Consider the following 72,089-nt stretch of genomic DNA (forward strand, 5'->3'; position numbering starts at 1 on the left):
ATAGAAAAATTAACAAATTGTTGTGGGCTCATAACCCACAAGTTTGGGGATGTGAAAATTTGCAGCTTTGTTGCATCAAAGTGGTATTAGAGCAGGAATAGGTAAATTTTTTGAAGAAACTCAGGGCAAGAACGAAATAGTGAAAGAAAACTCAGCGAAGGAGTAATTGTTGCTGACAGTTAGGGCTTCACCAAGATAAAGTTGGGAGATTGAAAGAAAGAATCAGATTCTAAATCTGATTGATAGTAGCTGAATGTTGAAAATTTGCGTAGTGGAAGTATGAAGATTTGTTGAAACAGATTTGTAGGAATGGTGAGATCCTGAATACAGGTGATGGTATGCAAGTTTGTTTAATGATTAGCAGAAATTGAGTGAGCGAAAATTTGGAGCAAGATTACAGTAGTAAAACCGTAAGAGGTACTTTTGCAAGTTCTTGAAGAGTGGCAGAGTTTGAAGATACAACTGAAGATTGGATAAAAGAACAATCCATTCAAAGTGCAGGTGAATGGGGGCACAAGATCAAACAGTGATCTTGAAGGTGAGATGATATCTTTTTATTTTAATTTGATTTAAAGATTGTAGAGTTTGTGGTCTTTATATTGATGCACAGGTAGCAGCATAAGAAGGTGAGAAGATTGCATCAACCTAGAGCAAGGAGTTCTCAATTGGTTCCAAATGAAAGAACCAGAGAAATGCTAACAGACTGAGCTCAGAGGACAGAAGATTAGTGAGGCATATGTAGCAAGAAGGATACTTGTGACTGTAGAGGTATTATTGCAACTCACAAGAAGATCATAAGGGCAATTCCACAAAGGATGTGGGTAGAATTTCTAGGGAATGAAGGACGCTGGTAAGAGTTTCTAAGTGAAAGAAGAGGTGGTCAGAACCAACTATTTTATTGTGAGAGGACAGTTGTGTTCTTAGAAGTGAAGATGAGTTGAATCCTAGAAGGAGGATAGGAAAATGCTCAAGGAAGTTCCAAATAAAGGACTAGTACTTGCCAAAAGACCAAGTCCAGAGGAGAGCTTGGTGAGGTAAGTGGCAGTAGGGAAGACTTGCTGTTGTAGAGTATTGTGCAACTCATAGTGAAGTGAGTAAGGAACTCATAGAGATGAAAAAAATGATGACTAGTGATAGTCATAGCAAAGGTTCTGAAGGAGACCACAGCAGAGGACAAAATAAGAAATATGCCAAGGCAAATTGCATGAGAATGAGTGACGAAAAATATGATAAAGAAATGGTTGAGATAGAAGTTCAGCTTGAAGTATTAATGGAGATGTTGCAGAGAAATGAGAAGGACCAGAAATATGGTTATGTCATGAGAAAGAAAGTAAAGTGGCAGAGGCTACAAGAGAAGAGGAATCAACAAGAAAATATGCAGTTAATAAAGGAGCTAAGGGAACTTGAACAGATTATAGATGTCAAATTGAAGACAGAGAAGCTCAAAGGAGTTGAGCTACAACAAAAGGAAAATCTTGGAGAAGGTGTTGAATTTTTGGTATGTGAACCAAAACATGGACCATTACTTTTTGAAAGTAATGAAGAGACAGAGGAGTTGAATCATATGAATGATTTAGAGCAACCAGAAGACTTGATGGCTGAAGCATCAAATGAGACCATAAGTTCTTGTGTTTTTAAAACTGATAATTTGTGTATGGTTGCAAGTTTGGAAGAAGATAGGCAGTCTTTTAAAGTTGTCAAAAACATGGAAGAATACCTTCCAGAAGATGAAAGCTTTGAAGCAGAGTATGACAATGAGACTGGAGAAGAAACAGTTCACTACCATGAACAAGTGCAAAGAGGCATCATTAAAACAGATGGTGTGGAAAAGAGACTTGCTGAAAATCTCAAGAATACTCTGAGTTTGAATCAGCTTACTAATGTGCTGACAAAGGAGTTAAAGGAAAGATCAGATCAACATATTGAAAGGTTGCCAAAGGAAGAAGAGGCACAAAGGCCTTATATTTTTTTATTTTGATAATTGTCTTATGATTGCAGATTTTGTTGCAGAAACTGGAACATATTTGGCACAGGTGGACAGCCAAATGAAAGAAGAAGAGAAAGAACATCTACTGTAAGATGTTAAGGAATATTTAGCAGAGGAAGAAGGACCATCTAATGATTGGTCAATAGCAAATGAATAAATGGGAGATTGTGTAAAATTTCCAAATTTTACTCCAAGTAAAATCATTAAGTTATATAGAGAGTTAGACCTTCAAAGGAGAAAGCTAGAACAGCAAAGGATAAATATCCAGAATAAATTACTGATGAAGGATAACAAAGAAATTATCATAAATGATAGTCAAGAAGAATTTGACAGGTACAGTAAACAGAAGAAGAAAATTGTCTTGAAAGACAATATGGCAGCAATTGAAAAGGTGCAAGACAATAGTGAACAAGAGGGTAAGGATATAAGGATGGAAGTAAAAATGAAAATTCAGCAATTAAGAGTTGAAGGAAATCAGCAGATAGAGGATATACTAGACAAAGAAATTGGGTTGACAAGAAGGTTAATGATGAAAGTGTCTCAGAAGAAGACAATAGCAAGAAAGAAACGAAGCAACAATAAGAGGAAGATAGCAGCAGACTATGAAAGCATGGCAAGTGGAGCATTGCAGCATAAGGTATGGAGACCTGGAGAATAGAAGCAGACAACAGAAGCAATATAATAGCTGACAAGCAAAGACACATTACAAAATAAAGTCTAGGATCCAGGAGGAATCAATTATCCAGACTTATGACCAGGAGGTCATAAATTTCCTTACCTAGGGAGTCTGATGCAGGAACATCCTGCTCAAAAAAACCATTGCATTTTAGTAAGCATAGGGTCTTGTGTTTCAAGGGATCTGATTCCTTAAAGTGTGATTAATTATTTATTTTCCTATGTTTTTATGAGGGTTGTATAATAGTGAGGATATTGTAATGAAATCTTCTCGTTAAGAGAGATTTCAAGAATAGTGTGTGAGTTAGAGGAACTAGGAGTTAGTTTCATGATTTTAGGGATTAGATTAGGATATTTAGGATTCAGGTGAAATTATTTAGGAGTTGAACCAAAATTGGTTAATAGAATCCTTTTGTGTATAATTTGTAAACCTTGAAGGCTTAAAAAAATGGAGTTAGTGAGAGAATTGGCAGACAGGAGGGTTGGTTTGTGAGCCTACGGGCATTGAAACGAGAAAGGCCAACTGAGTGCAAATCAGGCCATTGATTTTATGTATATACATATTTTAATTAGCGAATAGAAGTTTCATATCTTCCGAGTTAATATTGGTTGAGTGTCTGTGTATGATCTGTCTGTATGTATGGTTATCCAAAGGATTTGTTCGTGTATTTATGAATAATGAGGAAATCCCATAATGACTGTGTGCATATATCACAATGCTTGTGACTATGCTTGAATATGGCTCTGGATGTGAGAGTTTTGACATATAAATGAATGTGTATGCAACAGTGATAATGGTGGAGAATCAATTGCGAGTTTATTGGGTTTGCTTCAGGAAGTAATGTGAACTTGATTCTGTAAGAAGGGCTATTTGAGATTCGTGTGATTCCATTGGAAGGAGTTCGAAAACTAAAAGCAGAGTGGATTCAAAGATCCGTATGCACTGTCAAATGTCAGATAATCAAGTATAGTTGCAAGGCAGAGCAAAGAAATCAGAGAAGTCTTGACACACTGTTTCTAAGTATAGAAAGTAGTTGGTAGAGTTTAACTTGGTAACAAGTCGATCTAAAGGTGAGAAGGAAATTTAGTGGAAGTGCCAAGTTTGGTGGAAGAGTGGAACCACGACGAAGTGAAATTGTGATTAAGCAGATTTCAAAGCGAGCGGAATCTGAGTAGAGGAATAGATCTGGATCGTCAGATCGACGGTGATCAGCAACTGCGAGGGATAGGAGTGTATGTATGTCTTGATCGTGGTTGAAGCCCCACGCTAAATCCTAGCCATTGATCTCATTTTCAAACGCTTATGTCATAATCATCTGCGGGGGTTAAGTTGTTTGGTAATATGTGTGCTAGTTGAAGACCCGCAGGTCATAAATTTGATGACCTCGTATATCCAACAGATATCAGGTCATAAAGTGATCAGATGTTAATCTCAGAACATACCTGAACATTTATAGATTAAGGATTTATAATCCTTATCGGCTCCGTAAGGCAGGTAAACGTCGTGCAAGATTCCTGTGCGATATCGCTACTGACTGTTGGATCAAGTATGCCTTGATCAAATGGTGGAGGATTGCCGATTAGTTTCGCATCGCAATCATTCATGACTGAATGAACCTTGGCCTTAAGAATTTTGATTTGTGATGTGAGATGCTCGGGGGTATCCTCAACCGTCACATTGAAAGGTGCGATCAATGACAGAGATTGAAGCCTATAAGGCTCAGGACTAAGCAAACCCAAGAAGTTTATGGATGCATGTTTATTTTATTTGGGGTCTGGTTGTGCTTATCGCATATTGCATGCGAGAAGAGGAGTCTTAGGAATGTGATGAAGAGTCACATGTTGGTGTGATCCACGATATTGCAATGGACTTCTGCGAAGGAAACTTCAGCCAGAGGAATGAGATCATTGCATAATAGAAAAATTAACAAATTGTTGTGGGCTCATAACCCACAAGTTCGTGGATGTGAAAAGTTGCAGCTTTGTTGCATCAGGACCCTTCCAAGACCTTTTACTTTCGTGATGTGTTAAATTGCATTTTTAAAAGAACCTTAATGAATATATCTGCATGTTGTAAAGAAGAGGAACATGTCAGTCATCAACACATGAAAACATAAGTCGTTGATAACGGAGTTCATCCAAAAGAGACTATGTCTCCAAGCCCCAGTGTCAAGATGGTGTAGGCCGCTACATTAAGTGTTGTCAATAGTGATGATGTACATGGAAGTGATGTTGTTATCATACAAGGAAAATTCCCTCATACAGGAGTGGCTCCAAGAGATGTTCCACTACAGGAACTCTCAGTCGAAAGGACTCCTATCAGTGTGACACAAACTCACGCATGATGATCATCCCGTCAACATGGCATAAAATGGATCTCCATGCAAACATACATGACGACAACCTGAGTATCCCGTCAACATACAACAAAGGGATCTCAAAACACAACACGATGAATCATGACAAAAAGTACATCACACATATGATTCTACATCACATCAAGAAGGAATCATGAAAACGAGTAACAAACAAGATCCCACATCAATCATCAAACAGGTATCTATGCAGGACAATGCATAAAAAAAAAGTACATGAACACTCTTCATATACCTCACATCCAGGGGCCATCTGAAGAAAGATGTCAATCTGTTGAAGCTGATCGCAGTGTCGAATCTCATGGAAATCATTGCTCACACACTAATCCTAACACCTGCACTCCACTTAGAAAAGTGGCCGAAAATAGAATGAGAAAATAGAAAATCTGAACACACCATCAGATTTGTGGCACTGAATAGTGCAAAATCGACTGTCAAATTTTTGAATTCTGAGAAAGTGAGAATCTGGGGCTCTACAAATCGGCTACTCAAATCACGAAACTTACTGTGACATCCAGTTCGTGTCGCTGAGAGGTGTAAGATCGACATAAAATTTTTCCAATTTGGACACTGCAAAAATTTTACCCTCCTGGAAATTTTGCTCAATCATGGTTCCACCTGCATTAAAAATTAATAAAAAAATATTCCGCCTCGTTTTCCATGCCCACTTCTAGTTCCTCCATCTTTCTGGGCACACTATGAAAATGAATGTTTATATTAATTTTCAGGTGGATTTACCAATAATTCGGTTTGGTGTGTTGGTAAAATTGGTAGTTTGTTGAGGAGGGGTCAGGGGCTCAAATCCTGCCCCTCCTGAATTAGCACACATATAAAAAAAATTGTAATGTTTTAGGGTGGTGGGTCCACTATCTTGGGTGGCCCGCCCCCATTTCCGCTGGCATTCATGGTGTACATTGGAGGTGGCGAGAGCTGCGCGGTTGATAGTGCCCCCACCTTTAATAATTATGTTGGTTGTAGCGGCTCCGGGGGTGGCGAGGTCATGGCCGCCCACCCCTTAATTAATATTTTGGTTTGGTAGTCGAGGGAGGGCCGGCAGGGGTCATGGCCCGTTGGCCCATAATTAAAATATATATTTTTTTAGTATAGATTGGGATCCGACAGTGGTGGAGGGGGTCATGGCCCGCCACCATTTATATATATATATATATATATATATATATATATATATATATATATATATATATATATATATATGTATATATATGTATATATATGTATATATATATATATGTATATGTATATATATATATATGTATATATATAGATATATATATATATATATATATATATATATATATATATATGTATATATATATATCTATATATATATATATCTATATATATATATATATATATATATATATGTATATATATATGTATATATATGTATATATATGTATATATATGTATATGTATATATATATATATGTATATATATAGATATATATATATATATATATGTATATATATATATATATATATATATATGTATATATATATATCTATATATATATATATCTATATATATATATATATATATATATATATATATATAACAAAAAAAATCCATGGTCATTTTTAAAAATTTGAAATATGATCGAAGGAGACAAATTAATTAGGCCACAAATTTTCCCAGGTTGGCCGGAATCCGGTGGCCCGATTTTGTCCAAATTGCAACCTCCTTAAGCATGCCTAGTCACCAAAGTCAACCTAAAATTTGACTGCTCCTAACTTTCGCATACAGACTCGGTTTGACGAACCATTCACACCATTGCGATCAAGACGACAAGATCTACGCCTTGGTCCTAGTTTGAAATCATTCTGATCGCTTTGATTTTTGATATTCCATAAGTCCTCTTTGTCCTGTGTGTGTCTCTGCAGCCACCTGGATCAACAGTTAAACACTCTACCTCAGTTCTCCGCTTCTTTTGGGATGTTTAATAATGGCTTGTAGAACAATTGCAAAATTATTTAAATGATTTCTTAACATTTGGCATTAATATTGTTGTTGTGTATTTTTCTATGAATTTTTAACTTGCAGGACACAGCGAACCTCTGTGATGCCAATCGTTTTACTGAGCACAGTGCATGAAGTCATTCAAAAATAGGGAGTTAATTTTTTTTTCATGGTTATTTCTTAAAAATGGATTGTTATCGATATCATGAACTGAACTGAATATAACACTTTTGATTTTCCTTAATCTATTTCATTTGACATTTTGTGTAAGAATTAGAAAGGAACAGATCATTTCTTTTTGAACACACTTATGTTCTTTATGTCAAGTTTTTTTCGCTGGTTTAAGATGATCGAATGATCATTGAAGAAAACTAATTGTGCACACAATTGGTCTTCAAAGTACCGATTCCATGAGAAACATAAGAACAATTCCATGTCCATATCCATCAAAACCATTACCTTTCCTCCCTTTTGAATTATAAATACAACCAAGCAATTCAAAGCAAGCCGCAGTCATTTTTCCAAGGAAGAGTCAGTGGTTCATTTTCCTTTATTCACATACACTTCCCATTAATTTTTTTTACTCCCGACCACAAATAAAAGCAAAAAGCTCACTGACATTCTTATTTCCCATTGTCATTATTATTTTCCATTGTCATCTTCCATTTTCGTTTTTCCTTTCCTATCCTCTTCATTTCACAAATAAACCCTGTTTCAATGCAAATTATTGAGTCCATAGTCCTTTGAGTCTAAAATCCTTGCAAAAACACCTTGAGACTTGCATGCCTTAATGGCAAGTCCTCCTGCCGATGAACAATGGGAATACATCAATTTCCCTTGTTCATCGGATCTTCTAGGTACTTGACAACAACAAAATTATTCGTACTTAGCAAGATGTGTTTGGGCATCTTGACTCTCATTGTCATCAATGGTGAGAGTTCTCGTGTTGAATAGTGGCATCCATTAATGGTCACTAAGTCAACAATTTCTTGCTATGTTTGACATCAAAACATCTATTCACATAGTAGGAATTGTGCTAATGAGTTTTGAAGACATGAAGACTATAATTTTCAACATTTTGGAGCAAATGTAGAATATATGCAGCTACAGAACCAGATGGCAGCTGCAGAATCAAACGGCAGTTGCAGAATGAGATGACAGCTGCATAATCAAATAACAATTGCGGAATCAGATGACAACTGTAGAAACAAATAATAGTTGTGGAATCAGATGGCAACAGAATCAACATTATTCCACAATAGATTCAACAATTTTTAATAAAGCAATAAAAAGTCATCTTGATTCTCTTTTTTTTCCATGACTTGTCTAGCCACTTGAAGAAGATTATGATCAGAAGTTTGCAGCCACCACACATGCATGTCATCCATTTCTAAAGGGTAAGTTATGGTATGTCATTTTCTAACTTCTTACCATAAAATTCCTTGAAAAACTAGAATGATAATTTTTGGAAAAAAACATTTCTCTTTCTCATCTCATAAAATTGCCAATATCATCAGTTGGAGTGGGGGGTACATTCATATTCATATTTTTCCATATTCATATCACATTCAAAAGCCCACATACTTTCAAAAGATATTAACTATTACATTATTGTTATGAGCATACAAAGGCTTGTCAAAAGTACTAAAAATATAATTGGATACAAACACAATCATGGTTGTCACAGAAGAACCAACTATGATGCAATCCAATAAAGATATAATTTTCAAAAATAATCAAATTATTATTATGCAAAGTTCAAAGATCAAAAATGAATGCAACAACAAAATATGGTTGTAACACAAGAACCAACCATGTTTCAATTCAACTAAAAGACTTTGCAGAAGTATGAAGTTATCAAATGATATCATGCAAAGTTAAGCCAAAGCTCAAGGATCAAAAAGAATTAATGTAATAGATTGCATGAGGACATGCAATAGCTTCAGTTGGGAGGTATGTTGGGCCTTGAAATTTCCATTCACTTCCATTACATTTTCACTTATATTTCCATATTGTCACCTTCACTCCACCTCTATTTCATTACATTTACCTCAATTTCATTACATTTACCTTACCATTATCATTATTGGGTCACATTTATTTTTTTCCAAATTTTAGTAATTCTTAGCATTTTTAAATAAATTTATGGTTAAAAATTAGAAAATAATGTGCATATGATTATACCTAACAAGTGGGATGAGATTTTTGACATGTGTAGGTAAAAAAGAAGCTTCTAAAAGACATGTATGTGGCCTCCCAAAACCAAATTCGAATTTGAGTGGAGAAGATCATGGGATCATAAGGATATGTGTCTCATTTCCTATATGTATTGAAACTCTAAGAAGACATGTGTCTTATCATTTCCTACTATGATTGTAACACTAGAGATATAGGGAGAGATTCATGGACTCTCATTAATGAGATAGCTTCTCATCTTTTTTTATAAATAGGGGAAGTTTTCTCCTATCATTTTATTTGTAAAGTTGGGGAATTACTCATGTTTTGAATAAAGAAGAAGGCTTACATTTGGAGCTTCTGAACTTTACATCCTCATATGTTTGGATTGGCCATCTACAATGTGTGAGATTTATTTGTTTTCATAGATTAAGATTTATTTGCTTTCATAGATTAAGATTTATTGCTTTCTTAATTACTGTGTAATCTTATGCTAATCAAATCAAGAAAAGAATTTTCTCTTTTCCAAAATTGGATTGTGTTTGAAGCATTGGAGCATACAGTGATCTTAGTTTTCCTTTACATGTTTTTACAATGCTTTCTTAGGATTAAGTTTTACATTCATTGTTTAATCTTATATAGAGCATTTCAAGAAGGTAACCCTTCCAAAATTGATTTCTTAAAAACATTAGATTACACAGTCATTGCAAGTTTTTACATGCTTTCTTTATGCTTTCCTAGATCATGTTTTCTTTCATTTAATGTATAATCAAGTACTTAATCACTTCAAGAATATTGCTTCCTAAATTGAATGGTTCATGGGTATTTGATCATACACTATCATAGTTGTCTTTTCTATTTGTTTTAGATTGTCATTGTTATTTTTCTTTCAGTCCATGAATAGGATTAGTTCATTTTTGATCAAGAGATTTCAAGGATAAGAAAGGAAGTGATTTCATTTTCATCATGTCATATGAATGCAATTGTATTTAGATTAATGCTCTGTTTTTCATAGATTAGTTCAAGTACATTTCCTTTTTTTCCTTCTTTTTCATAGCTTAATTATTTCATTTAGAGTAATTCCTAGTTTAGTTTCTTTCATCAAAACGCTTCATTTTATTCTTTCTTTAGAAATTAGTTTTCAACATTAAAACTCATTAGATTTTGTTCATTAACATTTAAAGATTTCATTAAGAAGCATAACTTTCATTTCTTAGATTAATTTCCTTAGGCATAAGAAACAAAACCCCAAAACAACATAAAAACATACTCAACGAAGAAACAAGGTTAACTAAGAACATATTGTGCACCAAAATTCATCAGTTTACTAACCCCAGTCGATAATTTATATTAGTAATTTAAGACATTAAATTGACTGAACATTTTGGCACCGTTGCTGGGGAAGTGTAATTAGGAGAGCTTATTTCTTACATCTAAAAAAATATTCAATCAATTAATAATTTCTCAAGTATTCTCTCCTCTTGCGCTTTGTGTGATCTGGAGGATCAGTAAAAAGAATTTTTATGTTATAAAAAAAGAAAAAAAAAATAACAAAACACATAACAAATAAAACAAAAACAACCAAACGTAAACAACAACCACATAGCTCTTCAAATCCTTCAATACCAACCGCATGTATGGTGACTACAAATCTTCTAATAGACTCCAATTTAATTTGTGGCTAAAAAATGTTGTAGCGACGTTAAACACCAGGTAGGCTCTATAATTACATGCCTATTTCCACGTAAATTGAACAAGAAATCCTCTAGCTTGAGTGAATTTGGCAGCTATGTAAGGGAATTGTCCACACAGTCATTTCAATTTTTTACTTCTGCATTTGAAAATTGTATCAACCATCTCATATCCTCAAACTCCACCAACCAAGATGATAGGAGGGTTTAATAGAAGGGAGCCCATTAACACTGTGAGAATCCAACAACACCCTCAGGTGCTAGAAATCTTCACAAGGCATAATTGGATGGGGTATTTCGAAAAATTAAGGGGGTATGATGATGAGGTGGCCTGAGATTTTTCTCTCTCCCTCATTCCACTTACCAGAGTCCATGCCACTATTGTGGTAAGAGGCCTCTCCTTAAATCTCACCCCTGAACTCATCAGCAGAGTTACCACACTTCCCCTAGGAGTACCATGGAGGAAGGAAGACAAAGGAGATAGCCAGATTGCCAAAAGGAAATTCTTTTTAGAAGGTGAGGAACCCATTGAGGACAAGAATGGAGTAAGGAGAGAAAGTCTGCCATATCCCTGGAATGAGGTGAGCTACCAACTTATCAAATACATATCATGTGAGGGTAGGTATAGTGTGGTCTATGGCTATCATTTTAGGCTTCTTGAAGAGTTGAGATTTGGAGCAGAAACACCCCCTCACCACAGGCTCAGCATACCATACTTCTTGCTACAATCATTGATAGACACAAGCATCAAGGTGCAAGAGGGAAATTCCCAACAGTTATCTCATCATGGGTTAATTAGAATCCTTATATAAGATGCCCTCTAAAACCTCAAAATTCATATACAATGGTCAATTTTCAGAGACATGCAGGCAGAGGAGGACATCAAAGCTCTCACATATGATGTTAGTCCTATTGTCAATGGAAAGGATGAGGAAGAGACTAAAGCAGAGGAAGAAGAAGTAGAGTAGGAAGAAGAAGAAGCAGAAGGAGATGAAGATGAGATAGATGAAGAAAAAGATGAAACAGAAGAAAATGAGGAAGATGAAGAAGAACAGGAGAAAGAGAAGGACGATGATGAAGAAACAGAGGAGGATGTTAAGGAGGAAACTGATAAAGAAGATGAGGATCTACAAGAGGAAGAAGAAAGGAAATACATAGGTGAATAAAGAAATGAAAAAGAGGGGGAAAAAGACAAGGAGGAGTCACCTAGGGTGTCTCTAGAACCCATTGAGAGAGAGGCAACAACTGCCCTCACTGCTCTTAGCACCCCCATCAAGCAAAAAAGTAAAAGATAGAGGCAGACCCCCTTATATTTCCGGACAAGGAAAAGCACAAGAATAAGGAAGGGGAAACCCCAAACGCCAAAAAAAATTCCCATTGTGATTGAGGACTCACCTAAACAATAGGAGACAATTCCTTCTCCTAAGTCTCCTATCACCTATGTGAGAAGGTCTATGACTAGATCCACCTCCTCCAAGGGAAAAGAAATCCTACAGGATACACAGCAGGACCTACAGGAAGCTGAAGAAGTCCTACAAGATACTCTATTAAACCTACAGGAGACACAAAAATTCGAAAAGGAGGGAGGCCAACAGCAAGAAACTAAAGAATAGGAGCCAGAGTTAAAGGAACCTATCGCCCAACCTAACCTTGACTCCTACTACATGTTTATTGAAGGAGGCAGGTTCATTCCTTAAAAAATTGTTATTCCACTTTGAGATTGAGAAGGAAAGAGCCAGAACTCATCAATGGATTCAGATTGCCAAATCCAAGGGGCTGGAAGACATTAGGCACATGGAGGAGAAGCTCAAGGATATCGGTAGAGAGCTAAGTAGCTTAAGAGACAGAGAAGCCATAATGAAGAATCAACTAGAAACAGAAAATGCATGGTTAAGAGGATAGTTGCAAGAAAGAGAGAATCAATTGGCATGTATGGCCAGTCTCTCTTTGGAAGCAATCGAGTGTAGGATGCCAGCTAAATCCTATTCCCTATACCTCAAAGAACAGCGGATTCAGTTCCAGATTAAGACCATAGCACAAAGAGGCACTATGCCATTTCAGGACTACATGCAGTTCATTGATCTTTGCGATCAGAGCACACTAGAAGACAGGGCCAAGATGTCTAAGTTTTATTTGCATAACATGGCCTTAATAGACATGAATGTATGGGACCCTAATGCCAAGCTAGGAGATTTACAGTTGATGGCTTTGGCATCATGGATGAACCATGAGGAATCAAGGGCTGCAGAGATGAAGAAGATATTGGCAAGAGAACAAACTAAACCTCTTATGATCAGAGTTGAACGGTCAGATCCAATGGCCCTCATCAGTACACATAATTTGATTACAAATGACCCTCAGCTTGCACCCAGGTATCTTGCTACCCAAGAGCAAGCAATTTCACATTTTGAGGACATGTTTAGGTTATTAGGGGATGATAGCATACATGCTTGCCTGAGGAGATGGAACACATTTCCATATAGCGTAAAGATAAGAGAGTACCACTCTCCTCAAATATTGAGAGAAGCCCTGAACAGAACACCCATGTAAAAGCAATCTATGCAAAGGATGAAAGTCAATTGGATTGGCCTGAAACTCAGTCCAACAATACTCTTAGGAATGCTAGAAGGAAGGAAGGAAGAAGAAGAAAAGAGGAAGTGGGAGGAGGTAGAAAAGAAAGCAGGCTTCTATGAACAACAATAGGAAACCACAGTGGAGGCATGGGTTGTCAAGGAAGCTGCTAAAGCTATGAAGGATATGGATATTAATTGAGTTGCTCAGAGGATGAACAACACTTTCAGTAGGGGGGTGTTATAGATATTTTTGTGCCTTACAGCATGAAGCATGAAATGTCCATAATCTAAGGGATCCAAAGTCCCTAAACATGTTGTTCCTACCCCTAGAGGAACAAGGCCAGCAAACCACAACACTTAATAAAAGTTCTCCACCTGAAAACACTCAAAAACAAGGCAATTCTGGATCATGTCAACTGCTCCACTGAGCATCTGCGCTGAATGTCAACTGCTCCATTGTCTACCTGCGTTGAATGTCAACTGCAAAGAAGGCTACCTGCACTAGGTGAGTTTGGACATGTGGCACAGTCATTCCTCAAGGTGTCAATGCCCAGGAAGCTTCCAAAATGACACTTGGATCAGGGAATTCGACTGGTGATGAGTAAGAGGTTCTAGATCTCCAAGTGGAAGCAAGAACCTCCAAGTGGACTCAAGAACTGAAGAAGAACTGGAGTGGGAGAGGACACTAGTCACATCTCAGGCTGACTCATCCTCTCTCCAAACTCCTATATATGGATCTCTCTCCCATGAGATCCAGAGGCTGGAATCTTGTGAATGTAAAGAATTGTTGTTGGTTTGAGTTTAGAACTATTGGGTGATTTGCTTTGAAGGAGGTGAAGAGGAGATTTCTTTCTGCTGGGAAGGTGATGCTGGATTGGGCCTCTTATGGTTGTATCACTTCCTGAACCTTACTTCTTCCATTAATAAAGCATTTAAGGTTCTTCTATATGCATGTGTCTCAATGGTGTATTGTTATACTTGTGTATTTGATTTATTCTAATCCTTGAATCAATTATGAATGTATGCTTCTTGTAGTTTCCCTCTCTTGCCATTTTGTAGGATCTTGGTGTAGCTGGGCCAGTGAAAGAGCAAGGAGCTGGGGGCAAGTAGCAAGGAGAGAAGATTGGATCAATCATTAGCAAAAGACATCGGTTAGTGGATCTCTTTCTCCCCTCTTTTACATCTCATAAAGAAGTAACCTTAGATAGCTTTGCTTTGATTGTTGCTAAGGAACTATCAGCCTTAGAGTGGGATAGGGTCATTCTGTATTGGATACTTTTCCCAACAACAAATTGGCGACTCCACTGGGGATCGTATCTTGTTGGTTGTTTGTGTTTTTGCTATTCATTTCCTAAACACAGGGAGTACCGAATCGAACTGCATTTGGATCTTTCAAATGCAAAGTAGAGGGCAGCTACTCTAGCTCAGTTTCTGGGCATGTTTATGATTTGAAGATCTGATCCACAAGGACTCTGAACAGCTCTTAGTGATAGCTTTTCATCCTCCTTTGAATCATCCTTTAGTGTGTACTTGATTGGTAGCTTTGATTTGGCCAAAAACTGTTGATTTTTGAGCAATCTGTGACCTGGAAACCAAGAGAAACGAGAGTTTCTCTCTTCATTGCAGGCACTGTGAAGGCATTCTGCATTTCATCGTAGGTCCCGAAGGGGCTACCTGCGTTGAACCAATTAGGCCTTGTGCAACTGGGGTTCTCTGATTTCTATTGCCCTGTTTTCATCCCTGTTTTTGCAGCCTGTTATCAGTCAATGTACCTATCTGAAACCACCTTTCTTTGCCACTATTCCGCCTCGATTGTATAAAGAAACTGTATTTGTTCTTTGTGTATTTCTTACATCATTTGCAGTTTCCCATAACGAAAGTGAACTAGTCTTGTTGTGGCCTCTTAGATCTAGACCTGTGATAAGTGTCGTTCTGATCTTAAGAGTTAGTTTGTTTGCTGTTCATAGCTGATTAAGCTTTTGCTTTCGTCATATGGTTTGAATTTATGTATTTCTAGTGTTGAAACAAGTAAATCTTAAGGTGTCTTTTGATTTTGGACAAAAGCTTGTTTACTTTCACTTGAAATTGAATTCAAAGTTATACAACAGCTTTCAGGGAAAATTTTAGGGGCTAATGTTCGCCCAGTGGGCTAATTTTCCTTGATTTTTCCAAAAAAAGATTCGCCAATTACCAATTTTTATAAAAGACAATTCGCCCAAATTTTAGAATATAAAATTATTTTACCTCAAAAATCGCCAACATTATATAGAGACTATATATAAAATCATTATAGATTTGAATAATTTTACAAATATATCAATACACATTTTATAGTTTGCATATTAGGGATTAGTGAGATTCGCCAATGTTTTTAAACTTCAAGAAAATTTTCCATCCTTAAAATTTTCCTTGACAGCTTTCTTTTTGTAGTACATCAACATTAAGAAAGAGAAAAGAAATACCTGCATTGTGCATGTGCATTTTGACAGCTTGCATGTTGATTTAGGAAAAAGTGCATTAGTGTGTGTTCTATGATCTGTGTGAAAAGATGATGTCTTTCTTTTCCCTCAGTAGTTAAGATTTTCATAAGTTGAAAAGATTGAAAAAGTTTGCTTCTCATCTTTAGACTGCATTTAGGAGTTGTACCATACATCTCGTGGTGATCCATAAAGGCAAACTGCTAAACAAGATCAACCTAAAATAAATTGAATTTACATAACAACACTTTGAAACATAACACAAAAACATAGAGGTCTAAGCTAGAGACGTGTTCCGGCGTCGTTAAACGTGATATCTTAACGTTGAGTGGTTGGGTGATTCCTCCACGGTGAAGCGATAAGTATCAATACGGACTTGTGCTCCCACGTACAGTCGCATATATATTGGGAGACCCCTATAGGAACAAAGCCTTTATCCATAGGAAGCCATGTCGGCCGCCCTACTGATCGCAATGCAGTGAACATAGCATTCACGAAGATCGGCCACCCGTACCGTAAAACGTATTCTGTGATTTTGCGAAAAGTTTGGCACACCCTCTGCCTAGAACTCCAGAGTAGTTTCTTTTGGCCTTTTTCAAACTCTATAACTGAAAAATTCCATCCGAGCATTTGTCACTTCGGGCTCGTTAAAACATCGAAGGAGACTAGAGTCATCTTTAGCTTTTTCTCGACTCTTAAAAAGTGAAAAAGCAAGTTGTGTCTAAAGTGTCGTTATAAAATTTATTTTAAAACGGAACATAATCACCTCCTATTCCTGCGTTGATCTGTAGGTTGAGAACATGGAACGCACCAACCAAGGAATTCCCCATGACGGAAATCCTAGTCCTTTCTCCTCTTGGGGAGAAGTTGGTGTGCCCCACATGGCCACATTGTCGCTTCCAGGACTGACAATTGGCCTACCAATCTGGCTATCCTCAACCAATGTAGTTTAGAACACCATGGTTCCTGAACAGTCGAGTCAACAGTTAGATCAGTCTAGAGCTGCCCACCAGCCTTCTACTTCCTATAACTCTTCCTCCAATCCTTCATCTTCGCAAGATAGAGCCGGCAAAAGCCGAGCTCCCATGGAGAAGAAGGAGAAGAAGAAGAGAGAGAAGAAGAAGAAGGAGCCTAAGGCGACTGGGGGCAAGCAAAAGACATCTGACAAAAATCCACACACAGCACAGACCAGGCCTAAATCGCCATGTGTCATATGTAGAGGAGACCACTTCCATAGAGATTGTCCCTGTATTCCCCGGATACTAAGGGACTGGTCCCCTCGTTTGCACAGTTCGGGAGCATCAACCTCTGATAACCATGTTGAATGCTTACCGTCGACCAGCGAAAGTGAAGGTTCAAGACAAAGAGGGGGAGCAAGATCCCCCTGCAGACTGTGTGAAGGCGATCACGCCATCCACCATTGTCCCTTCTTAGACGAAGTGAAGAGAGTTTTGGAAGATCGTCCGGTTTCACCGTTGAGACTTCCTCCTGGATACAAAAAACTCGTGCCAAGTCCTTCGTTGGTTGAGAATACAGCTGGCCCACTCAAGTGGTCAGCTGAAGCGTCAGTCATTGAAAATGAACCTACTGAATCCAGACTGGACGAAAGTCCAAAGGTCGAAACGGCAGTTGACCCGATTCTCCCTTCAGAAGTTTCATCTTCAAATGACACCGTCACTGAAGATTCATCTTCAAATGACACCCTCACTGAAGAGAAGAAGGATGACACCATCCAGATTCTTTTCATCAACACAGACTCTGACGAGCGTCAGGGAAATGCGCCCATTCTTTTATCGCAGGAAGGAACGTCGTCAGGGTCATATCCGGCCGTGTATTCGGTCCCACCACCAAGCAACCTGGTTGTGTCCTTTGATTGGAACCAACTAGGCAGACCCCGGTTGCCAGCCAGTATACCATTCAGAATCATAGTCCAAATATACAGAATGGTAATGGCTGGCACTATCATCGATGAAGGGGCATCTGTGAGTATCCTTTCCTCTGTTGTTTGGAAAGCACTGGGTTCCCCGGCGCTTTTTCCTGAGATAAGAAATCTCTCGGGTTTCGATAAAGGAACCAGTCGACCATTAGGGATCCTCCCCAATGTGCCCATTACATTGAAAGGGAAGGCCGTTCAAATGAACGTGATGGTCGTTCAAGGACCCTTGGATTATAACCTACTCCTTGGACGAGACTATATATATTGCATGGGAGCAATAGTCTCCTCACTCTTTAGAGTAATGTGTTTTCCACACGAAGGAAGAATGGTCAAGCTCGTAGACCAACTTTCATTTTCGGGATCACGCATCGCAAATAGTCACATACCAACCCTGAATGGTCTATTCAATCAAGAAATGTCTCCACCCCTAGTCCTTCTTCCCGGTGAATGCGAGTGATTCGGAAAGATGGGACTGGAACCCAGGGGGCATGCGTCCTGGTCTGCTTCGGGCAGAGAAAACCTTGGGTATAAGGTAGGTTTCCGCGGGAGAATATGACTAGTCCGTACCCCGTCCGTAGAGGAAGAGGGGTTGTTCTAGAACAAGATTCTTTTGTCAAAGTTATGTGTTTGACAGAATAGGGTCATTCACCGTTGTCTATTTAGGTAGACATCGCCGAAGAAATGTTTTATTCGTAGCCGCGAACGAGACAATCTTTGGGTAACCAGAAAGAGGTAAGCCTCCCTCAGTAACACAAATGTTTTGTCTTTGAGTAGTGTTCTTCTCTTGTCACAAGTAGCTGCTCTCTTGTCGCAAGTAGCTTTTCTCTTGAGATCTTGCGAAAAATCTGTTGAAAGTTGGGCTGACGAGAAGACAAGTATCGTATAGACCCATTAAAATTAACGAGAAGACAAGTATCGTTAAAATTGGACTAGCAAGACGACAAGTAGCTGTGAACACCCAAAGAAAAGCAGAGGTGAGAAGGAGGAGGGGCAACCTTGAAATCTTATTTTATACCTGGGGGCATGCAACCCTTTTGGAGTGCAAGCAAAGAGCGGTTATTTATCTGTTTTTTGGATTAGCCGTTTCCGAACTTGCATAAAGAAAGGAGCGGAGCAAAGCTTAGTGAGATGAAGCTCCATAAAAAATAGAATCTTGAGGGGACATTTCTTATCTTATGACTGGTAAAACGAGCAGTTTTAGCAAGGTTCATGCTCGTTAAAAAATAAACGCACAATTGAGCAGTTTTAGCAAGAGTTCATGCTCGTTAAAAAATAAATGCACCTGTGAGCAAGCTTCCCCCCAAAGTTCAAGCTCATCCAGAAAAAATGAACCGGTAAATAACCATTTGAGACCGTAAATTCATCAGCCATAAAAGCCTTGGTCGTGTTTGCACCTTCACCTCCACTTTTCATTTGGCCGATCATTCACCTCCACTTGATTGTTTACCTATTTTGAGGAACAGCTGCGAAGAGTGATTTCACCTAGCCATCTTTGTGACACTGCCATGATTGGAAAATTCCAACCTGTACCTGGAATCTGCTGCTACCCCTGTTTATCACTCGTTCCTCAAAATACGAGTCTTCTTTGAGCTCTTTTCTCCTGACTCGTAAAATATGAAAATTTTGCCGAGTTTTGGCCTTCCAGCTCGTTAAAATGACCGGAAGAGCTATCCCTCCTCTAGATTTTAATCTTTTTGGACCTGAGGGATTATTGCACAAAAAGATCGAGCGCTTGTCTGGTTTGGCTCGATAAAACTATCGAACATTCATCCCTTCTGTATTGTTTTATACTTTTTCAGACTTAAGGGATTAGATGACGAAAAATGAAATTTGGAGTTAACTTTACGTACCTTTTTAGACTCTCTAAAAATGAAAAGGACCGAGTTGTCTTTGTCGCTAGACTCGTTAAAATGCATTAAATAGCGACAAACTTGTCTTTAGACAAGAACGATTTTCCCTATCGCTAGGCTCGTTAAAACATAGCGATGGGCTTGCCCGAAGGGCAGGTTATAGAACAAGCATATGTTATCCTCCTCAAGCTTGACAAAAATAAAGAGGTACTGGTCAGAAATGATTGGGGAAAAATTGGGAGAACCTCAAAGCTTTAATGGTAGCAAGTCGCTCTTGAACATGACACTTTTCCTCCGTACCACATCGGGTTGGGTTGTTTCATTCACCGGTCTCATCACCATGGTCTAGCCAAACCATCCACATTTGGGGTAATGCTACCGATCCATCGCATCAGTGTCGTTATATGTTCAAGCGATGTTGTTCAGAAAGAGTCAACCGTGTCCCATCCACTACCATACATCATCTTTCATCCTTTCATGACCGCCACCCTGAATCATATTTCACAGATCGTTTTCACCTTCATCACAATCATTAGCTCCGTTCCGTGTCATTGATGTGGGATTCATTAAGGCCCTCCTTTGACGGATCGCTTCTTGTCGACTTCATCTCATTATCCAAGAAGTTGATCTAGGAACAACCCCCTCAGTACTTTGAAACTTGCATGCCTCAATGGCAGGTTTCTCACTTCCAGCGACAGGTATACATCAATGACCTTCGACCGAAAGATTTTGCGTGGTGTTCGATGCCAGGTCCTTTATTCACACCACGTGGATTGTACTGCCGTACCTTGAGGGTCATCATCATTATCGGTGATTTCTCTCGCGCTTGTTAACAATTTACATCACTGACTGGTAATCAAGCGATGTCTTTCAATGTTCGACTCCAAGAAATTCTCACATGGATCGACTTGTACTTAGAGTGAAGATCGGACGAGTTTGAAGACCCTGGATCTAGTTTCATCCATCCGGGCTGCGATATATATTCAGGGAATAAAGACATTGACATGTGCAGCAGATGATCATCCTACTCAAAGGATGATAATTTCAACAGAGAATTATCAGTCTACCATCAGACGATTGTCTGTTCTATGTACAGAAAATTGTATTTATAAAGCTAAGCATGGGAATGCCCGCCTCAACTAGATCATGAAAGCAGTATGAAAAATAATGTATTGTATTGTATCTTATTACAGGTCACCTCTCAGCGATTGAATGAACTTCGGATCCTCCTGATAAAGCATTTCACCCGATAAACGACCTCATACTTTAGGGGGCAACTATTATAGACATTTGTGTGCCTTACAGCATGAAGCATGAAATGTCCATAATCTAAGGGATCCAAAGTCCCTAAACATGTTGTTCCTACCCCTAGAGGAACAAGGCCAGCAAACCACAGCACTTAATAAAAGTTCTCCACCTGAAAACACTCAAAAACAAGGCAATTCTGGATCATGTCAACTGCTCCACTGAGCATCTGCGCTGAATGTCAACTGCTCCATTGTCTATCTGTGTTGAATGTCAACTGCAAAGAAGGTTACCTGCGTTGGGCGAGTTTGGACATGTGGCACAGTCATTCCTCAAGGTGTCAATGCCCAGGAAGCTTCCAAAATGACACTTGGATCAGGGAATTCGACTGGTGATGAGTAAGAGGTTCTAGATCTCCAAGTGGAAGCAAGAACCTCCAAGTGGACTCAAGAACTGAAGAAGAACTGGAGTGGGAGAGGACACTAGTCACATCTCAGGCTGACTCATCCTCTCTCCAAACTCCTATATATGGATCTCTCTCCCATGAGATCCAGAGGCTGGAATCTTGTGAATGTAAAGAGTTTTTGTTGGTTTGAGTTTAGAACTATTGGGTGATTTGCTTTGAAGGAGGTGAAGAGGAGATTTCTTTCTGCTGGGAAGGTGATACTGGATTGGGCCTCTTATGGTTGTATCACTTCCTGAACCTTACTTCTTCCATTAATAAAGCATTTGAGGTTCTTCTATATGCATGTGTCTCAATGGTGTATTGTTATACTTGTGTATTTGATTTATTCTAATCCTTGAATCAATTATGAATGTATGCTTCTTGTAGTTTCCCTCTCTTGCCATTTTGCAGGATCTTGGTGTAGCTGGGCTAGTGAAAGAGCAAGGAGCTGGGGGCAAGCAGCAAGGAGAGAAGATTGGATCAATCATTAGCGAAAGACATCGGTTAGTGGATCTCTTTCTCCCCTCTTTTACATCTCATAAAGAAGTAATCTTAGATAGCTTTGCTTTGATTGTTGCTAAGGAACTATCACCCTTAGAGTGGGATAGGGTCATTCCGTATTGGATACTTTTCCCAACAACAGGGGGTGATGATGAGCCTCATCATTGGACAATTATATGGGCCTTAATTCACCTCCTAGCTTAGTCAAACCAACTTTTCTCACAAATTATTACATTTTTTTATTATATTTTGTTTATGAGATGGGTTAGAGTTAGATATTATGCCTAGTGGACTAATATGCATTGAATGCAGGATTGAAGGAGAAAATCAAGGAATTTTGGCAAATACTGAGGTTAAAAATCGAATGGGACAAGGGAGAGGGATTGTAGGAGGTAAATCCTCCTCATTTACTTCTCCCCCATTCGAATATTCATCCATCCATCACACCAGCTTGAAGTGCAAGAAGCCAAGTCATGAGGATTAGAAGGAAGCCGAGCAAGTGAGAGACAAAGAGGTAGTTTATCTCGAGTCTAGAAGTTGAGCCTCCCTAATTTTAAGGAAGTCGTTGGAGACTTTATTTATATAAGTAGAGAGGCCTAGAGCATCATTAGGATTTGAATTTTGGTTGTAAAACTCTAAGTTATTTTCGAGCTCTAGACTTGTGGAAGTTTTATTGATGTAATTTTCTGTTTTGGTAATAATAATGATTTTGTTTTGAGCCAACACTGAGTTAACTCATAGGGCTGAAGCTCTTAGGTTAGGGCCCAACCCTAGAAGCCAAGTCTCCTCTTTCTTGTATCTATATGTTTAGCTTACTTTCATAACTTCATTGTTAATTTGTCTTTAAATGTATTTTCATTGCAAGTAGTGTAGATTCGATTGGTTGTTTATTAGTTTGCTTCCATTTGTTCCTTACTTCAAGAGCAGGCTAGAAAGGATAAAAGGATCACCATAAGGCTATCAGTAGGTGTCTTGTCCTCATTTCCTCCCCTTGGGATCACGATTTGAGGAAGGGACCCTTATGCAGCCCCAAAAACACAGATTTCTATTTCTTGTATGAGCTTTAGAGTTTACTGTATTTAAGTTAGCATTTGATCAGTTTTGCAAAGTAGGATTTCCTTTCCATCTCTTCTATCTTCATTCTTGTAGTAGATCTCATCCATGCTTTCATTCCTTTCAGCAATTTTTCTAATGCCCAAGGTAGTCAGTTAGTCAATAATTATGTTTTTCTAGCTTATGAGAATGCTTCTTGTTTACATAGCTTTTTGAAAATTACACATGTTTTATGTAGAGCAGGTGCTTCAGGAGTAGACAAAGACTTCATAGCCAACAACCACCTTCCACTTCATCCACCATAGTCATTCCTTGTTTCCACCGTTGCCTTCACTAGTTTTCATCATTTTACATAGAAATTCTTCCAAACACATTGAGAAAATCCAACCATCTTCCATCCTTGTTGTTGACTTCTGAGTGATCCTAGACCTTTTCTCACTTCATTCCACCCATATACCACCTTCCCTAAGCCTTCCATTACTTCCAACACCTCCCATTTTTCTCTCGGCTGTATCTTGTAGAAATACAGGGAATCCTATAGGTTTCTAGTAAATCCTGTAGGTTTTCCTGTAGTGGCCTGTTTTGAGGCCGAATTGAGGGAAAACCTATAGGAAGCCACCAAAGGTCACCCAAGGGTATCCCACCCCATCCAACCATCGCCTAAACCTTCCATCCATCCTCAAACATCCCTAAACCACCTACCACGTCACCAAAAGAAATTAGTTTGCATACTTGATTTTGCATGAAAAGAACAAAAAGACAAAAAAAGATTTATTTCAGTCCCTTTACTTGCAAGGTAGGGATGTTTGATGATTTTTACTTCCTTTCCTAGATAGTAGAATTTGGTTCATGTTAATTTATAATTATTGCAAAGCATAGTTCTTAGTAGTTAATTAGGAAATGGTGTGATTTAGCATTGAATTTCGGTATTTTTCATTATTGCAGTGGTTTATCTCTCTCTTAGAGTAGATTTCCCTTTCTTCCATCAAGAAACGAAACTTATTCTAACTCCATAGAAGTCTAGCTTGAAAACCCTAGTGGTCTATCACTAGCTAAATAGTGACAAAATGCAGAACCATCAGTTTCACTTGTGTATACATCACTGTCACCTCCAAGTTTGTACGAACCCCGGGTTGATAAAGTAGAGTTGGTAGCCCAGGAGTTGTAGCATTCTTGCTGCAATACTAGCGCTCATCACTTACCTAATGATGAACTCTCTTCTTTGTACTTGTATCCAATTCTACCAACCAAGACTCTGCATGTACTTATTTTATCAAACCACACTTATCCACCAAGTTAGAATTAATATAGCTATAATTAAATCCAGGGTCAATCAAAATAGAAATAAAGCGATCATAGAGACTACCTTCCCTCTCAATAATAGATGCTTGGTGATATGTCTTTATGTTATCCAATGTTGCATAGATTCATGGAGTAACTTGTCCAGCATCCCCAATTGTATGTGCCTCCTAAGCACTATAGCTTTGAGGCCTACCACCCTGATATGACGAAGAATCCTTCTTGAGATGCTCCTTGCCACATAACCAACATTGCAATTGTCTCCTACCATCGCCTCTTTTTGCTGCTCTCTATGTTTCTTTATTGAACTCATATGGAAAATGCCCCCTATCATTCCTCCTATAAGGTTGATAGCAATAGTGACCATGATACCTTTCGGAACCATAACTAGATTAGAACCCATATCCATCACCTCTCCTATCCAATGTATCCATGAACCTTCCATCTCTCACAGTGTCATCCATGTCTGACCTGTTCCCACCATGAGACCTACTACCATATGCCCCATTAGTTTCATCGTCTTTTCCATAACTAATTCATGGTTGTCCATGTCTCTGTAAGTTTGACAAACTATGAAGTATAATTGCATTGACCTCTAATTATTTTTCTTGTGCCTTGGCAAGCCTTTATTATGACTAAATTACTCTGTCATTTTCTACTTTTCAACTTCTGATTTTTTCCTTTAAACTTCTCAAGGTGTCTATTATGTTAGGGGAATACTCATCTCTCGGTTTCTCATATTTTCTATAAGGGGAGTCTTGTGAACTGTAATCCATAATTTTTCTAGTAATCTTTGATCCTCTTCTTCTTACAAGTATACCATGTCAGATAAACCAAATATAAACATAATCAACATACCTCAGTGAAGTTCAAGGGAGGTTATCTCGTCTACAAAATCATTCTAGAAAATCATGATACATTTATATACATGATCATATCAATATATTGATGTCATCTCAATCATCATCCAATTACTATCCATGATGCCACAACTATAACATCGGCTAGACACGTGATAATTAATAACCATAAAAATGCATGCATAAGAAACACATAGACCCTAACATGCATGCATGACACACACATTCTGCCCATTCAACCTAAGTATTTAACCTAGGATCTTTGATACAACCTCCTCCCACATTTACCCAAGTTCACTAGTCTACTGGGGTAGACATGTGACGAAAATTTACTATGATATGAACCAACCTCTTAGATACAATTAAGAAAGTGGGGCCTCATGACAAAAAGTACATCACACATATGATTCTGCATCACATCAAGAAGGAATCATGAAAACGAGTAACAAACAAGATCCCACATCAATCATCAAACAGGTATCTATGCAGGACAATGCATAACAAAAGAAGTACATGAACACTCTTCATATACCTCACATTCAGGGGCCATCTGAAGAAAGATGTCAAGCTGCTGAAGCTGATCACACGTCGAATCTCATAGTGTCGAATCTCATGGAAATCATTGCTCACACACTAATCCTGACACCTGCACTCCACTTAGAAAAGTGGCCAAAAATAGAATGAGAAAATAGAAAATCTGAACACACCATCAGATTTGTGGCATTGAATAGTGCAAAATCGATTGTCAAATTTTTGAATTCTGAGAAATTGAGAATCTGGGACTCTACAAATCGGCTACTCAGATCAGGAAACTTACTGTGACATCCAGTTCGTGTCGGTGAGAGGTGTAAGATCGACATAAATTTTTTCCAATTTGGACACTGCAAAAATTTCACCCTCCTGGAAATTTTGCTCAATCATGGTTCCACCTGCATTAAAAATTAATAAAAAAATATTCTGCCTCGTTTTCAATGCCCACTTCTGGTTCCTCCATCTTTCTGGGCACACTATGAAAACGAATGTTTATATTAATTTTCAGGTGGATTTACCAATAATTCGGTTTGGTGTGTTGGTAAAATTGGTAGTTTGTTGAGGAGGGGTCAGGGGGTCAAATCCCGCCCCTCCTGAATTAACACACATATAAAAAAATTTGTAATGTTTTAGGGTGGTGGGTCCACTATCTTGGGTGGCCCGCCCCCATTTCTGCTGGCATTGATGGTGTACGTGGGAGGTCGCGAGAGCTGCACGGTTGATAGTGCCCCCACCTTTAATAATTATGTTGGTTGTAGCGGCTCCGGGGGTGGCGAGGTCATGGCCGCCCACCCCTTAATTAATATTTTGGTTTGGTAGTCAAGGGAGGGCCGGCAGGGGTCATGGCCCGTTGGCCCATAATTAAAATATATATATTTTTAGTATAGATTGGGATCCGACAGTGGTGGAGGGGGTCATGGCCCACCACCATTTATATATATATATATATATATATATATATATATATATAACAAAAAAAAATCCATGGTCATTTTTAAAAATTTGAAATATGATCGAAGGAGACAAATTAATTAGGCCACAAATTTTCCCAGGTTGGCCGGAATTTGGTGGCCCGATTTTGTCCAAATTGCAACCTCCTTAAGCATGCCCAGTCACCAAAGTCAACCTGAAATTTGACTGCTCCTAACTTTCGCATACAGACTCGGTTTGACGAACCATTCACACCACTGCGATCAAGACGACAAGATCTACGCCTTGGTCCTAGTTTGAAATCATTCTTATCGCTTTGATTTTTGATATTCCATAAGTCCTCTTTGTCCTGTGTGTGTCTCTACAACCACCTGGATCAACAGTTAAACACTCTACCTCAATTCTCCGCTTCTTTCGGGATGTTTAATAATGGCTTGTAGAACAATTGCAAAATTATTTAAATGATTTCTTAACATTTGGCATTAATATTGTTGTTGTGTATTTTTCTATGAAGTTTTAACTTGCAGGACACAGCGAACCTCTGTGATGCCAATCATTTTACTGAGCACAGTGCATGAAGTCATTCAAAAATATGGAGTTAATTTATTTTTCATGGTTATTTCTTAAAAATGGATTGTTATCGATATCATGAACTGAACTGAATATAACACTTTTGATTTTCCTTAATCTATTTCATTTGACATTTTGTGTAAGAATCAGAAAGGAACTGATCATTTCTTTTTGAACACACTTATGTTCTTTATGTCAAGTTTTTTTTGCTGGTTTAGGATGATCGAATGATCATTGAAGAAAACTAATTGTGCACACAATTGGTCTTCAAAGGACCGGTTCCATGAGAAACATAAGAACAAGTCCATGTCCATATCCATCAAAACCATTACCTTTCCTCCCTTTTGAATTATAAATATAACCAAGCAATTCAAAGCAAGCCGCAGTCATTTTTCCAAGGAAGAGTCAATGGTTCATTTTCCTTTATTCACATACACTTCCCATTAATTTCTTTTACTCCCGACCCACAAATAAATGCAAAAAGCTCACTGACATTCTTATTTCCCATTGTCATTATTATTTTCCATTGTCATCTTCCATTTTCATTTTTCCTTTCCTATCCTCTTCATTTCACAAATAAACCATGTTTCAATGCAAATTATTGAGTCCATAGTCCTTTGAGTCTAAAATCCTTGCAAAAACACCTTGAGACTTGCATGCCTTAATGGCAAGTCCTCATGCCGATGAACAATGGGAATACATCAATGTCCCTTGTTCATCGGATCTTCTAGGTACTTGACAACAACAAAATTATTCGTACTTAGCAAGATGTGTTTGGGCATCTTGACTCTCATTGTCATCAATGGTGAGAGTTCTCGTGTTGAATAGTGGCATCCATTAATGGTCACTAAGTCAACAATTTCTTGCTATGTTTGACATCAAAACATCTATTCACATAGCAGGAATTGTGCCAATGAGTTTTGAAGACATGAAGACTATAATTTTCAACATTTTGGAGCAAATGTAGAATATATGCAGCTACAGAACTAGATGGCAGCTGCAGAATCAAATGGCAGCTGCAGAATCAGATGACAGCTGCAGAATCAAATAACAATTGCGGAATCAGATGACAACTGCAGAATCAAATAATAGTTGTGGAATCAGATGGCAACAGAATCAACATTATTCCACAACAGATTCAGCAAATTTTAATAAAAGCAATAAAAAGTCATCTTGATTCTCTTTTTTTCCATGACTTGTCTAGCCACTTGAAGAAGATTATGATCAGAAGTTTGCAGCCAGCACACATGCATGTCATCCATTTCTAAAGGGTAAGTTAAGGTATGTCATTTTCTAACTTTTTACCATAAAATTCCTTGAAAAACTAAAAATGATAATTTTTGGAAAAAAACATTTCTCTTCCTCATCTCATAAAATTGCCAATATCATCAGTTGGGGTGGGGGTACATTCATATTCATATATTTCCATATTCATATCACATTCAAAAGCCCACATACTTTCAAAAGATATTAACTATTAAATTATTGTTATGAGCATAAAAAGGCTTGTCAAAAGTACTAAAAAGATAATTGGATACAAACACAATCATGGTTGTCACAGAAGAACCAACTATGATGCAATCCAATAAAGATATAATTTGCAATAATAATCAAATTATTATTATGCAAAGTTCAAAGATCAAAAATGAAAGCAACAATAAAATATGGTTGTAACACAAGAACCAACCATGTTTCAATTCAATTAAAAGACTTTGAAGAAGTATGAAGTTATCAAATGATATCATGCAAAGTTAAGCCAAAGCTCAAGGATCAAAAAGAATTAATGTAATAGATTGCATGAGGACATGCAATAGCTTCAGTTGGGAGGTATGTTGGGCCTTGAAATTTCCATTCACTTCCATTACATTTTCACTTATATTTCCATATTGTCACCTTCACTCCACCTCTATTTCATTACATTTACCTTACCATTATCATTATTGGGTCACATTTATTTTTTTCCAAATTTTAGTAATTCTTAGCATTTTTAAATAAATTTATGGTTAAAAATTAGAAAATAATGTGCATATGATTATACTTAACAAGTGGGATGAGATTTTTGACATGTGTAGGTAAAAAAGAAGCTTCTAAAATACATGTATGTGGCCTCCCAAAACCAAATTCGAATTTGAGTGGAGAAGATCATGGGATCATAAGGATATGTGTCTCATTTCCTATATGTATTGAAACTCTAAGAAGACATGTGTCTTATCATTTCCTACTATGATTGTAACTCTAGAGATATAGGGAGAGATTCATGGACTCTCATTAATGAGATAGCTTCTCATCTTTTTGTATAAATAGGGGAAGTTTTCTCCTATCATTTTATTTGTAAAGTTGGGGAATTACTCATGTTTTGAATAAAGAAGAAGGCTTGCATTTGGAGATTCTGAACTTTACATCCTCATACTTTTGGAATGGCCATCTACAATGTGTGAGATTTATTTATTTTCATAGATTAAGATTTATTTGCTTTCATAGAGTAAGATTTATTGCTTTCTTAATTACTGTGTAATCTTATGCTAATCAAATCAAGAAAAGAATTTTCTCTTTTCCAAAATTGGATTGTGTTTGAAGCATTGGAGCATACAGTGATCTTAGTTTTCCTTTACATGTTTTTACAATGCTTTCTTAGGATTAAGTTTTACATTCATTGTTTAATCTTATATAGATCATTTCAAGAAGGTAACCCTTCCAAAATTGATTTCTTAAAAACATTAGATTACACAGTCATTGCAAGTTTTTACATGTTTTCTTTTACATGCTTTCTTTATGCTTTCCTAGATCATGTTTTCTTTCATTTAATGTATAATCAAGTACTTAATCACTTCAAGAATATTGCTTCCTAAATTGAATGGTTCATGGGTATTTGATCATACAATAGATCATAGTTGTCTTTTCCATTTGTTTTAGATTGTCATTGTTATTTTTCTTTCAGTCCATGAATAGGATTAGTTCATTTTTTATCAAGAGATTTCAAGGATAAGAAAGGAAGTGATTTCATTTTCATCTTGTCATATGAATGCAATTGTATTTAGATTAATGCTCTGTTTTTCATAGATTAGTTCAAGTACATTTCCTTTTTTTCCTTCTTTTTCATAGCTTAATTATTTCATTTAGAGTAATTCCTAGTTTAGTTTCTTTCATCAAAACACTTCATTTTATTCTTTCATTAGAAATCAGTTTTCAACTTTAAAACTCATTAGATTTTGTTCATTAACATTTAAAGATTTCACTAAGAAGCATAACTTTCATTTCTTAGATTAATTTACTTAGGCATAAGAAACAAAACCCCAAAACAACATAAAAACATACTCAACGAAGTAAGAAACAAGGTTAACTAAGAACATATTTTGCACAAAAATTCATCAGTTTACTAACCCCGGTCGATAATTTATATTAGTAATTTAAGACATTAAATTGACTGAACATTTTGGCACCGTTGTTGGGGAAGTGTAATTAGGAGACCTTATTTCTTACATCTAAAAAAAAATTCAATCAATTAATAATTTCTCAAGTATGCTCTCCTCTTGCGCTTTGTGTGATCTGGAGGATCAGTAAAAAGAATTTTTATGTTAAAAAAAAAAAAAAAAAAAAAAAAAAAAAAAATAACAAAACACATAACAAATAAAACAAAAACAACCAAACGTAAACAACAACCACATAGCTCTTCAAATCCTTCAATACCAACCGCATGTATGGTGACTACAAATCTTTTAATAGACTCCAATTTAATTTGTGGCTAAAAAATGTTGTAGCGACGTTAAACACTAGGTAGGCTCTATAATTACATGCCTATTTCCATGTAAATTGAACAAGAAATCCTCTAGCTTGAGTGAATTTGGCAGCTATGTAAGGGAATTGTCCACACAGTCATTTCAATTTTTTACTTCTGCATTTGAAAATTGTATCAACCATCTCATATCCTCAAACTCCACCAACCAAGATGATAGGAGGGTTTAATAGAAGGGAGCCCATTAACACTGTGAGAATCCAACAACACCCTCAGCTGCTAGAAATATTCACAAGGCACAATTGGATGGGGTATTTCGAAAAATTAAGGGGGTATGATGATGAGGTGGCCTAAGATTTTTCTCTCTCCCTCATTCCACTTACCAGAGTCTATGCCACTATTGTGGTAAGAGGCCTCTCCTTAAATCTCACCCCTGAACTCATCAGCATAGTTACCACACTTCCCTTAGGAGTACCATGGAGGAAGGAAGACAAAGGAGATAGTCAGATTGCCAGAAGGAAATTCTTTTTAGATGGTGAGGAACCCATTGAGGACAAGAATGGAGTAAGGAGAGAATGTCTGCCATATCCCTGGAATGAGGTGAGCTACCAACTTATCAAATACATATCATGTGAGGGTAGGTATAGTGTGGTTTATGGCTATCATTTTAGGCTTCTTGAAGAGTTGAGATTTGGAGGAGAAACACCCCCTCACCACAGGCTCAGCATACCATACTTCTTGCTACAACCACTGATAGACACAGGCATCAAGGTGCAAGAGGGAAATTCCCAACAGTTATCTCATCATGGGTTAATTAGAATCCTTATATAAGATGCCCTCTAAAACCTCAAAATTCATATACAATGGTCAATTTTCAGAGACATGCAGGCAGAGGAGGACATCAAAGCTCTCACATATGATGTTAGTCCTATTGTCAATGGAAAGGATGAGGAAGAGACTAAAGCAGAGGAAGAAGAAGTAGAGTAGGAAGAAGAAGAAGCAGAAGGAGATGAAGATGAGATAGATGAAGAAAAAGATGAAACAAAAGAAAATGAGGAAGATGAAGAAGAACAGGAGAAAGAGAAGGAGGAGGATGAAGAAACAGAGGAGGATGTTAAGGAGGAAACTGATAAATAAGATGAGGATCTACAAGAGGAAGAAGAAAGGAAATACATATGCGAATAAAGCAATGAAAAAGAGGGCGCAAAAGACAAGGAGGAGTCACCTAGGGTGTCTCTAGAACCCATTGAGAGAGAGGCAACAACTGCCCTCACTGCTCTTAGCACCCCCATCAAGCAAAAAAGTAAAAGACAGAGGCAGACCCCCTTATATTTCAGGACAAGGAAAAGCACAAGAATAAGGAAGGGGAAACCCCAAACGCCAAAAAAAATTCCCATTGTGATTGAGGACTCACCTAAATAATAGGAGACAATGCCTTCTCCTAAGTCTCTTATCACCTATGTGAGAAGGTCTATGACTAGATCCACCTCCTCCAAGGGAAAATAAATCCTACAGGATACACAGCAGGACCTATAGGAAGCTGAAGAATTCCTACAAGATACTCTATTAAACCTACAGGAGACACAAAAATTCGAAAAGCAGGGAGGCCAACAGCAAGAAACTAAAGAATAGGAGTCAGAGTTAAAGGAACCTAGCCCCAACCTAACCTTGACTCCTACTACATGTTTATTGAAGGAGGCAGGGTCATTCCTTAAAAATTTGTTATTCCACTTTGAGATTGAGAAGGAGAGAGCCAGAACTCATCAATGGATACAGATTGCCAAATCCAAGGGGCTGGAAGACATTAGGCACATGTAGGACAAGCTCAAGGATATCGGCAGAGAGCTAAATAGCTTAAGAGACAGAGAAGCCATAATGAAGAATCAACTAGAAACAGAAAATGCATGGTTAAGAGGATAGTTGCAAGAAAGAGAGAATCAATTGGCATGTATGGCCAGTCTCTCTTTGGAAGCAATCGAGTGTAGGATGCCAGATAAATCCTATTCCCTATACCTCAAAGAACAACGAATTCAGTTCCAGATTAAGACCATAGCACAAAGAGGCACTATGACATTTCAGGACTACAGGCAGTTCATTGATCTTTGTGATCATAGCACACTAGAAGATAGGGCCAAGATGTCTAAGTTTTATTTGCATAACATGGCCTTAATAGACATGAATGTATGGCACCCTAATGCCAAGCTAGGAGATTTAAAGTTGATGGCTTTGGCATCATGGATGAACCATCAGGAATCAAGGGTTGCAGAGATGAAGAAGATATTGGCAAGAGAAAAAACTAAACCTCTTATGATCATAGCTGAACGGTCAGATCCAATGGCCCTCATCAGTACACATAATTTGATTGCAAATGACCCTCAGCTTGCACCCAGGTATCTTGCTACCCAAGAGCAAGCAATTTCACATTTTGAGGACATGTTTAGGTTATTAGGGGATGATAGCATACATGCTTGCCTGAGGAGATGGAACACATTTCCATATAGCGTAAAGATAAGAGAGTACCACTCTCTTCAAATATTGAGAGAATCCCTGAACAGAACACCCATGTAAAAGCAATCTATGCAAAGGATGAAAGTCAATTGGATTGGCCTGAAACTCAGTCCAACACTACTCTTAGGAATGCTATAAGGAAAGAAGGAAGAAGAAGAAAAGAGGAAGTGGGAGGAGGTAGAAAAGAAAGCAGGCTTCTATGAACAAGAATAGGAAACCACAGTGGAGGCATGGGTTGTCAAGGAGGCCACTAGAGCTATGAAGGATATGGATATTAATTGAGTTGCTCAGAGGATGAAAAACACTTTCAGTAGGGGGGTGATGATGAGCCTCATCATTGGACAATTATATGGACCTTAATTCACCTCCTAGCTTAGTCAAACCAACTTTTCTCACAAATTATTACATTTTTTTTATTATATTTTGTTTATGAGATGGGTTAGAGTTGGATATTATGCCTAGTGGACTAATATTCATTGAATGCAGGATTGAAGGAGAAAATCAAGGAATTTTGGCAAAGACTGAGGTTAAAACTCGAATGGGAGAAGAGAGAGGGATTGTAGGAGGTAAATCCTCCTCATTTACTTCTCCCCCATTCGAATATTCATCCATCCATCACACTAGCTTGAAGTGCAAGCAGCCAAGTCATGAGGATTAGAAGGAAGCAAAGCAAGTGAGAGACAAAGAGGTAGTTTATCTCGAGTCTGGAAGTTGAGCCTCCCTAATTTTAAGGAAGTCGTTGGAGACTTTATTTATATACGTAGAGAGGCCTAGAGCATCATTAGGATTTGAATTTTGGTTTTAAAACTCTAAGTTATTTTCGAGCTCTAGACTTGTGGAAGTTTTATTGATGTAATTTTATGTTTTGGTAATAATAATGATTTTGTTTTGAGCCAACACTGAGTTAACTCATAGGGCTGAAGCTCTTAGGTTAGGGCCCAACCCTAGAAGCCAAGGCTCCTCTTTCTTGTATCTATATGTTTAGCTTAGTTTCATAACTTCATTGTTAATTTGTCTTTAGATGTATTTTCATTGCAAGTAGTGTAGATTGGATTGGTTGTTTATTAGTTTGCTCTCATTTGTTCCTTACTTCAAGAGTAGGCTAGCAAGGATAAAAGGATCACCATAAGGCTATCAGTAGGTGTCTTGTCCTCATTTCCTCCCCTTGGGATCACGATTTGAGGAAGGGACCCTTATGCAGCCCCAAAAACACAGATTTCTATTTCTTGTATGAGCTTTAGAGTTTACTGTATTTAAGTTAGCATTTGATCAGTTTTGCAAAGTAGGATTTCCTTTCCATCTCTTCTATCTTCATTCTTGTAGTAGATCTCATCCATGCTTTCATTCCTTTCAGCAATTTTTCTCGTGCCCAAGGTAGTCAGTTAGTCAATAATTATGTTTTTCTAGCTTATGAGAATGCTTCTTGTTTACATAGCTTTTTGAAAATTACACATGTTTTATGTAGAGCAGGTGCTTCAGGAGTAGACAAAGACTTCATAGCCAACAACCACCTTCCACTTCATCCACCATAGTCATTCCTTGTTTCCACCGTTGCCTTCACTAGTTTTCATCATTTTACATAGAAATTCTTCCAAACACATTGAGAAAATCCAACCATCTTCCATCCTTGTTGTTGACTTCTGAGTGATCCTAGACCTTTTCTCACTTCATTCCACCCATCTACCACCTTCCCTAAGCCTTCCATTACTTCCAACACCTCCCATTTTTCTCTCGGCTGTATCTTGTAGAAATACAGGGAATCCTATAGGTTTCTAGTAAATCCTGTAGGTTTTCCTGTAGTGGCCTGTTTTGAGGCCGAATTGAGGGAAAACCTATAGGAAGCCACAAAAGGTCACCCAAGGGTATCCCACACCATCCAACCATCTCCTAAACCTTCCATCCATCCTCAAACATCCCTAAACCACCTGCCACGTCACCAAAAGAAATTAGTTTGCATACTTGATTTTGCATGAAAAGAACAAAAAGACAAAAAAAGATTTATTTCAGTTCCTTTACTTGCACAGTAGGGATGTTTGATGCTTTTTACTTCCTTTCCTAGATAGTAGAATTTGGTTCATGTTAATTTATAATTATTGCAAAGCATAGTTCTTAGTAGTTAATTAGGAAACGGTGTGATTTAGCATTGAATTTCGGTATTTTTCATTATTGCAGTGGTTTAGCTCTCTCTTAGAGTAGATTTCCCTTTCTTCCATCAAGAAACCAAACTTATTCTAACTCCATAGAAGTCTAGCTTGAAAACCCCAGTGGTCTATCACCAGCTAAATAGTGACAAAATGCAGAACCATCAGTTTCACTTGTGTATACATCACTGTCACCTCCAAGTTTGTACGAACCCCGGGTTGATAAAGTAAAGTTGGTAGCCCAGGAGTTGTAGCATTCTTGCTGCAATACTAGTGCTCATCACTTACCTAATGATGAACTCTCTTCTTTGTACTTGTGTCCAATTCTACCAACCAAGACTCTGCATGTACTTATTTTATCAAACCACACTTATCCACCAAGTTAGAATTAATATAGCTATAATTAAATCCAGGGTCAATCAAATAGAAATAAAGCGATCACAGAGACTACCTTCCCTCTCAATAATAGATGCTTGGTGATATGTCTTTATGTTATCCAATGTTGCATAGATTCATGGAGTAACTTTTCCAGCATCCCCAATTGTATGTGCCTCTTGAGCACTATAGCTTTGAGGCCTACCACCCTGATATGACGAACAATCCTTCTTGAGATGCTCCTTGCCACATAACCAACGTTGCAATTGTCTCCTACCATCGCCTCTTTTTGATGCTCTCTATGTTTCTTTATTGAAATCATATGGAAAATGCCCCCTATCATTCCTCCTATAAGGTTGATAGCGATAGTGACCATGATACCTTTCAGAACCATAACTAGATTAGAACCCATATCCATCACCTCTCCTATCCAATGTATCCATGAACCTTCCATCTCTGACAGTGTCATCCATGTCCGACCTGTTCCCACCATGAGACCTACTACGATATGCCCCATTAGTTTGATCGTCTTTTCCATAACTAATTCATGGTTGTCCATGTGTCTGTAAGTTTGACAAACTATGAAGTATAATTGCATTGACCTCTGCTTATTTTTCTTGTGCCTTGGCAAGCCTTTATTATGACTGAATTACTCTATCATTTTCTACTTTTCAACTTCTGATTTTTTCCTTTAAACTTCTCAAGGTGTCTATTATGTTAGTGGAATACTCATCTCTCGGTTTCTCATATTTTCTATATGGGGAGTCTTGTGAACTGTAATCCATAATTTTTCTAGTAATCTTTGATCCTCTTCTTCTTACAAGTATACCATGTCAGATAAACCAAATATAAAAATAATCAACATACCTAAGTGAAGTTCAAGGGAGGTTATCTCGTCTACAAAATCACTCTAGAAAATCATGATACATTTATATACATGATCATATCAATATATTGATGTCATCTCAATCATCATCCAATTACTATCCATGATGCCACAACTATAACATCGGCTAGACACGTGATAATTAATAACCATAAAAATGCATGCATAAGAAACACATAGACCCTAAGACGCATGCATGACACACACATTATGCCCATTCAACCTAAGTATTTAACCTAGGAGCTTTGATACCACCTCCTCCCAGATTTACCCAAGTTCACTAGTCTACTGGGGTAGACATGTGACGAAAATTTACTATGATATGAACCAACCTCTTAGATACAATTAAGAAAGTGGGGCTAACAACTAGAAACTTACTAATCTTCCTTAGGAGCTACAGGACCCCCAGGAGCTAAAAAACCACTCTAGATGCCCAAACCTTGAGCTAGACAGCTTTTTAACTGACCTAGGTTTCCAATTGGAGGAATAACATTGCATCCATACAAATTTATGCCTCCAATAATAGACATAACACTGCATCCATGCGACTACATTCCCAATTTCCCAGTTTTGAGCCTGGAACCACGAAATATTTGCCACCTTTTCAAGGCTAGTCTCCATATCACTTCCCAGAACTTCATGAGACTTTCCAGAACAATAAATGACATAAGGACAAATCCTCTAACAAAAAACTTGATCAAGGACTTGGCCTAACCAGGCTTAAACATGACATTCATTTCGTCAAATACATTGAGAACATGTAATTAACATGTCATAAATGTGTATCTAAACATAGGGGTCTGATACTTATCTGAGAATCATCAAAAAATGTCTAATTCGCTCTCATAATAGTTTCCATAACATTTTTTAGCTCATGCATTTATTAACAATTAATCAATAAATCAAACATATAGATAGCCTTAGCTAGAACCTGTTATGAAACCATGCTTATAACTAACATATAACCAGGATTATAACTATGATAGAACAACCATTAAAACCACATAATAACAAGTATGATTACTTGATGAGCCCCAAAAATGGGTAACTTATTGAGCTCATTTTGCCTATTGTTCTTCATCAATCCACCATTTTTCATAGTTTATGCATGTTTTTCGAGTATATTTATGTTAGTTGAACGAATGAGAGTAGTTACTTGACCAAGAAGGCTAACACGTGGTTATTACAAATTTTTGGACAAAGTTTGGACAAAGGCCAAGCATTTATGAGCGAGATGACATCCAAGCATGAAGGAACAGGGGTGAGGATTCATAGGAAGGGTGTCTCCTGCACCAAATGGCCCCTTCCTCGAATTCTCCACCCTCAGCTCGGAGTTCACCAGGCCACCGAAACGGATTCCCAAGGGCAGTCGAGCAGTTTTGTGTAAAGTGACTGATCACTGGCAGTTCGAGCAGCCAATCCCCTCGAGTTAAGGAGAGTTTTTAGAGACCCTCATACTGCATAAATAGGAAGGCTTCTAGCCTTCGTAGGTTACTTTTTGAACAGTGTATTCTGCACTATAGTGCTGCTAGTTTCTCAGCTCATTTTGTAGCTTCTACTGTACAACTTTCTTTGTGACATGGTTATTTCTGAATAATGGAAAGCAATTTCATTTTGCATCAGTCCTGAGCTTTTTCTTAGGAGCCTATAGCTCTTGGGGTTGGGCCCAACCCAAGTGCCAAGGCCTCCTTCATGTACTGTTATATGTTTTTAATGTCTTTGCAAAATAATTTCTGTTAAGTAGATTACAGTCTTGCTTGGTTACCTAGGTCATTGTTGATGATTAAAAAGGCTTTTCATGTTCAGATTGATTTGATAGGTTAATAACAGAGAAGATCTTTAGAAAAATGCCATCAAGCACCCCTGATCTCACCTCTCCCTCTGTGGGACCATGAGCTGAGACCAAGGTGTCCTTGCTGCCACCAAAAACACTGTCTTTGCTTCATCATGCAATTGTTAGTGTTAAATTCTCATTTGCAGAAGTTGATACCAGTTGTGGTTACATGTTCAGGTTCATGATTGCTTAGTTTGCATAGCTATTTCACATGATTTCGTTGCAATAAACTTCTGTTCATTTTCTTTGCTGATATTCAGGTCAGATTAGGTTAAAGTAGCTAGGTCTTTGGTTTTCCGAGTCTTTGTTTGAATAGTTTGGAAAATAACTTGCAGAGCACCTATGATACCTCTTTGCCTACCCCTACTCCATCAATACCACCTGCTCCGTCCTCCAACTCTGATTCTTGCCTCGCATTTGCCACGTTCCCTCACTTTGACCTAATTTCCATATTTTTGTGCAACATTGCTCTACCCCTCCTTGAACAAATCCAACCATCCTTATCACTCACCTGCTTCGTTCGCCAAGTCCTAGACCTCCTCACACCCTTATCTCACCTCCATACCCACTTCTTCACCTCTTTTCCACCATCAGCCCTTCAAAACTCCCTTTCGGAACATCTTGTAGAAGCCACAGAACATCCTATAGAACCCTTGCAGACTTCCTGTAGAAGCTCACAAAAGCGGTTTCTTGAGATCCGAGCACTGTGAAACTCTCTGGAAGGGTGCCAGGGACCCCTTAGGCCCTCTGTTAACCTTCCCAACCTCCTGAAAGCACCTACTCCATTTCCTTTCTCCAATCAACCTCTGCACAGTCAACAACAATTAAAGCACATGTAAAATAATTCTGACAAATTACTCAAAAATGAAAAAAGATGTTTTCTTCATATTTCTCTTCAGAAGTAGCTTATTCACATGCATTTTACCTTTTTAGAAGTCAATGGCATCCATTTCTGTAGCTTTCATCCTTTTACTTGCACTAGTAGGGTTAGTTGGTACAACTAGGGTTTGCTAGGGTTTGCATTCCTTTCTAGCTTTCAACTTCTTTCTGCAAGCAGAATAGCCTCTAGTTGAGTTAGTTTTTTCCCATCAAAGTTAAAAGCTTCTTCTGAGAGCTCATAGAAGTTGGCTTAAGCTCCTAGCGGACTTGTGCCATCTAATCATGTGAGAACCTGCGGCAAGAGCTAGTACTTGTGCATATAGCACCGTCGCTTCCAAGTTTGTTACGAACTACCGGGTTGATAAAAGTAAAGAAGGGAGTCCCAGGAGTTGCAGCATTATTGCTGCAATACTGGAGCCCACCATTCTTTTTGGTGTCGTTTCCGGGGAAGCGTCAGAGTATTTGTGATTGCTACTTTTCTTCTATTTTCTACTACAACCTTCTGCTAAGTAGTTTATTTCATTTCCATTCTGCAATTTCATTCCTGAAAAAGTAGATTAGACATTTCCTCCTTTCATAGATTAGCATTTCAATTCTACAAGCATAGATTAGCATTTCAATTCCGCAATTTCAATTCTGCAAGCATAGACTAGCATTTCAATTCCGCAATTTCAATTCTGCAAGCATAGACTAGCATTTCAATTCCGCAATTTCAATTCTGCAAGCTTAGCCTAGCATTTCATTCCTGCAATTTCATTTCAGCAAAATAGATGAGTCATTTCCTGCTTTCATTTCAATTCCGCATTTTCATTTCAGCAAGATAGATTTTAGCTAGTTGCAATTCAATCTCTTTCAGTTTTGTAGGTACAAGCAAAAAAAAAAAAAAAAACCATTTTCATGCCTCGTAGGAACAGAGACAATACCAGAAAATTCCTACCCAACACCCCCACCACATCACTGAGTCACCCTTCTCTCTTCTTTGGTGGCAGTGATCCAGAAGAACCTATAGGTGAAACTCCTAAGATATACAAAGATCCTATAACAGAAGAAGAGCAAGAAAACATTCCTTTTGAGACCATGGCTGAAAACAGAAATGGTAGAGAAGATGAGGAGAGAATAGAAGGTGCCTTTCCCATCCGATAGACCAACGAGGACATGAGGATGAAAAGCATAAGTCCCTCAGCCTTACCTCATTTCCATGGATTGACCACTGAAGACCTTGATACCTTCTTGTTTGAGTTTGTTGTCCTTTTTCAAACTTATGACTATGCAGAAGACGAGCAAAAGCTGAAACTCTTTCCCTCTACCCTCAAGGATGCAGCACTACACTGGTTCATGGGGTTACCTGAAAATAGTATCACAACTTGGACTCATATGCAGCAAGCCTTTAACAACAAATACCGGGACTACTGTAGGTCAAAGGAAACAAAGGGAGAGATCTTTGGGATGACCATGGGAAGTGATGAGTCTTTAGAAGACTACGAGGAAAGGTTCAAACTTAGCTATAAACGGGCCAGGTGCACGCTTGACCCTGAATCTCTGAAGCTGGTTCTGCTCCGAGGAGTCCCCAAAGACCTTCTAGATACCCTCCATCTGCTAGCTGGAGGAGACATCTCCCAACTACCTTATGATGACATAAAGACTGTGTTTAGAAACCACTCTGCGGCAGCCCGGAAATGAGGTAGGGGGAATTCACTCTCAGCTAGTACCACCTTCTCTAAGCATGAGTTTTCTAATCAGCTGGAAGACCTCAAAAGTTAGATGAGACAGACCATTGCCATGCAACTAGATACTTTCTGAATCCAACAGAAGAAAGAGGAAGCTGAGAGGGCTTTGGCCATTTTTTGTCCCAGATGTACAAGGAAGCATCCTAAGAACGAGTGTCCATTGCACTCAGTGTAGGTATGTTTCGTTTGTGAGGAAGACCACCGCACGAACTAGTGCCGAACCTTACCTGGACTTAAATCCATGTACCAAGGGGTTGAAGGGGCCACTGAGCCACTCTACTTCCTTAACCAAAGGAGGCCGCATGGGTCCAAACCTTACCAGCAGGGGATGCAAGGAACATCCCAAAATTATTACAACCCCAACCAATATGCTCACATGCCTTCTTAGGGGCCCCCTGCTCATACTTTCTGGTCCACACCTCCTCCTTGGTCTTATCCATCTCAGTACCATACTCAACCTGTTGCTCATTCGTTTCACTCTCATGTCTAGCCACAACCTTAGTGGAATGCACCTCAACCGAGGTGGAGGCCCCAATACAACTCTCCTCCTGTTATTTTTCCTCCACCTCCTACTCAACCACAATCATTACCTCCTGCTCCTCCAAGACAACCCCAGATGCCTGCTCAACCAAAACCGAACCCCAACAATAGGCAGTCCCAGCAGGTATACACTGGAGAGATAAAATGCCCTACCTATGCTATGGAGATTCAGGAGATCAACCTACGATCTCGAAAGGTCCTTCCATATTTTCAGCCTCCTCCCCTGGAGGAAGAGGAAGAGAAACAGAAAAGTGAACCCAAAGCCATTCCACCCTTTCCTAAGAGACTAATAATATCCACGCAACCAAACCTAGAGGAGACTGAACTTCTGGGAGAACTTAAATAGTTGTGTGTGAAAATCCCACTTCTCCAGGCCATAAAAGATGTACCAATCTACAACAAATTGATCAAGGAGAAGTGTTTTAGGCACCCAGGCAGGCGCAAGAGAGATGCGTCGACTATCAATGTCATAGGACAACTGTCCGATCTGATGTTGGGACAAGTAATGTGGCCAAAATATTTGGACCCTAGGAGTCCTGTAGTTGATGTCCACATCAATGGCACCATAATCCCCCACGCCTTGATTGATCTAGGGGCTGCCATTAATGTGATGACCAGGGACACTATGCTTAAACTTAACCTTCAGGGTTCCTTAAGAAAGACCTCGATAGTACTGCACTTGGCAGACCGCTCCACCATGACTCCTGAAGGGATTGTGGAGGATGTCCTGGTCTCTGTTGATTCTTGGGAGTACCCTGCGGACTTCTTGGTCCTTCAACCAAAGGAAAAACTCACTGGATACCCCCTCATTTTGGGAAGGCCTTGGTTAGCTACTACGGATGCTTACATCAGTTGTTGAGCTAGAAGCATGACCATCAAAAATGGGCCTATGTCCAAACAGCTAGTCCTATACCCTCCTTCCCAACCTCTGTTAGAACATGACTTACCACTCTGGTTGGAGGAGGGAGATGAGGGTGAAGTCTACTCTGCACCATTGTGCACAGTAGAAGCCACCAGGGGAGGTCCTCTGACTGAGGATGACTTGATCGAGAATTTGATTCAAAATCCACCTCCTAGTGCACTGTCGTTAGAATATTTAGTGGAAGGTACCCAAGCCAGCGCTTTAGTGGATCTCTGTGTGGCCGATCCGACATCACCCAGAGTTAAAAATGTGGAATTTTGCCCTGAAAGAACCTTAAAGATCAGCTCATCCCTATATTCCTCTCAGGAGAAGGAGCTTTGTAGCTTATTGGGCCACCATTTGGATGCCTTCGCTTGGAGCTATAAGGAGATGAAAGGATTCCACCCTTCGATCTGTACCCATCACATTTACATTAAAGAGGATTGTAAACCAGTCATGCAGCCTTGGAGGAGAATGAATCCAGCCCTTAAGGACATCATTAAAGAAGAATTGAAAAAGTTGTTGGATGCAGGATTCATCTAACCCATATCAGACATCGAATGGGTTTCTCCTCTGGTGCTTGTACCCAAGAAAAATGGGAAGTGGAGAATCTGTGTAGATTATCAAGAACTTAACAAAGCCACCAAGAAGGACCATTTCCCTTTGCCATTCATAGATCAAGTGCTAGATGGGCTAGCAGGGAAGAAGTTCTTTTCCTTCCTAGATGGGTTCAGCGGGTATAATCAAATCCAAATCAGCCTGAAAGACCAAGATAAGACCGCCTTCACTTCTCCTTGGGGAACCTTTGCCTACTGGGTCCTTCCCTTTGGGCTATGCAATGCTTCTGCCACTTTCTAGAGAGCAGTATTGAGCATATTTGTTGATCTGGTTCAAGATTTGGTGGAAATCTATATGGATGACTTTACTCCTTATGGGTCTAACTTCCAAGAAGCATTGTCTAACCTGGGAAAAGTTTTAACCAAGTGTATTGAGATGAACCTATCCCTCAGTCCTGAAAAATGTGAATTCCTGATGACTGAAGGGATCGTGTTAGGTCATACCATTTCTCAGCAAGGATTACAGGTGGATCCTAACAAAATTGCTATCATCCAAAAGGTTCCACCTCCTCAAAAGGTGAGAGATGTTCAGAGTTTTCTAGGCTTAGCAGGATATTCTAGAAGATTCATTAAAGATTTCAGTAAGCTAGCCTCGCCATTTTTTGGCCTCTTGGGGAAAGATGTTGAGTTTAAATGGACTAACGATTGTCAAGGGGCTCTAGATGAGTTGAAAGATAAGTTGGTGTCCACGCCGATCTTCAGAGGTCCAAACTGGGCCCTACCTTTCCACATCCACAGCGATGCCTCGAATAGAGCCATAGGGGCGGCCTTAGGACAAGTTGAGGAGAAACTACCATATGCCATATACTTTGTTAGAAAAAACTTGTCCAAGGTAGAGATGAACTATACTGTAACCGAAAAAGAGTTCCTAGCTGTAGTCCATTCCCTAAACAAGTTCAGACACTACATCACTAGTTATCAAACATTCGTACACACTGATCATGTTGCGATTAGATATTTAATGAATACGTCTGATGTAAATTCTCGTATGATTAGATGGTTACTCTTGTTGCAGCAATTTGATTTGACCATTGTGGACAAGCCAGGTAAGGAAAATGTTGTCGCTGACTTTCTGTCTAGATTGGATTTGCCTGTAGGTGAAGAAGGGACAGTGGATGACCAGATGCTAGACAAACACTTGTTTGCTATTTCAATACTCTCTCCATGGTTTGCTGATATAGCAAATTACTTGGTCTCAACACAGTTCCCTCCACACCTATCCTCAAGAGAGAAGAGTAAAATTGTGAGGAAAAGTGCCCCATTCACTTGGATCGGGGGAAACCTGTTTAAACTTGGCCCAGATCAGATCTTGAGGCGTTGTGTTAGGGAGGAGGAAGTTTTTGACATCCTCTTGACCTGTCACGATGGGCCTTGTGGAGGTCACTTTGCAGTGAAAAGGACTGCCTTCAAAATTCTATAAGCAGGCTACTATTGGCCCACTCTTCATCAAGATGTCAGAAGATACATCAGCCAATGTGACCGATGTCAAAGGATGGGGAAACCGACTCCAAGGGATGAAATGCCCCTCCAACCTCAAGTTACCTTCGAGCCATTTGAGAAGTGGGGCATGGACTTTGTGGGTCCTATAAACCCTCCTTCAAAGCAAAGGTCTTACATCATAGTGTGCACAAACTACCTGACAAAGTGGGCAGAAACCAAGGCAATCAAGGAAGCGACAAAAGGAAAAGTGGCTGAGTTTTTAAGGGAAATATCTTCTACAAATTTGGCTACCCAAGAGAGCTGGTCACCGATCAAGGAAGTCACTTCACCTCTAACTTGATTGAAGACCTGCTCGCTCATCACAAGATCAAGCACAGAACTTCCACCCCTTATCATCCGCAAGCTAATGGGCAGGTGGAAGTTACTAATAGATCGTTAGAAGAGATTTTGACTAAAGTGGTGAGCAGCAGCAGGAAGGATTGGGCAGATCGCTTGGTTGAGGCCACCTAGGCCTACAACACCACTTTGAAAACTACAACAGGTTTCACACCTTATGAGTTGGTCTACGGGAAGAAGGCTCTGCTGTCCATAGAATTCGAGTACAACACATTGAAGATGGTAGCTCAGCTAGACCTAGATCTCAGCCATGCACAACGGGAAAGATTACTGCAGCTGAATGGATTAGATGAACAAAGAGTGCAGGCCCTCCTCCACTCAGAAGTAGTTCAACTCTAGAGGAATATATGGCATGACCGGCACCTTAATGAAAAGCAATTCCAGTCAGGAGATTGGGCGCTGCTGTATGACTCAAGATACAAGGATTTCAAAGGGAAACTGAGGACAATGTGGTTAGGACCATATACAATGGAGAAATGCAACGACAATAGTTTAGCCCTTATCAGGACCATTGATGAAGAAGCCATCCCCATGCTTGTCAATGGGCATCGATTGAAAATCTACATGAAACCCCTTTTGAGGCAGGAGTTCGTTGAAACTTTGGACAAATCAGTGATGGTAGTGGAGCAGGGCCCTGTCTCTACTCCACCCACACCTTGAGCATCAAAAAAAAAAGATAAAAACAAAGAAATGAAATGAAAAGATCCCTGGGTGAAAACTTCTTAGAGGCGCCCGAGGCAGACAGTGAGGGTGAAAACCTCATGGAGGCGCCCCAGCTGTCTCTCAAAAAAAAACAAAAGAAAATAAAACAAAGAAAAACAGACCTAATCTCTATGGAATAATTGCAGGTTGTAGGGAATATATTGCAGGTTAGGAAGGTCGCGCAAAACAAGGACAGGGGTCCACACTAGGCTACAGGACACCCTCATAGACACTTCCTCCATGACCACTTGCCTTTCCTAGGATTTGATCATATTCGGGGGCAGATTTCACCTTCCACATGATGTTCTACCTATTCTACAGGAAGTTTATGTCTTCTACAGGAAACATCCTGTAGAACCTTCGGGCAAGCCAAAATCGATCTTGGAGGGGAATCTGAAGGTTGGAATCTGTTTTTTAGGCCTGCAGCCACCCCTATTTTCACCCATCACCATATGGCACCCGGTTCCATCTCTTTACAGCTCTGTCACCCACCTGGTTATGTGTTCCTACACAGTCATACAAGAAACCCTATTTTCCTCAAATTGACAACAAGAATTTTTAGTGACAATTCAAGTAACAAAGTCTCGCTCACCCTACCTGTCCAAACTCCATCTAGACTCTTCATCAACGAATCCCTCGTTCGCAATATAGCCCTACTCGTTTAGCCTGCATCCCAGGAGGAGAAGTAGCTACAGGACATCCTATAAGAATCCTGTAGTCACTGATCCCTCTGGAAGACATACACTGAAAGCAGGGATAGCCGAGATCAACAAAGGGAACATGCAAAAGGCTCCTCTTAGACATGAAAACATCCTCGGCAGCCAAAACCCAATAGAACCTGTGCATGCAGCATTGATAACCGAAGGATCGGGTTCCAAAACCCGTGCATACGGCATCAACAAATGAAGGAATGGGTTCTAACACCCGTGCACGAGGAAGCAGCAAGAAAAGCAGTGGTTCCAAGTCCCGAAGTCTACATAACACGTCCACAGCCACGCAGGTAAGTGTATAAACTCATTCGTCAATTGCATAAACTATATTTCGAAAATTGCATGACTATGAAAATGGTTCGGATTGAACGGGATAGGTGGCCAGTCAAATGGCCACCCTCAGCTAGTTACATAGCTTCGTGGGATCTGAACAAGCTCAGTTACGTTCAAATTTGTCGCCGAGATGTGCAGCCGACACATGTGGAGTGTCCAGTCGGGGAAAATCATCGGGACTGGCAGTGGTGGCGGTGGTTAATGATAGAGGGGAGGTGATGGCGATCAGAGACACGCAAAAAAATGATGGTTGTGACGTTGGATCAATGGTTCAGTCCGGCCACCTCATTCCCTCGCCGCGAATTATGTCGTAGTTAAAAGATACTCGACTGAAGACTCTCACCACCCGCTGTTCATTTGCACTTGCAACGTCCTCGGCCGAGGTACGCGTTCTCTGCATCCAAAATCTGTTAACCCATCGTCCTCCACCGAGTTTTTCAGCATGTTCAAAAAATCTCCCGCGTACCAGGCTCGTTCAGAGGCGCAGTGACATCCTACAGAAGCCGACAAGAGTTCTACAGGAAGCAGCTCTACAGGAAGTCCGGCACATCTTTCCAGAGTAGAGAAGCCTGGACTTTTCTTCGTCGAATTTGGAGTTCCAAGAGAGGTAGGCTCGAAAACACTCTTCCATGCATGGCATGTTTTGGAAAGGTGGTGAATTGAACTATTTCAAACTAGGGAGTCCGAGAAAAATCCGCCTGTGAGTTGGAAATAGTAGTTTTCCTGTGTGTTGCACAATATTCCTCAGTCGTTTTTGCATCAAAATTCTCCTCCACAGTTCCTGTTAAAAAAGGAAAAAAGTCTCCTATAGGAAAGATATGCAAATGTGATGGCTAGCTTGTGTATGAAGAATTTGAATTTGCATGTTTGTATGTATGCTGGGAATAAACATTGAGCTCTGTACTCTGCCTGTGGAAACCCAATTTCTTCCTTCATAAATGGACAACCAATTTCTGGGTAGCAATAGCCTTAAAGCCAGGAAATTGGTGCTAATTGATAGTTGAAATCCCTTCTCAAAGTTCAGGGGAGGAACCCATAGACAACATTCCCTTTTCTGATCAGAGAATAAAACAGGGCACTCTCACCATGCCAAGAGGGTTTATCAGGAAAGAACCTTCAGATTCCAGCCAGCTACGTGAGCATCCAAAGGTGGTAGAACTCTTCACCCATGCCAATTGGATGTCCTTTTGTGACAAAATTTAGGGTCATGACGATGAGATAACAGAGGAATTATTAATGTCCCTAAAACTTGAATCAAAGACACAGGCCACAGCGAATTTTAGGGGTTTGACCTTAGAAGTTACCCCTGAGCTCATTAGTTGTGTTATTGTTCTCCCATTAGGGCTCCCTTAGAGCAAAGAAGAAAGGTAATTGGGACAGGAAGCCAAGAAAGCATTCTTCCTACCTGAGGAACATCTTGTAGAAGACAAAAACGGGGTCTGGAGAACCAGCTTACCTCCTCTTTGGAGTGAAGTCAGTTTCCAAATCATGAAATACATTACCTATGAAGGGAGGTTTAGCATTGTCTACGGCTATCATTTTAGGTTGCTAAATGAACTAAGACATGGAATGGATTTACCTCCAGAAGAGAAGTTGAGCATCCCCTATTTTCTTCTGTAGTCATTAAGTGAATGTGGCACAAAATTGAAGGAAGGGACACCGGATTAGTTAGCCCATCATGGGCTCATGAAACTTTTAGTGGAAGATGCCCTCCACACCTAAACTATCCCCCTCCCTTGGGAAATTTTCCGAAACAAGACTAAAGATGACGATATTAGAATTCTGGCCGAGGAGCTCACCTCATCCAGCAGTGAAGAAGGGGAACACACTGAAGCAGGAGAGAAAACCAATGGTAAAGAAACACAGGACAAACAAGAACAAGCTAGAAAAAAAGAGAAATAGGGAAAGGGCCAAATTGCTAAGCCTAAAATAGAGCAAGGAACAACAGAACAAACATCAAGGGAAAAGAGACTGTAGAGGAGAGTAGAGAAGGAAAAAACTTCCCAAGTAAAGGTTGGCACAGCCACAACAGTCACACCAAAACAAAAGGCAAAGACAGATCCTGAAATGGCCGCAATGCGGCAGGAACAGTTGACACAGAGGCTTCTACAGGAAGCATGGAAATAGAACAACAAAGAGGGAAATCACCAGAAATATTGGCAAGAGAGGTAGCAGTTGTCCTGGCCACCTTAAAAACACCTGCAAAACAAAAAGGGAAGTGAAAGAGGCAAACCTCCATGTACTTTAGAGTAAGAAGGAGCACACAGATCAAAGTAGGTAGACCCCAGGCAATTATCATTTAGGACAAAACCATAAACCAAAGGAAGGGTCTCCTTCAAATATTTCCATCAACTATGAGCGAGGAAGCCCAAAAACTTCCACCTAGAGAGAAAGACTGGAGACAATGGACTCAAAGACAGTTCTATAGGAAGCTGAGAAAGCTCTACAGGAAACTCGGGCTAAGCTAAAAGAGACCGCAAAATTGGAGGAAAGGGTGGCCAAACAACCACAGGAAGAAGAAAGGATAGAGGAAATATTGGAACCAAGCCCTCAGCCTAGTTTGGGCACATACTATAACCTGTTAGAAGCTGGGAAAATAATTCCCCAGAAATTTGCGTTGCCACTATTCTTTGCACTGGAGGAGGAAAGAATTAGGACTGATACTTGGATGAGGATTGCCAAGTCCAAGGGTGTGGCAGACATAGGCCCCCTAGAAGAACAACTCAAGGAGTCAAGGAAAGAATTGGCCATGGTGAATCATGTGGAAAGCATTTAGAGGGCCAAACTACAGGAAGAGAATGACCTGCTGAAACAACAGCTACAGCTACAGGGAATCCATAAGGAACACAGGCCCTTCATTATAGGAGAAAAAAAACAACGGGAAAAGCCTCCAACAGACAAAGAAACCTTGGATGAACAACAAAGAAAGGATGGGTTGCAGGCTGAGATCGAGGCACTAACAAAACAGCTACAGGAGAAGGAGTTGCAAGCAGCAGAAGAGATATAGTCTCTAAGGCAACAGGTACATGAGAAGGAAGCCCAACTGGCCGGCATGGCCAGCTGGGCAATAGAGGTCATACAGTGTAGGCAGCCTGCCAAGTCATACGCTTTGTACCTTAAAGATCAATGGTTGCAGTTCCAGATTAACACCTTGGCCCAAAGGGGCACTACTCCATTTCAAAACTATCATCAATTTATGGCTTTATGTGATAGTATCTCATCAGAGGACAAGGCTAAATTATCAGAGTTTTATTTGCACAACTTGGCCCTTCCAAATATGAATTCGTGGGATCCCAACACTGTGGTAGGATATGTGCAACTTATGGCCATGGCCTCTTTGTTGAATCATGAGGAAAAAAGGGCAGCAGAGGTCCGAGACATTATGAACAGGGAACTCAGTGAACCACTAATGATCAGAGCAGAGCCGGAGGATCCCTCAGCATTGATAAGCACCCACCAGCACTTGGCCAACAACCCTCAGGAGTTACTAGATTACATTGAACGACAAGCTCAAGCTATTTCCCACTTTGAGGACATGGACAAACTATTGGGGGATAACTGCCTTCATGCTTACACAAGGAGGTGGAACGCACTGCCCCACAGTTTGAAGATAAGAGAATACCACTCTCCAACCAGGATGAGGGAGGCCTTGGCAAGGGTACCCCTCTATAAATATTCAATGCAAAATCTGCAGGCCAATTGGATCAGCCTAAAGTTCAGTCCTCCCTTGCTTTTGGGATTGCTGGAAGGAGTTAAGGAAGAAGAGGAAAACAGGTAGTGGGAGGAAGTGGAAAGAAAAGCAAGATTTCATGACCAGGAAGAAGACATCACCTCAGAGGCCTGGGACGTGAGAGAGGCAGTCAAAGCTATCAAGGATGATGAGCTAGATTAGTTGCTCAGAGGATGAGCAACCCATTTAGCAGGGGGGTGATGATGAGCCCCAAAAATGGGTAACTTATTGGGCTCATTTTGCCTATTGTTCTTCATCAATCCACCATTTTTCATAGTTTATGCATGTTTTTTTGAGTATATTTATGTTAGTTGAACGAATGAGAATAGTTACTTGAGCAAGAAGGCTAACACGTGGTTATTAAAAAATTTTGGACAAAGTTTGGACCAAGGCCAAGCATTTATGAGCCATATGACAGCCAAGCATGAAGGAACAGGGGTGAGGATTCGTAGGAAGGGTGTCTCCTGCACTAAATGGCCCCTTCCTCGAATTCTCCACCCTCAGCTCGGAGTTCACCAGGCCACCGAAAAGGATTCCCAAGGGCAACCGAGCAGTTTTGTGTAAAGTGACTGATCACTGGCAGTTCGAGCAGCCAATCCCCTCAAGTTAAGGAGAGTTGTTGGAGACCCTCATACTGCATAAATAGGAAAGCTTCCAGTCTTCGTAGGTTACTTTTTGAACAGTGTATTCTACACTATAGTGCTGCTAGTTTCTCAGCTCATTTTGTAGCTTCTACTGTACAACTTTCTTTGTGACATGGTTATTTTTGAATAATGGAAAGCAATTTCATTTTGCATCAATTATGAGCTTTTTCTTAGGAGCCTGTAGCTCTTGGGGTTGGGCCCAACCCAAGTTCCAACGCCTCCTTCATGTACTGTTATATGTTTTTAATGTCTTTACAAAATAATTTATGTTAAGTAGATTATAGTCTTGCTTGGTTACCTAGGTCATTGTTGATGATTAAAAAGGCTTTTCACGTTCAGATTGATTTGATAGGTTAATAACAGAGAAGATCTTTAGAAAAATGCCATCAAGCACCCCTGAGCTCACCTCTCCCTCTGTGGGACCATGAGCTGAGACCAAGGTGTCCTTGCTGCCACCAAAAGCATTGTCTTTGCTTCATCATGCAATTGTTAGTGTTAAATTCTCATTTGCAGAAGTTGATACCAGTTGTGGTTAAATGTTCAGGTTCATGGTTGCTTAGTTTGCATAGCTATTTCACATGATTTCGTTGCAATAAACTTCTATTCATTTTCTTTGCTAATATTCAGGTCAGATTAGGTTAAAGTAGCTAGGTCTTTGGTTTTCCGAGTCTTTGTTTGAATAGTTTTGAAAATAACTTGCAGAGCACCTGTGATACCTCTTTGCCTACCCCTACTCCATCAATACCACCTTCTATGTCCTCCAACTCTGATTCTTGCCTTGCATTTGCCACGTTCCCTCACTTTGACTTAATTTCCATATTTTTGTGCAACATTGCTCTACCCCTCCTTGAATAAATCCAACCATCCTTATCACTCACCTGCTTCGTTCACCAAGTCCTAGACCTCCTCACATCCTTATCTCACCTCCATACCCACTTATTCACCTCTTTTCCACCATCAGCCCTTCAAAACTCCCTTTCGAAACATCCTGTAGAACCCCTGCAGTCTTCCTATAGAAGCTCACGAAAGCAGTTTCTTGAGATCCGAGCACTGTGAAACTCTCTGGAAGGGTGCCAGGGACCCCTTAGGCCCTCTGCTAACCTTCCCAACCTCCTGCAAGCGCCTACTCCATTTCATTTTGCCAATCAACCTCTGCACAGTCAACAACAGTTAAAGCACATGCAAAATAATTCTGACAAATTTCTCAAAAATGAAAAAAGATGTTTTCTTCATATTTCTCTTTAGAAGTAACTTAGTCACATGCATTTTACCTTTTAGAAGTCAATGGCATCCATTTCTGTAGCTTTCATCCTTTTACTTGCACTAGTAGGGTTAGTCGGTACAACTGGGGTTTGCTAGGGTTTGCGTTCCTTTCTAGCTTTCAACTTCTTTCTGCAAGTAGAATAGCTTCTGGTTGAGTTATTTTTTCCCATCACAATTAAAAGCTTCTTCTGAGAGCTCATAGTAGTTGGCTTAAGCTCCTAGCGGACTTGTGTTAGCTGATCAAGTGACAACCTGCGGCAAGAGCTAGTACTTGTGCATATAGCACCATCGCTTCCAAGTTTGTTACGAACTACCGGGTTGATAAAAGTAAAGAAGGGGGCCCCATGAGTTGCAGCATTATTGCTGCACTACTGGAGCCCACCATTACTCATGAATATAAGAGTGAAAAGAGCTCTTATTAGTACATGAAAAATCCAACCAAGTCAGGGACTTCCACATACCACCCAACCATAGATTGAGTTGAACCAAATATTTCTTTCAGCCAACCACCCACATGCCATATTCCAAGCATGAATGTGGGACTCAAGAACAAATCTACCAAGGCTTCCCGAAGATCAAACCACCTCCACCCTCTGGCTTTACCACAATCCCACCAAAACTGATCAAGGGATTCCTGGGCCCAAACAAGGGTATAAACAACCATGCTTTACTACAATCCTACCATTACTGGTCAAGGAATTCCTATTCCCAAACAAAAAAACTTACACTACCAAGTTTTACCTCGATCCCACCAAAAATGGTCAAGGGATCGGCCTAAAACAACCTTGGATGACTCCAAATTTGTTCACCAATACCTTGAGGAATTTTCCCATATACATCCTCAAGCTTTACCACAATCCCACCATTACTAATTAAGGGATTCCTGGGCCCTTGGGAATTTCCTGAGACCACATCACCTGATTCCAAAACCATATGACAATCCAAAGCTCAACCAAGTAAAGAACCCCATCACATCATGGCTATCCAGAAATGGCAAGGCAAGGTTGAAACCACTGTCACACCTAGAAAAACCCATGCCAATGGAAGTAAGAGAACCAAATGCATACATGCATGTCCCATGCATCCATAAACTAGTTAGGAAATCACACATGCAACCTGTTACCTGCAAGTATTCCCATTGAAGTTGTGTGATCAAACCTTTCATTGTTGTCCCTTGCTTTCCTTGTCCTTCCTTTTCTTTCCCTTCTCCAATGTTAGAGTGCTCCAAGAATGCTCTAAGTGTGAAAAATTATGAGTTGAAAAAGAGAATAGAGAGCTCTAAAAATGAACTGTCAAAAATCCATGAACTGATCCTCAAAATCCTTTTTATCATTGACACCTCTATTTTCTTCAATTTTATCTATTTTCCCTTTAATTTTCCTCACTTGCAATCTTGTGACCTTTCACCTTCCTTTTCTCCAAATTTCCTTTATTTTAATCCATAAAATGCAAATTAATGCCTCTTTCCTTTTCAAATCCTTTTCCAATGCCTTTGCCAATCCCCTTAGCCATAATAAACCAAATGAACATCCACTAGGATGTTTTGCCCAACATTCAACTAGGTACATGAAATTTTTTCCCGAGGTTGTTACAATTTTACTATATTCATTGTATTGTCTAGGATAATCCTTGTAGGGAGAAAATTTTAAGCTCATGAGGAAAACCTAGTAGTATGAATAGGGTGCATGACGAAACCATTGAAGAAGAAAATGGGAGAGAGAGATGTCTTGTATGTTTCATGTACATATTTCTTTTGTATGAATTTTAGGTTTTCTCATGTGATGTTAGAGCTTATATTACGCATATACCCTAGATAATAATAGAGTTGGTAATTCATGATGATGACGATAGTGGACCTTACTTTACAACAAGATTTTATTCCCTATTAAAAGACATGGATAGTGGAGCTGACACCATGGATGGTTTTAATACCTTAATCTTCTAGGATGTGAAACTAAAGAAATATCCTTATGAGATGAAATTGATGAGGCTTGAGAATGGTGTGATGCCTTTCTTAGAAGAAAAGTTGGTTATTATATATTTATATGAATTTATTTCCGGATTCAGGTTTCGATGTTTCGAACCATCATGTGGTTCATCATCTCTCTTTGAATCTTGATGATGAACCACATATCATGGGTCAAAACATCAAAACCACCAATACTTAAGTGATGAATCCATAAATAAATTCTCAAAAAAATAATCACAGAATCCTAAATTCTCAAATATTATATATTTCATGGTGTTCGACAAAGTTATTGTTATTTTTGTTTATGTAAGAGTTAAAGGACAAGAATTTAAGTACATAAACCCTAGGATGAACAATTATATGTGGAGAATACCACTAGATTTGTCTTACCATGCACTTCTGTGATGCAATATGGATAGCATTTGTAATCCTGAAGGAAGAAAATAATACTAGTGTGAAGAGCATATGTGATACAAGCTTATTGAAGCCATGGGGGGATTTGTTGGTGTGATGTTAGTTTGTTGTAGATCTTTGAAGGTGTGGTTTTCTTGATTTTACCTTTCTAGAGTTTGGAGAGCCATATTGTAGAAATTTTACAATTTATTTGGTCACATGTATTTCATTTCTTCTATATGTATAAAGTATTTAGCTATCCAAAATTGTTTGATTGCAAATTTGGTTTCTCATCTTGAATTTTCTTCATGATTAAATAAATGCCAAGATTTATCATTCATGTTGTTTTGATATATATAACATAATTGATTTAACATAAAAATTTAAGATAAAAACATATTTGTATTCCATAAATTTATTATAGTAAAGTGATTTTAAAATTGGATATATACTTGGAGAAGTATGTTGCAAGGGATAAAACTTGTTGCAATTTGTTTGGGATAAGACGAGGGGTGTTCCTTGATTTATAGCAATGTTGATCATGCCAAGACATATGAACCCAAGTATATAAATATAAGGAATGGTCTCCATGAGTTTCTCTTTCTCTAAATGACGTAGGAAGTAGGGTACCTTGTGTGAGCTCCTCATAGACATGGTTTGTAGTTAAATGTTTGTACCAATGACTAAGTGTTTATAGTGAGACGCCACTGCACCTAGTTAATAATCCATCAATACATAACCATTGTTCTTTCTTGAATTTCCATTTAGTATAAGGCATTCACCCTCAACAATCATTGAGCTAGTTGGAAATTCATTGGCTTCATCATTAGTTAGCAATGTATTGAGATTTTTCTTCTCTACTATGCATCGTACCAACTAATAATCAATGCCCTATTCATTATATTTTAAGGAAATAACTGCATAAATGTGTCCTACAAAAATATAATTTATAGTCACATGCAAATGTTTAGGAGTTGTATCTAACATATTTAACCAAAAACATAAATGGATCCAATATATGATGTGAGATATATGTACCTGATTGTATAAGATCAAAAATATGGTCATAGTCTATTGAAATGGTTGATTCACTCTCCTCTAGTAGGATTCTTTCAACAGTAATGCAAGGGTCTACTACAAATGATACATGATCCCACTCATTAACCCATTCCATAAATTCATAATCGTCACATTCAACATCACTACATGTTCCACAAAACAAAACCGGTTTTTGTGTCCTTATTTCAAAAGTATGGTTGTCTGAGTAGTGAATTGAATGAAATGCATGAGTTCATTGTATTTTTTTGCAATGATATGAATGTCACCAATCTATATTGACTACTTTCCATAAATATATTTTCACATGACGTGTCCCTATTGATTTTTTCTACTCATTTGATCCATATAAAATTACTATAGAACACCATTGGACTATAGATTTTTCATCTTGGATGTAAGGAAAAGAGAGAGGCGGTATTAAAGAAAGGGATAGAGAGATTAAAAGAACGATGGAAAGACGAGGAAATGTAGAAAGGTATATGGAAAAGGGCTATAGATATATGGGGTCTTAGAAAGAAATAAAAAGGGTTAGAGAGATAGAAAGAGGGACACATAACGTGTGTGTGTGTGTGTGTGTGTGAGAGAGAGAGAGAGTATAGGGAGATATATAGAAAGGGATAGGGAAATTTGTGGAGAAAGGTATAATTTGGGAAATGGAGAGAGAGAAAAGGATGGAAAAGGGGAGGGAGGGAGGAAGAGATAGGGATAAGGAAAGAAATATAGAGGGAAAAAGTTAGGTGGGTAAAGAGAGAGTGTGTGTGCTAGAGAGAAAGTGCTATAGGGATATAACATGCACAATTAAATAATGTGTGTGTGTTCCTACTCCAACATCTAGTATCATTCAAGATAAAATGAAGGAAACAAGAAAATATAAGAACATGCATGAGAGAGAGAGAGGGGGAGGGAGAGAGACAGTGGAGAGGTGAGAATATAGAGATATATAGAAAGGGATAGGTAAATTGGTGGAGAAAGGTAGAATTTGGGAAATGGAGAGAGAGAAAAGGAGGTACAAGGGGAGGGATGGAGGAAGAGATGGGGATAAGGAAAGGAAAATAGAGGGAAAAAGCTAGGGGGTTAAATAGAGTGTGTGTGTGTGTGTGTGTGTGTGTGTGTGTGTGTGTGTTGGAGATAACTGGATATATGGAGATAGAGAGAGAAAACATGATGGAGAAAGGTAGACAGGGGAGTATGGAAAAGGATATAGAGATATAAAGATTGATAGGGAGAGAGTGAGAGATAGAAAGAGAAAGGGAAAGAGTTAGAGAGAGAAGAAAGTTTATGGATAAATATGTAGAGAGGGATACATAATGATTACATAGAGAGAGAGAGAGAGAGGAGGAAGACATACAGAGAGAGAGAGAGAGAAAGAGAGAGAGAGGGAGGTATAGGGAAAAAGAGATGGGGTTATAGAGAGAGGGGAAGGGGAAGATGTTGGAGGGACTCGAGAGAGATGGACATAGGAGGGAGACACATCGGGGGGAGAGGTAGAGGGTTATAGGAGGGATACATACAAGGAGTGGGGAGAGAGAGATATATAGGAGGGATACATATAGGATAGGAGAAAGAGAGAGATGATGTAAAAGAGATACACATAGGAGGGGGGAGAGAGAGAAAAAGAGAGATAGGAGGGAGGAATACAAGGGGGAAGAGAGAGAGAGAGAGAGAGAGATAGAGAGAGAGAGGGAGAGAGAGGGAGATATAATAGAGAGACATAGGGATAAACAAGAAGTATTGATGGGAGTTATGAAGAGATAGAGAGATGAAGGAAGGGGGACACAAAGGGGGGTATAAGTGATAGACATAGGGGGAGAGACAATAAGGGAGTGAGGATATCTATGGGAGAGAGAGTGCAAGAGATAGAGAGAGGGAGACTTGGGGAAGTAGAGAGAGGGAGACTTGGGGAAGAAGAGAGAGGGATACAGGGGTGGACATATGTTGAGATAGAGGGAGAGAGAGAAATAGGGGGAGACAAAAATGGAGGGATAGGGGAGAATGGAGGAAGAGAGATAATGGATAGGGGAGAATGGAGTAAGAGAGATAATGGATAGGGGGGAGGGGGAAAGGAGAGATAGTGAGAGAAAGATATGGGGGTTAGAGAGATCAATAGAGAGGAAAAGGGGGAGAGGTGGGGAGAGATAGATAGACAAATGTAGGAGGGTGACATATAGGTGGAGAGAGAGAGAAATAAATGGAGGGATATAGGAGGGAGACATAGAAAGGAGGAGAGAGAGAGGGGGGGAGAGAGCAGGAGGCATACACGGAGAGAGAGGGGGGGAGATATGCATACAAGAGGGAAAAGAGAGAGATATGGGTGGAGGAAGAGAGAGAGAGAGAGAGAGAGAGAGAGAGAGAGAGAGAGAGAGAATGAAGGGGGGAGTGATATAAATAGGGAGACATAAGAAGAGAGAGGAGGTAGAGGTATATTAGGAGGAATATGGAGAGATAGAGAGAGGGAGAGAGAGAGAGAGACAAGGATAAGCATAAAGGGAGGTAGAGGGGCAAGGGAGGGAGAGTTAGGGAGAGAAAAAGGAGATAAAAGGAAAAATATAGGGTAGATAGAGAGAAGAAGATAGAGGGAAAGGGTGCAAGGTTGGTGGAGAGAGAGGGATATAAGAGGGATATATATTGGGGGATAGATAGCGAGAGAGAGAGAGAGAGAGAGGATGGATATATATAGTGGGTTGAGAGACATAGAGAGATGGAGAAAGGAGAGAAAAGAGAGGGATATATATGGGGGATGTAAGAGAGAGAGAGGGAGAGAGGGAGATGGGGGAAGGGGGAGAGAGATGCGGGGAGAGAGGGTTATAAGAGATATGCATAAGAAGAGAGACAAAGATGAGAATATATGGGATACATGGGGGAAAAGAGAGACAAATGGGTAGGGAGAGACAAAAATGGAGGGGTGGGGGGAGGACAAGGGATAGGAGAAAGGGAGGGAAGGAGAGATAAGGAAAGATAAAGGGAGATAGAGGGAAAAATATAGGGGGTTAAAAAGAGTGAGATGAAGAGGATTAAATAGGGGAAGCAGGAGAGATATAAAGAGAGGGATACATGGGGGACGATAGAGAAGGGAAGGGATAGAGAATGGGGAATATAGGGAGGAGGGAAACAAAAGGAGGGCAAGTGAGAGAAAGGGATATGGAAATATAAAGAGATGGAATTGGGTTTTTAGCGAGAGGGAGGAGTTAGTGAAGGAGATAGGGAGGGATATAGGAGGGTGACATAAGGAAAGAGAGAGAATGGTATATGGAGAAAGAAAAGGATGAAGAGGGGGGATGGGATGGAGGGAGGGATAAAGGGGGCTTAGAAAAGGGGAGAGAAAGGGATATAGGAGGGAGATTTAAGGAGATAGAAATAAAGATATAGGGAGAGAGGGAAATGGATGAAGAGGGGGGATGAGAGGGAGGAACATTAGGAGGGGAGAGGGAGGGAGAGATAGTGAGAGAATAGAGATATACGGGAAAAGGGGCAGGTTATAGAGAGTATGTGTTTCAAAGAGAGGGAGGTTGGGAAGGAGAGAGAAATAAGGAAAGGAAGAGAGAGTAAGGATAAGGAAACTAATAGAGAGAGGGATATCATATAGAGACATAGGGACATGGAGAAATAGAAACTAAAGGATATAGAAAATTGGAGAGATATATAAAGGAAGGGGGGAGAGAGATAGAAGGATACATGGTTGGGGGAGGATATAAATGGATATAGAAAAAGAGAGTGATGGGAAAAGGAAAATATAGAGAGGGGAAAGAATAGGAAAAGGAAGAGAAAGATATATAAAGAGGTATAGGGAGTGGTGGAGAGATATAAAAGGGTAGAGATATGGGGGACGAGAGAGAAAGATAGGAGGGGGACATAGGAAGAGAAAGGGATAGAGAGAAAGGGGTGGAGAGAGAGGGAGAGTGGAAGACAAAGAAAGATAGGAAGGAGGGTTACGGAAAAGAGAGAGAGATATGGTGGCCTATGATAGTTGGTAAAGATGGTGAGAGATGGTAAAAACAATATTTGTACATTGTATAATGTGTTTGTTCTAATAACATGCACATGTTATAATGTGCATGTGCTATTAATTTCAAACAATATTTTACAAGACAACTTTTTAAAATTACATGGTGGATGATGTGGCCACTTTTGTTTTAGGTTTGGATTGACAAACCTCTTCATATGGTCTACATAAACCAAAAACAAATCCATTTTTACAACTGCTTTATTTTCATCCATGACTATGTATATGCTCTATGTGTTCATTTGTAATGAAACTAAACACATTTATAGAGATATGTGTATATTTTAAACATATATTTATTCATAAATTAATTTTTTTTTTAATTTTTCGATTAATTTTTTAGGACATATATCAAATTAATAAAAAAGACATAAGTTTTTTTTTTCATTGTAAATTTTGATTGGATGACTTATGTTGAAATTGGGGAACAACTTGCACAAGAACAAAAGAATACTTACACGGTTAAAAAAAAGAAAATCGAATATAATAAGACCCTCATAACGGGGTGTAATGGTCAACCTAGTCATTTTAAGGATTCACAATGTTACTTTATAAAATAATGATTCATAAGATCCATTTATTATCTTCAATCATACAATTTTGTTTCAAAAAAATACATCATTTACATACCATACCTAAGCCCTAATGTGAAGATATGTATTATGTTTTAGAGAAAAAATAACGTATTGATCTTAGAAAAACACCATTTTTTTAAGTTTACCAATTTTTACTAAATAAAATTTATATATTTGAGAAGAGAATTTGATTGTTTATGTTTCATCCTTACACACTGTCCTAAAAAGTTGTGTAGCAAACTTTAATAATTCTCTTTAGTGATGAGAGTTATGTTTTTCCATATTTATATTGTAATTAACCTGTCATAATGGGGTAGAGTTATCTTGCACCAGCCCATACGCTTTAGTGTTTCTAATCCTAAGAAAAAATAGCACATTCCATTAGTAAATTCATTTTTTTCCAACTGAGCTTTGGAGGGAAGGCTTGGATAAGTGTTCAATCAAGCAAAGAAGGATTTTATAAGAGAATCTAATCGACTAGACACCATGTAGTTAATAAATTCAATGACTTCATTCATCCATTAAAAACAATATGGAATTGAAAAATATCCCTAACTCATGATTTACATGTAAAATAGATTATAGATTAATATGAGAATCATATTGAGTCAAACAACACCCAAAAATCCTCTCACAATCTCTCCAAAATTAACCATCCATATCAATATTCATCTTGAAAAGGTATCCTTGAGGAATGATCCCAAAGATCTCCATAAAGGTAACCTGATCCACAAAGGACAATGAAAAATATCAAGACATAAGTCACCAATTCTTCTAAGAATGGGAACTAAAATCCCAAATATCCTTACAAAGAAAAATGTTCATTTTACTAAAATTCTCTACTTGAAAATCAGGAATATCATATATACAAGTTCCTTCATGTTTCCATCTCTAGATTGTTCTCTTATAGAAATCCCAACCTGATTTGCTTCCTAAACTCTTCCAACTCACCAAGTCTACCAACTTCCTTCAAGCTTCCAAATACTCTTAAAAAGGATGGACCAATATCTCTAAAAATTATGAGGAGAAAACATGATGTCACATAATCCAAAGTAAGCCATAATTTTTCCAACATGTTGGGCTAATAACAATCTTTGTTGCATTAATAATTTCCAAGGTGATGAACCCTCGAAGCATCTAACCACCTATCTAGAAACCAAATTTTTTCCTTTAGTTTTCATATCAATCAAACCAAGACCTCCCTCATCCTTGAGCATGGTGCAAACATCCTAAGGAACCATGGGAAGACCCACATATCCACCATATTTGGCACAAAGATAAGAATGTAGAATCTTTTCTAAATGGTGGAACAAAGTCTTTTTGGGGAGAAAACATGACACATACTAAATATGAGAGACCTAAATAATTTCTCACTATTTTCAAGTTACCAATGAAGGGAAGATGTCTATACTTCCAAACAAGAAGCTTATGATGCAATCTATCCAAGCATAAATTCTACATAACAATAAGGTAAAGGTCAACCCCAAAAGGAATGCCAATATATCTCACTTATACCCCAGGTTGAACAAACCCCCAAGTAGTTGGAAAGGCCATCAAGTGAAAGTTACATTTCATAGTGACTCATGATAGCCTCTAAATCCTCATATAATATTGAAAAATAATCACTCGAAGCTAAAATTGATGCCTAACTAATATAAATAGATAAGAGGGTGTAATTTTAAAAGATACAAATAATTTTACCTTGAATAAGAGTTTCTTCCAATAGATTCCCAAGAACATCCATTGTCAAGACATAGAGATATAGGGCCAATTGGTATCCATTCCATGTGGACCTATGAAGATGGATACAGGGTGATAGCACATTATTCATTGAAAAAAAATCAATGACACATGTAAATAAAGTGTTTACCATGTCAGAATGTCTCTTTCCGAACACAGGGCAAGCAAACATATCTATGGTAAAGTTCTATCCAATGTGATCGTAAGTTTTACCAAATAAATTTGAAAAGAATGCCTTACTAACCTATCTTCTTAGTGCACTCCATAACCTCCTAGGCTGAAAATATTGTATCTAAACTAAATCATTCCTAAACAAAACATGTTTTCTCTCAATGACCTATTTTCCAAGACACATCTCTCACCCTTAATGCTAAATCCTTATCCATAATTTTGTAGGAAACACTCAATAGAATTCTGGTAGAATAAGATTGATGAGGCCCTAGTTAAGAAACTCTTAAAGCCTCCATATAGAAAATTATTCTTGAGAAAGGATGTAGAAATCATCTCCAACCATATCACACATCACCTTGTAAAACTGACAAGGTGTAACATCAATGCCTAATAACTTCCCATTTTTCATGGAAGAGAGAGAAAATGCTCTGTCTAGCCTATCCTAATCTCCAATCTAGACCTTGTAGGGCACAATTTTACAACAACCATCCCTAGCAACAACAATTGAATATGATAAATTATAATAAGATATTTTTTTTAAATGGTAACTAAACCTACCTTGAATCTTAGTTAAGTTATCCTCAATAATTCCATCCATTTGGCATAGAACAAGAACCTTATTATCAACCACTTTCCTCTCTAGAAAATCAAAGAATAACTTGGACTCCTCATCACCTTCTTGAATTCGCTACAATTGAGCATAAATTTTATCCCCTTTTCAAATATAATCCCCCTTTCACACCACACTATAACATTATGTTGCATCCTCATATAGCACAATATTATGTAGGTCTTCCTCCAAATTAAGGTGTACCTCTTCTAGTTGTTTTTAAGCCTCCCAAAGTTCCCTCCTATACTTCCATGCAATTAAAAGTTATTATTCCCTTACCAACTTCAAAAAATAGTGAATATACATTTTCCAACATAAAATCCAACCTTTCCCCCCTGAGGATGAGGAATAATGTTCCAAAAACTATGAATCAATGCATGGAAGTTTAGAGTGTCAAAATGAGAGACAATAATATTGAATGAGATGATGGTTTGGAGTCCATCCCATGACCTATAGAATTAGAAATGGTAATGGGAATATAATATGAAATCATAAAATTGATCAAATGAGACAACATCCCATGATCCATAAAATCAGTCCAAGATAAACTAAACTTTAGTAGAGGACTGTCTAAAATTAGTCCAAGTACACCATCCATTAATATAGTCCAACCCTTTCTTTCCCCAATGCATATCAAAAGGATGTAAGGAATTTTACACTTAGACCAATAATGTTTTTTTTCACTATTGATCTTTGAACCAATCCCCCTCCCCCCACCCCCCCGTAATTATCCATTTCAACCATATTCAATTCATTGTTAATAGTCCATTCTACATATGACAAAGAGGCTTGCATTCATGTCCACATGCAAGTGCAATAATGACTAATATTTGGTGCATAAATGGAATAAGAACCCAGTAATATCTCATGAAACAAAAGAGTAGTCCACACACATCAATTAGTTCAACCACTACTTGGTGTTATAAGAAAACTCTACAAAGAAGGTGAAATGGATAACACGACCCCTCCTCTTCCCTTGATTTTGATCCATGGCCCAAAAGGGACCATTCCAAGAATAACTCATATAAAATAAAAAGTTTAAAACAAATTTCTTTAGCTTCTTGAAAAAAAAACAATTTTGGCTTAACTCTCTACAAAGCTCCTCAAAGAACCTACTTCCTACCCATGATTATCATCACTCTGACATTCCATGAAAAAATGGAGAGATCCATTTGTGGAATAAGGGGTTAGAAAATTAACTAAATTTATTAATAGTTATTGTCTAGGAAGAACCCCCTTCTCAAGAGAGTGATTCATTGCCTCCTTAAAATACTTAACCTCTGGTATAGAGGTCATAGAACTACAAAGTCTCCCCATAAAATTATTCATAGATTTTACAATAGTGCTACTAGAAATCTTTTGTTGTGTTAAACACACAACACCTTTTTGAGTCATTTGGAGCACTAATCCATCTAAATTGGAACCAAATATAGAGGTTAAAGGAAGAGTAACCCCTCACATATGAACATGCACGGTACCTTCTTTTGAAATTTGCACTAAGATAGTTGAGGAACATACCTTTTCAATCTAAGCCAAAGACAATGAAGCACAAGAATATCCTAAATATTTATGGGGATTCCAATGGGACTACTCCTAAATATGATAATCACCTAGAAAGAAAAATAGGAATTGGTAGACTCAAAATTGTACCTTATGTTAATGTACTCCATTTGTAGTGACCACTAAAATAAATTGGTGTGATTTTTTTTTCAAATAAAACTCGACATATAATCCTATATTGGTGTGTAAAGAATTGATTTTATCATTTGGGATAAAAACTTTCCCAATCCAATGAGCAAAAAATCAACTAAGGGCCTCAAATATGTAGGGAGTGAATGAAACTCAAGCCATAAAGGGTAGTTGGATTGACCCTTATTATATGCTTTGAAATCAACGCTTCATGATTATACATAATCCAAGGAACCTACAATATTCCAAGTACTATACTAAAGGACATGTGAAGGTATTGATTCTATGTTGAATAGAAAAAAGTATTTATACCTCAAACCCTAGTATGAATTTAGAGAAACCCCCTTCACCTCCTAGTTCCTTATTTAGCGTGCAGTAAAGAAAATACAAAATCACCCTATTGTGTTCAAGATTTTTTCATCCTTCCATGTATTCCTTATCACTATTCAAAAGAAGCAAAAAGTATTAGTATACTTATTAGATTGTAGGGTATGGATATCCACTTTATCAATTATTGGTGAAAAGGGTTTCTTTAATGAAGGAACCTCACCATTCTTGATTAACAATTTCCCATCAATCCTGATAGATTATGGTAGATCATCAACAATTTCTATAACCATACGGGTCAACATCAAGGATGAATCTTCATTCTACAAATTATATTAAAGAATCATCATGTGCGAGTGAAGAAATTAACAATTGTATAACCAAACCATGCTTAAGAGTAAAAGAGCCTAGCTATTTTTTCTAAGAAATAGAAAGAAAATGTTCATTTGGATCAATAATTGGAACATTCATAACATCAAACTTCTATTGAAGAGAAATTGCCACACTATCGGAACCATTTGAATCATCGCATTGTAGAGGAACAAAACCATTAGTGCATCACATACACTGTTCTCTTGGTCAAATACTCCTAGCCTCATTTTTTAAGGAGCATATTGAACCAATGTAGCTAGCCATGACCACTCTCAAAGAAAGGGGAGAGGATCAAATCCTTGAGGCTTTATCCCTATGAAAATCCAATCCTTCTACAACAACAAAATTTTGTAGGCATGCATACTACATGATTTATTTGCAAACATGCATGGCTCTAGTCCTCTAATGCATGGAAGAAATTAACAAGAGGATAGCATATCATTGAATTTTATTTTTTAGCCTGAATTGGGTGGGAATTGCACAGGAATTAATTATATTGAAATCTACATGGCTAGAATATGTAATAAATTCCTCAACAACATGATGTTGTACAAAGTTGATTTCCCATGGTAAATCATTTTCTCCCTGAATGGAATCAAACTCCATCAAATGCTAGTCAATTTCTAATGTGTTATGGATATGAATGAAAAAACACAAGTAGTTGTTTCTCCATGATATTTTCCCTAAATATCACCAAATAGGAAAGTGTGTGCCAAGAAGTGATTCAAACAATTCATAAATAAGCTATGTGGAAAAAATTGATAAAGGAGAATGATGGGAGTTACCAGATTTATCGCAAATTCTAGTATTTGTTAGTGCAACGAACTTGGGGGAATGTTGAACCTCACTTCAAATCTCTAACATATTTGATACGTGCATAGAACAACCAACAAACAACAAAAGTATCCAACAAACCTTCCTACAATAATATCAACACAACAAATATTGGCGATCTATAACCAACATACATGACATGAGCAACTTATCAATTTCAAATGAACACCAATAACATGATGGAAATGGAATCAATCTTCATTATAGAAAAATGAATTACAAAACCAATTATACCTTCATATCATATGAAATGGTCTCTCCTCTAGCTTGGCATCCTAGTCTCTGTAACCTTCCTTTTTGTTGTAGTTGCTACAACACCCTCCAAAATGTTACCTTCATTTAAATTTTGGGTCCCCCTAATGATCATGTGATCTTTCATTTCAAGTCATCAAATCCATTTCATGCTAGGTCAATTTTTTTCTAAGTGTTCAAGTTCCTCTTGAAAACCCCCTATGTCAAAACACTTTTCTAAGTCAACTTTCTTTCATGGTGCTTTTCTCGTCTTCAAGCCTAGCACACTTCTTCCAAGTAGTACTAGCACATCCTATATAGACATGCAGGATGCAATATTGAAACACAAGAAAGCACATCTTCAAAAGATATTTGGGTGTACTCTCTCAAGATAGCAAACTCGCACTTCTTGTTGATAGGCATAGCTCACTTCTTGTTGAAAAACATAACGCACTTCTTGTTAATAGACAAAGCACACTTCCATAAGATAGCACTATCACACTCTCTAGTGGTAGCCATCACACTCTTATCTCTTGCTTTTGTGACATGTGATAGGTGCACTTGCAAACCCTAACCTATATAGAGAGACTAGTTCAAGAACTCATTCCAAATTTATCTTTTGCTTCAGAGGTTTTTTCACTTTTGGAGCACAAGGATCATCCCTCACTCTTAGCACAATTGCACCACCTTTCGAGTAATTTTCTCATCTATCACACTTTGAAATTTAATTCTTTCATGTGTTGCTTCAAATTCTTACATTATGGTTTTAGTTTCTCTTCACATTCTAGGTTTGTTCGTATTCCAGTCATGAGTTGATTGTATATATGTGTGTGAATGTGAATTCTTTTATATTCTTACGATCCGTCTTAGATTCTTTCATCCAACTTATCCGAATTGGATCCATAAAGAACTGTCAAAGGAACCATGACTGTATCAGGTCGGGACAAACATCCAAAAATTCCAAAATAGCGATCAAAAACAGCCTGAACCAGTGGCAATGGTACCCAGCGTGGAACGATGGAGACTACGCGGGAGGCCGAATTAGCCCCTAAGAGGCCCGGATCGGGAAACGGAGGTGGATTTTGATGGCGAAAAGGCTCAAAATGGGGAAGCCCCGAGCACTCGGTCATGTGGGGAGCCAGAGAACCGTAGGGAAAAAGGCGAGAAGGGCTAAAAGCTAAAGGCAAGTCTCGCTCTGAAACCAGTGGTATTAATCGAGTGCTCCTCAAACGGTAAGCAATTTTGGGTGGAAGTAGAGTGATCCCACTCAGCGATCACCACATGGTGAGCGGAGGAGAGAGAAAACCACTGTTGATCGCACGCTAATGGTCGAGCAAGTCAACGGGGTAAAACATGCATATGGCATCAGATCTGGAGGCCCCAGATCTAACGGTTGAGATCATGCCTGATGGGGAAGCGGAATCAACAAGGGATTAAGCCGCGATTTGTAAAATATTTGAGGTCCTTTTTGACCTCCATGGTGGAGGAAGACTCATTCCACGAATGTAACTGAAGAATTGAACCGACAAAGCAGGTTGGCGCGAGTTACGGGAGGACATGTGGCCACTCCCTATGAGCCAATGATGATGCGGAATAGGGAACTCCAAGCGTAGCTGCAGAAGGCGATTCGACGGAGGCGGAAGAGGAACCAAACAGGAATGGGAACGGATGGCCTAATAGCCATGAACAGAGACAGAAAACATACACACACGGAGATAGAGAGACAGAGAAACCACAACCCCGAGAGGAGGACGGTGCAGAGAGAAGAAGACAGTGAAGCAAAAGCAAAAGAAGATAGAGGGTCGAGTTGACCAAAGGTAGCATCGAGCACCAGAGAGCTTGAGAGATTCAAGCCATCCCAGAGAGGATCTATCCAGACTAAGCACCACATTGGGCTCTCTCCACTGTAGACCAGAAGGTCACAGAGCTGGTAGGCAAACGAGTTTATGCACTCTAGTGGCTTGGGGCATCCAAGAACCACCCTGCTAGGAAAATCTGTTTCAGGTGATTTATATTGAGCTCCTGCATTGTAATTCTTTGCTTAAGACACAATAAAATAAGGCCACCACTAAAAGCTGGACCAGAGATGTAGCCCTGAAGGATAGGGTGAACTCCTTATTAATTTCTTGTGTTCTTGTATTTGCTTACTGTATTTCTCTGTTGTCTTTCCATTTAAGTGTTTGTGTATTTTCAATCTGACTGAACTGTTGCTTAAATAACATAGACACGCACACCAGCACATGAGTCTGTAATACCTTTATTCAATAAATCTTCAACTGAGGTCACTCATAGGGTGATTATTAGATCACCAACACTTAGTCAATTGCTAAGAAGATCCTTGTTTTTATGCATTGTGGCAATGATAAATTCTTCACTAGTGCATTGCGCTCTCCTAGGTCGTAAGCTATCTTTCTCTTTAAAGTTTCGAAATGCGCCCATCATCAAACTTCTATCTCGTCAAGAGCACATATCACACCTCCAAAGCACAGTCTAGGCCACTCTTTCTCCTTGGACTTGTGACATGTGCCCACTACTAGCCTCCTTAACTCAAGTTACGTAGAGCATACTCCTTGTTAACATGCATGCAATCCTCAACCCATTGCAAATGCAACATGCACCCAATAAAGATCATCTCTTCTAGCATGGGTGCACTATTCATTTCAAGTGACTAAGCCTCGAACCATTGCCTCTAACTCTAGTTCCTTGCGCCCAAGCCAACCTCTCTCCCAACACTAGCACATAGTTCACTTTTAGTGACCAATGTGATCACCCTTACCTCAAGCCTATACTCTTGTACTCAGAACCAGCACATTGTCCCTTCACCATGACTATTTTGCATAAGTAAACAAGATAGAATAGGTGGTTTTGTGGGACTGATTATGTTTTCCATGAGTGAATTTCAATTTCCAGGTACTGCTAATATGGAACCCATTAGTTTTTCATCTTCCAATGAAACTATGCCTCTATTTACACATAAAGGACAAGAAAGAGAGGCCATTGAGAGTGGTATCGAAGGTGTCATGGACATCCTAAGAGCCAAATTACCAATTCTATTAGACATAAAATGTTTCATAGAAAACTCCATCACCTTAACATGGAAAATGATATTCGAAGTATTCATTAAGGATGAGTTCCCAAAAGACAAGGAAGTTTATGTGAATGTTAAAAGGTCAAGATTCTATAAGATTTCTAGTCGGTGTCCATCTTTATCTTTTGAAAAAATAATAGGATGGATACTACAACATCTTGACTCTAAAACTATGATCCTCGGTAGTGCAAGTGGACAAGAGCTTACTACATACCAGCCCCATGATCTACATTTATCACAAGGTTCCAAAGCCAAAGGAATAATTGAATTTGAAATTATATGATGCTTGTTATTCTAAGTTTGCTATAAAGGACATTCTCAAGACAAGGTGTCAAGATCCAGGCAAATTTTTCCAAAAGCTTGAAGGAATTTACAGAACAAATACATTAAGGAAAGTGTATCAATATCTTATGGTTATGTGTTGCGAGATCTATGGGTCTATATGGTCTACCCATGTGCTACTGAGGGAAATATTTTCAATTTGGAAGCCCTAATAGCCCAACAATTACAGGGGAATGTTGCAAAGGTGAAAAAAAAATCACAAGGTTAGAAACCCAAGTTTTACATTTCAACCTACTTGCTTGATGGGATATGTGTTCAAAATGAATTCTCAGTTCTAGAGCCGAAATCGACAAAGCAACAACCTCTTTTCCACGCCTATTGCAAAATATTGTCTAAGGTAAGCTAAAGGACATGGTATGACAAGATAGTTGAGCACTTCATTGTAGTGTTGAATTAGCTGGTATTTGAAGTTGAGGCACCTTTCATGATGGACAAGGCCAGAGAAGTTGTTACTGAAGTTGCAGATTGGTTCCCATCTTCTTAGGGAAAATTTATCGAAGTGTTCGAAGCTTATAAGGCCCCACATCTTATGCCAAAGTTTTTGACAAATAAAGTAGCCACGCGAGAGGTTAGTTACCAGTTGTACACAAGATTGTCACAACAATTGCAGAGGTCAAAGAATTCACCATGGCCTACCTTCCATCTACAAATAGGGTCATATGAACTAAAGAATATGAAGGCAATAGAGGAAAAAATGGAAGAACATAACCGCCTCAAATTTAGCAAGGTGAGTTTTCATCGATATTACCCTAAAGTTGTATGCAAGCAACAGAGTATAAAGTCGAGATACACTTGGCCATATGTAACAGCAATTGGTTGATTTTCCATGTAAATAAAATAAGACCATGGTCATGGGACAGGTATTCCAAGCTGAATGTTGGGAAAAACATAGTGATGGGTATCATTGGTGATTAATTATAGGATATGGAAATTGGCAAAGGAATTGGTAAAGGAGAAGTGGCAATAATTGGCATTTTATTTACGAAAATAACATAAAATAGGAGAAAAGGAAGGTGAAGAGACACAAATTTGCATGAGAGGGAAATTTAAGGAAAAATCAAGGAAAATGAAGAAAATAAAGGCCTCAATGGTAAAAATGATTTTGAGGATCAGTTTCTATCCTTTTGACAGTTTTTGGGTTGAGCTCTCTTCCATTCTCTCATACTCTTGCACACTTAGATAATTATTGGAGCATGCTTGGAGCACTTTAGCATTGACTTGTATTGGAGAAATAAGGCATATGAAAGTAGGAAAGCACAAGGGAACAGTTTCATCAACAGCGATAGTAGAGTTTCTTGTAGGTAACAAGTTGCATGTGTGACTTCCTTGCTGATTTTTAGATGCATGGTATATGCATGGAATTTTCTAGTTATGTTGTGTCATTGGCATGGAGATTTGCCTAGATTGACAGTGGTTTTATCCTTTCGTTTCCATTTCTTGGATAGCCATGGTGTTTTGGATTTTTCTACTTGTTCTTTTTTTTAATTGGTGCTCATGTTCCTTGTGGTTGTAGGTTGGAACAAACGATATGGAAGCCCTGGAACAACTTGGGTTGAGTTACTAGTCCTAGAGCTTAGGTTGGGACAAACACTCTTGAGCCCTTAGTGGGTTGAGTTACTAGTCCTTGGAGCTAGGTTGGAAAAATTATTTGGAGCCCTAGAAGGTTTTGGGTTGAACTACTAGTTCATGGAGCCCTGGATAGTTTGAGTAGAGATTGATCTGGTTGATGTTAGTGTTGTCAGACCATGAAGGTGGAATCACAGTGATTGAGGATTGAGGTGTTTTTTCCTCTGGAATATTTGGCTTGGTTTTGTCTTGGTTTATTCCATGAGATCCCATATTCATGCTTGGAATATGGCACAAGGATGATTGGCTGAAAGACAAATTTGGTTTAGCCCAATCTATGGCCGAGTGGTACGTGGAAGTTCCTGACTTAGTTGGTATTTTCATTCGTTAATATGAGACATTTTCCTACTATGATTTATGAATATTTATAGTGACTTTTTTAGTGATATTATGGTTGATTTTCCATGATCTTTGTGTTGGTTATTTTTTGGTTATATGTTGGTTATATGATGTGTATTATCTATGACTCTTGTCATGAATTATTTAATTATTTATTGGTTGATGAATGCATGGACTAATAAGTGTTTTTATAGCTATGTGGATAGGGCATTGA

Source organism: Pinus tabuliformis, chromosome 1_1, assembly GCF_031772625.1.
Source record: "Pinus tabuliformis cultivar Carrire ecotype Pingquan chromosome 1_1, CPIR1, whole genome shotgun sequence".
NCBI classification, from domain to species: Eukaryota; Viridiplantae; Streptophyta; class Pinopsida; order Pinales; family Pinaceae; genus Pinus; species Pinus tabuliformis.